At 37.1% G+C, this 72,089-nt stretch overlaps 3 protein-coding genes across 4 annotated transcripts; 1 reads left to right on the plus strand and 2 right to left on the minus strand.

The window, feature by feature from the left end:
* The first annotated feature begins 12,095 nt into the window (after window positions 1–12,095).
* LOC105055807 (mediator of RNA polymerase II transcription subunit 15a) lies at window positions 12,096–49,793 on the plus strand. The gene is given in 20 exon segments (XM_073246843.1): window positions 12,096–12,433; window positions 13,098–13,209; window positions 14,713–14,836; window positions 22,246–23,610; window positions 25,578–25,648; window positions 27,293–27,367; window positions 27,517–27,813; window positions 27,816–28,351; window positions 31,829–31,842; window positions 33,202–33,334; window positions 34,018–34,129; window positions 35,691–35,814; window positions 38,181–39,566; window positions 41,754–41,824; window positions 43,416–43,490; window positions 43,640–45,067; window positions 46,041–46,385; window positions 48,767–48,958; window positions 49,042–49,130; window positions 49,216–49,793. Coding segments are annotated over 20 exon segments (6,870 nt in total). The 5' UTR covers window positions 12,096–12,317; the 3' UTR covers window positions 49,421–49,793.
* Window positions 49,794–50,594: 801 nt separating this feature from the next.
* Window positions 50,595–55,659, minus strand: LOC105055808 (uncharacterized). 2 transcript variants are annotated; one of them, XM_010937806.4, is made up of 4 exons: window positions 55,285–55,648; window positions 52,525–52,595; window positions 52,302–52,437; window positions 50,595–51,004 (listed from the first exon to the last, which is right to left on the minus strand). In XM_010937806.4, the coding sequence occupies exons 1-4, from the start codon at window positions 55,436–55,438 to the stop codon at window positions 50,916–50,918; spliced, it is 450 nt and encodes a 149-aa protein (XP_010936108.1). In that variant the 5' UTR covers window positions 55,439–55,648; the 3' UTR covers window positions 50,595–50,915. The 2 variants fall into 2 exon arrangements, with proteins under 2 accessions (XP_010936108.1, XP_073103069.1); XM_073246968.1 differs by lacking the exon at window positions 50,595–51,004 and adding an exon at window positions 51,087–51,266 and having other exon boundaries at window positions 55,285–55,659.
* A 7,149-nt stretch (window positions 55,660–62,808) lies between these two features.
* Window positions 62,809–65,516, minus strand: LOC105055809 (probable indole-3-pyruvate monooxygenase YUCCA5). Its single transcript, XM_010937807.4, has 3 exons — window positions 64,577–65,516; window positions 64,016–64,387; window positions 62,809–63,481 (listed from the first exon to the last, which is right to left on the minus strand). Exons 1-3 carry the CDS (start codon window positions 65,246–65,248, stop codon window positions 63,257–63,259), a joined length of 1,269 nt encoding a protein of 422 aa, XP_010936109.1. The 5' UTR covers window positions 65,249–65,516; the 3' UTR covers window positions 62,809–63,256.
* Window positions 65,517–72,089: the final 6,573 nt, after the last annotated feature.

The following is a 72,089-nucleotide window of genomic DNA, read 5'->3' on the forward strand; positions in this document are numbered from 1 at the left end:
TTCTGTTGGCGAAGTTCGGGGGAAGTCCGATCGCTAGAGAAGTTCGTCTGGGATTTATCTGATGTGGAAGCTCACCTGAAGATTGTCCATCGAAAAAGTTTGATTTTATGGAGAGCCTGGCAGGAGGTCGGCCGGCGATGAACTTCGAATAGTGCTGGAGAGGCTCGACATACATTGGAGGCGATCGGCTATCGTAGAGACCCAGCTGCTGGAGCTCGTCCGTCGTAGAAGCTCATCCGAAATCCATCCGCTGGATAAGCTCGGACGGGGTCCGGTCCCTGCAGAAGTTCGTCCGAAATCCATTCGCTGTGGGAGTTCGGACGGGATCCGGTTCTTGTGGGAGGTCGAAAGGGGGCCGCTTATTGCAGGAGCTCGGGTGAGGATCAGTAGTCATGGAAGCTCGGAGTAGTGTCCCGGCTGGTGGAGCCTGTCCCGTTGTAGAAGTTCGTTCGGAATCCACTCGCTACGGAGTAGCTCGGCTGAAGTCTACCTGTAATAGAAGTTCGGAGAAAATTTGTTTACAGTAGAGGCTTGAATGGAATTTGCTTACAGTAGACGTCTGGGATAGACAGTCCGCTGTAGGAGTTCGGAGTAGACCGTTTGTAGTAGAAGTTCGGCTCTCGCGGGAGCTCGATTGGAATTCGAAAGGCGGTCGACCGCCGTAGAGACTTGGACGGAGTCTGGTTACTGTAGAAATCTCGCTGTCGGGGAAGCTCGGATGCAGACGGAGTCCAAAAGAAGTTTGGAGTAGGGTCGTCCGCGGCGGAAGAAATCCGGAAGAGATTCGGAGAATAGTTGATTGCTGTAGAAGGTCGGCTAACAGTGGGGCCCAGAGGGCCTTTGGGGCGACCCAGTGGATGAATGCATGTTCATTGTCGGAGAAGTCCGGACGGTCGAGGGGGTTCGAAGAGACGCCACACATAAGGTCGGGAGCCGGAAGAGCCCCGGAAGGATCGATCTTTTACAAACTTCGATCGGGGGGTATTTTATACCCAACAATATAGATGAATTATGTAAAGCGTTGCGTTCTATACCGTCCATGGTGCACAAAAAAATTTCTTCATATATCATATATTTCGAGCTTAGGTTGTATCTTTGGTACGAAAGAATGATCGATTCGCGACGTCAACCGTTGGATAACATCGCGAAGGAGATGGATCTTCTTTTGCATGAAAAATACAACCAAAATCGGAGTGCTTTACCTAATTAATTTTTAAAAAAAATATTTACAAAAATAACTTAATTTTTAATTTATTTATCAAAATGATGCAAACAGGATAAAACGCCATTTTGAATGGCATTTTATGATGGCCACGTCACCCACCTTTTTCCCTCCAATTTTCACGTAGATGATGAAAAAAAAATTAAAATCGTCGTTTCAAATGGTATTTTTTAAAATGCCATTTGAAATGGCATTTTTGAAAACGCCATTCCAAATGGCGTTTTTGAAAATGCCATTCCAAATGGTGTTTTTAAAAACACCATTCAAAATGATGATTTTAATTATTAATTTCTAAAAAAATAGAAAAAAATAAAAAAATAAAAATTATAATTTTAAATTTTAAAAAAAATAAAAATTATAATTTTGATTCAAATAAAAATCATCATTTCAAATGAGTATCCTCATTTCAAATTATCTTTCTAAAAAAAACCTGAAAAAAAATTGGTATAAAAAAAAAATTATAAATTTAAATTTAAAAAAATAAAAATTTTAATTTTAATTCAAATAAAAATCATCATTTCAAATTACAATCCCCTTTTTCAAATTATTTTTTTAAAAAAATATCATAAAAGAAGAAAAAATGAGGAAAAATGAGAAAAAAATAAAAATTATAATTTTAAATTTAAAAAAACTAAAATTCTAATTTTAATTCAAATAAAAAATATAAATTCAAATTATTTTTCTATTTTGAATTAATTTTTTTAAAAATATATCCTAAAAAATCTTAAAAAATTAAAAAAAATAAAAAATATTATAAAAAAAGAAAAATTAGAATGAAATAAGAAAAAAATAAAAATTATAATTTTAAATTTAAAATAAATAAAAATTTTAATTTCAATTCAAATAAAAAACATCATTTCAAATTACTTTTCTCATTTCAAATTAATTTTTGTAAAAAAGTATCTCAAAAAAAATATTTAAAAATAAAAAAAATAAAAAATACCATAAAAAAAGAAAAAAATAAAAAAAGAGAAGAAAATAAAAATTATAATTTTAAATTTAAAAAAATAAAAATTTTAATTTTAATTTAAATAAAAAATATCATTTCAAATTACTTTCTCTATTTTAAAATAATTTTTTTAAAAATATTTCAAACAAAGGAAAAAAAGATCTAAAAAATATCATAAAAATAAAAAAAATAGTCAAAATAAAAAAATTAAAATAATTATTTAAAATTATAAAAAAAATTAAAATTTTAATTTGAATTAAAAAAATAAAAAAAGAAATGCCATAAAAAAAGTGAAAAAAAGGGAAAGAAATGGGAAAAGAAATAAAAATTATAAATTGAAATTTTAAAAAAAATTAAAATTTTAACTTTAATTCAAATAAAAAATATCATTTCAAATTACTATCCCATTTCAAATTTTTTTTAAAAAAAATATCTAAAATAAATTGGTGTAAAAAAAATAAAAAACATCATAAAAAAGAAAAAAGGGAAAAAATTGAATTGAAAAAAATAAAAATTATAATTCTTAATTTTAAGAAAATAAAAATTTTAATTTTAATTCAAATTAAAATCATAATTTCAAATTACAATCTCCTTTTAAAATTAATTTTGTTAAAAAAATATCCCAAAAAAATACCTTAAAAAATTAAAAAAATAAAAAATAGAATAGAAAAAGAAAAAAATGAGAAAAATATAAAAATTATAATTTTAATTTTTAAAAAAAATGTTAATTTTAATTCAAATAAAAATCATCATTTCAAATTATAATTTTCTTTTAAAATCAATTTTTTAAAAAAAATATCCCAAAAAATATATCTTAAAAAATAAAAAAAATAAAAAATACCAAAAAAAATAAAAAAATGAGAAAAAAATAAAAATTATAATTTTAAATTTAAAATTATATCAAAACTTTACTGTCCTATATTGATCCATACCGCACCGTACATAGCTGTTCGTGTCCGTTCAAGATCGAGATGTACCAGTGCGGTTCGATTCATCTCATATATCGTAAAATCGGTTTGAACTTTGATGGTTCCCCATCGACTTGTCTGATTTAGCTTATTTTTAGATATTTTAAGATATATAATTAAATTATCCGACATATTATTATTGTTTACATTATAATTTCTATAGCCCTTTTAGCATAACTTTTTCTCTCCAACTGTTTTGAGACACATGAGAGTATTTGTATCCATATCCACAAAGCATAATATCCAATCATTTGAAATTAAATAATATAGAATAAAATTAATAATTAATAATATAAAATAGAATAAAAATGTCAAGTGTACAAAAAATAGTACAATAAAAGTTTCAAAAATACTAAGTATAAATCAAAAAAATACTAAGTCCCACAAGGACGTCGTGGTGCCCGTGATCGCTTGAACCTTCTCAGGAAGGTCTTCAATGGCTGCTCCTGCTCCTGCTGTGATGGCTCCTCCTCTATATCAGTGGAGATCTACTGGTCATGTTGCTCAGGAATAAGTGATGCTGTCGGATCATCTACGGACTGAGCGACCCCCTCAACCCTCTCATCTGGATACACGGATGGGCCTGAAAAAAAAGTGTCATACTCATGTGGCCAACTGGTATCCGATGATGTCATCTGGGGATGTAGGGAGAAGAAGGCACTGCCGTCTGTGGATCAAAAGGTGGTGGCATCTGTGCAGCATCTAGTGATGACATCTGCGAAATATGTGGTGATGACATATGTGGAACATATGATGATAGCGTATATCTCATATCTGGCGCATCAGCTGCTCCATACCAAGGCGCACAGCTATATAGGTTAATGTTCCGGAACTTGTTCTCTCTATCTCACGCAGTATTCGAATCCGTTCGTCCTCATTAGTCGTAGTTAAAGCACGACGAGCATCTAACACAAGACCCGACATAGAATCAGTCTACATAATAAAAATAAAACAGTCAATATACTGTAAAATATAAAATAAAAATATAACACAAACAATATAAATTAATTTTTGTAGTCTTACCAAAAGACGCACAGCAGAACTCTCGCTCTCGTATCCAAAAACTGCATACCGAGGCTATCCAATGACTTGCACTGTAATGCTAAAAAATCAAACCATGTAGTCCTCGGTATATGGACGGTCTCTCAAAATGGGATCATCATGAATAATGTGATCTCGACATGCATCCCAAATATCGATGTACTCTGCATGTCTGATACGTCAGTCAAAATGAGCTCTCCCTCGTCGATCAATACGATAAAGTCTCTGACTGGTATCAAACTGTTCTGGGATGCTCTGAATCTAACCAAACTACTGTATGACACGATTGAAAAGATGCCACTCTACCACATCAAAATAAATAAGTGACATCCTACCAGTCCATATGTCATGTCCAATTGTATACATATGCGGTAATATAGCTAATATCTCATCTGTATATGGCTCCCACAAAAATTGATAGAGTTAAAATAAAAAAAAATTAGTAAGATAAAATTTTAATAGATTATGAATACTATAAAATGATATTTATAAAAAAATTAAATTTATCCATCTATATATATCAACTAATGTATCTAACTGGCACCTATAAATCCATGCCACTCTCGTCGATACGTGATGAACGTTGAATGCAACATTCCGTCTATTTCACAATCTACTCATGTTAAATAAATTTTATCGGATTTAAAATAATAAGTTTCAAGTTAAAAAAGTAATATTTTTATATCTATATTCCAATGGTCCGTCTAGTCTGAATGGAATATCAGGATCATGCTGCTCTGATGGCATATCGAGCAACTATCGTCGTAATAGACTGATAGTCGGCATACGCTCCCATACCCAAATCTGTAAATTTCAAAAAAATTATACATGATATACCTAATGTGAACTATAATTGAATATTAAAAATAAAAAATTTTAATTCACATATCTATAATAATACAAGATAACCACCAATCTCGCTCTGATCAGCATAAGAACCCCGACATATAGCTCTGTACAGGCAAGTTAGTACTGCACTGCCCCAACTGAGTCTACGAGTGAAGTCTAAATCCTTTAATAATAGCAAAAACATCAACTTCATCTTATTCGATGAAGTATCGGATAACAGGACACCACCTAACAACCGCAGCATCTGACACCTAACATACTGCTGCACCATCTCCTCTGGTGCATCATCCTCAATATGAAAATATCGATAATGATCATCCAAACATTCAATCCTGAGTCGTGAATGATCGAAAAACTAGACGTCGGGCTCAAACCCTAGCAATCGCAAGTACAAAGCCTGCCACTTCGGAATGGTAAGTATGGGATCAACTTCGGTAACTGGATCGCCATCAACTGGTAGTCCAGTAAGGATGCTGACATCCTGTAAAGTGATGGTCGCCTCACTAAATGGAAGATGAAATATGTGTGTCTCTGGATGCCATCTCTCAAGCAAAATAGTAATAAGACCAACGTCCATCTGTATACGACCAACCGATATACTCCATAGAATTTAAAATATCGTAAATAATCCAGCACTCTATGTGGGATGTCCTCTATCCTCCAGAAGTCAGCATCAGATCGTCGTAGATGAAGATGTCTGGACTTCTGCAATAAGATATAATAATTAGATAATGTATATGACTTTTCAAAAAAAATTTAAATAGTAAGAGTAGGATTGGAATGCTTACGCTGCCATCTAAAATAGTCTGTGATCGATGGTGCTCCTGCAATATAAGAATACTGCTGTCTCGAGGATCAGGATGCCGCGGATCGTAAGTCATAATACGCTAATGAATCTAAAATAATGATATTATCATAAGTGTATTAAAAAGTAAGAAATATAATAGCCATTCATTTTATGAGAAATATATTTTAAACACAATATTATCACACAATACAACTTAAACATACAATTCAGTTCATCTCTAGATATTAAACACGTATATTCAAATACAATCTCATAGGAATACATAAAACAATGACGAAAATATATCTTCGGAGCCTTTAATTTCTTCCATTGCTTGAAGTTGAAGTGTGTTGAAGTATTCTAGGACAGTTGCGGCAGTTATGATCCTGTTCCTTACAAATGCCACAGTGGTTCTTACTTCTTATTTGCCTATCATCCATCTCATTTCGTAGTCTTGTTGACTTTGGTCTACCCTTCTGTTTGGGTCTCAAATGATGATGATCAGGAATATATTTGAACATATGTGTATGCATCCAATAATCTTCATGGGGTAATGGATTAAAGTCATCGCTCCAAGCATTCATATATGCTGTAATTGTATATGCATCATCCATAAAATCACTAAAATATACAATAATTTTTTAACACACCGCTAAAATGTGTGAACATGGATATTTGTACATGCTCCACTTTCTACAAGAACATTTTCTTTCAGCTAAAGTAACAGTATGAGAATTTTCTCCACCTCGTAACTCTGCCCTTGCTCTCCTCGTAAGCACTTCATATATGCCTCTTTGAAGGTTGAATGCTGTTATTCGGTGCTAGTTAGCTTTACCTGATCTTCAGCAATCTTAATTGCAACATGAGGAATAAAAAGATTATTTGGATTCTCCTCTACATATCTCAAGGCTTGAGCATGCCTCGTATTGAAGTATTTCACAAGACGATAAAATATCATTTGAACATAAGCTGTAATTGACACATTTCTAGCTCCTTGTAAAATACTGTTAAAAACCTCCGATAAATTTATAGTTAAGACACCATAGCGTAGGCCATCATCATATGCCAACGTCCACTTCTCCTTTTCAATCTCAGACAACTAGCTCCAAGCCTCTTTATTCACTGTTCTGATTCTATCCATAATAAAGTTGAACTTGCGAACTTGATGAGTGCTTCCTGCTTGCCATACTGCTCTTTTCAGCTGCACATTTTTAAAATGAGTGCTGAAATTACTGCAGATATGTCTTAAGCAGTATCGGTGATAGGCACGTAGTGGACTCCATCCAATAGACTCATCTGCGATTACATTTAATATATCTGGATGCCTGTCAGAAATTAAGCATATTCCATTTCTATCTTTGACGATATGGGTTCTGAGCTGGAAAAAAAACCAACTCCAACTTGCAGTCGTCTTCTCATTCACAATTGCATATGCTAATGGAAATATCCCATTCTCTGCATCAATTTCTATTATAATTAACATCTTACCTTTAAACTTTTCATAAAGTGCGTGCTATCAATGTTGATTACAGGACAGCAATGCGTAAAATCCTGTATGGATGATTTGAAAGCCCAAAAAATATAATTTAAAATTCAGACATTGGAATTTATAGTTTGAAAAAAAATTCATGAAACAACTGTGCCGGGATTTTCATGTTGAAGTGCAGCCATATAATAAGATAATTTAGCATAAGACGGCTCCTATTCTCCATAAATATCAACCAATGCTTTCTACTTTCCACACCATGCTTTCCTGTATGACACTGTATATTGAAATTGATCATTAACGGTTGTCACAATAGCTTCAACTTTAACACCGAGATCTTTCTCAATAATATGTCGGAGTAGTGTGCCAATCATCTTTCCACTGACATATTTGTGGTCTCGACTCAACCCCATAAACAAACATGTGTGAGGATCCTCATATTTTGTGATTTGAAAATATCCATATTTTTTCAACAATACAGCATGAAGCCTCCATTTACACTTTTGAACATTATCTGATGATGCGCATCGTACGGACCATAATTTCGAATGCGACTGAACTACATTGTATGTCCGATGCTTCATAATGTGACAAAGATCAACAGCTCTCCTTACATAATCTTTACTCTCAAATATTAGATATTTAGAAAATTCAGTCATCGAAGAGTCCCAAAATTGATTGTCAGAGTTCAATCTTCGACCAGCACTAACACAACCACCATCATCTAAATTTATATCATTAAAAAATTATAGGGGTCCGTGCAAATGAGGTTGAGGTTCTCCCACATTAATATTAGGCTGAATATTTTCATCATCATTCTCATCTTCTCCATCATCATCATTATTACTGCTACTGTTCTCATCCATCCAATAGTCTTCATCTCCACTTTCATCTGACTCAAAGCTTAGATTATCAGAATTTATTCCACCGACTACCCAATCATCGTTCCCTATATGAGTGTCGTCTCCTGCATTTACTACTACTTCTAGCAAAGGAGAAGTCACCATAGCAGAAGACACATGAGAAGTCACCATAGGACTCTGAATAATTGGACAACTAGGACCGACAGTAGTAGAATATTATTCTGCAAATATGGCTTCAACACTATCGATTTGCACCATAGGAGTTACGAAAGGTGAGGAAGGCCCAACATTATTGTCCGCTTGAGTTAAAACCGACTATAGTATTCAAAGCTCGGTACATCTTCCTTTTCAATATATAATTCTAAAAATCGATATTCTGAATATTTCAAAGAAAATATCAGCATTTCTTCGATATCTTCATCGTCATCAATTGAAACTAAGATATACTTGCTCTGCATTAACTGTCCCGACAGATTAGAAAATTTTTATTTTAATTTTATTTCATATTTTTCTTTATCTACAGGAATACTGCTGTATAAATTGTCCAATAATTCTTGACGTGATAATGATGAAGATACTCTAATCATCCGATTTGCAGGGTGACTGTACTGCACACCAGTTTCGTCATTCTATATCATGCCATCATAATACAATAGTACACGAACTCGAATATTGGCCATTTTCTTAAAAAAATCCATGACAAAATCAAAATCAAAAAATTTAGTATTACTAATTATTTTATCATTTTAAAAGATTTACATGATAAATACATCATATCATCAACAAATAGGTACAGATAGATCCTATCCCATTCGAAAATTATATTAATTATATAGATTAACTACATTAATCAAACGATATGCAAAAAGGACCGAAAAAATTTCGACAATATTTTTCCTTAGTTCTCCCCACATGACTGAAAATGTGTGAGGAGAACTAAAGAAAAATATTGTCCGAAATTTCTCTCGAACCCTCTACATATCGTTCGAATAATTTAATTACCTATAGAATTAAATATAATTCTCAAAATGTCCAAACTGGACAATCAATTAACCAATGTATATATTTTACGGTATCCATACAAAAATATATAATCAAATATATATTTTATACGGATATCGTAGAATATCCTATATTGGTCAACTGACAGGTCTACGTTTTCATGAAATACAATATATTTTAAAATTTTTAAATTAGGATCGAATCGAATTTTAAAATAAATCTGAATCTAACGAGATAAAAATAAAAAATAAAAAAATTGAAATAGAAGGGCACCGCAGGGCCGCACGGGCCCGCCATCGGATGGCCACCGCGGGGCCGCTGCTGGGGGCCCACCGCAAGGCCCGCCATCGGAGGGCCGTCACGGGGCCGCTGTCGGGGCCTGTCGTGGCCCGTCGCCGGGGTTCACCGTGGGGGGCCACTGTCGGGGCCGCCGTTGGGGGCTCGCCTCTGGGGGGCCACCGCTGGGGCCTGCCGCAAGGTCGCCGCTGGGGAAGGGCCACCACGGGTGGGGATGGGGTGGGGCGGTCGGCCAAGGGAAGGGAAGGGGCGGCCGCCGGCCGACTGTCGCCGACGGACCAAGGAAAAAGAGGGAGAGAGAGCGGAAGAGTGAAGGAAGAGGGAGAGAGAGAGGAAGAGGAAAGAGAGAGGGGGCCGGCCAAGGGAAGGGGATGGGCGGGGCGGCCGCCAATGACCCATCGGCGGACCAACCACATGGGGGGGCGCGCGGGACCGCCGCCGACCGGCTGTCACCGACGGGCCAAGGAAAAAGAGGGAGAGAGAGAGGAAGAGGGAAGGAAGAGGGAGAGAGAGAGGAAGAGGAAAGAGAGAGGGGGTCGGCCAAGGGAAGGGGAGGGGCGGGGCGGCCGTCGGTGGCCCTCCGATGGACCAACCACATGGGGGGCGCGCGGGACCGCCGTCGGCCGGCTGTCATCGACGGGCCAAGGAAAAAGAAATAGAGAGAGAGGAAGAGGGAAGGAAGAGGGAGAGAGAGAGGAAGAGAAAAGAGAGCGGGCGGCTGGCCAAGGGAAGGGGAGGGGCAGGGTGGCCGCCGGTGGACCAATCGGGGGGGCGCATGGGCCCGCCACCGGCCGTCTATCGCCGGCGGCTAAGAAAAAAAAGGGAGAGAGAAAGAGGAAGAGGGAGAGAAGAGGCAGAGAGAGAGGAAGAGGAAAGAGAGAAGAGGGAGCTCACCGCCGTCGGGAGCTCGCCGTCGGAGAGGAGAAAACGTCGGAGAAGCTGGAGAAATGCTGGAGAAGAGGGAGAAGAGGGGGGTTTCTTTTTCTTTTTTTTTGGGTCTTATGGTTGAAAAAGCCAAAAGAGATGGCATTTTCAAAAACGCCATTCCTTTTGACGTTTTATTTCAAATTTTTATTTTTTTATTTTTTCTCTTTTTTTATGATATTTTTAATTTTTTTAATTTTTTTTAGTTATTTTTATGTAATTTTTTAATAAAAAAATTAATTTAAAATGGAGATAGTAATTTGAAATGATAATTTTTTATTTGAATTAAAGTTAATTTTTTTAAAAAAATTATAATTATAATTTTTATTTTTTTATCATTTTTTTCTTTTATTCAGTTCTTTTATGGTATTTTTTTAATTTTTTGGAATTCAAATTAAAACTTTTATAATTTAAAATTTTAATTTTAATTTTCTTTCATTTTTACCCTTTTTGTCATTTTTTTAGGTATTTTTTTCCTTTGTTTGAAATATTTTTTAAAAAAATTAAATTTAAATTAATTTAGTAATTTGAAATGATGTTTTTTATTTGAATTATAATTAAAATTTTTATTTTTTTAAATTCAAAATTATAATTTTTATTTTTGAATTAGAATTAGAATTTTTATTTTTTTTCAATTCAATTCTGTAATTTGAAATGATATTTTGTATTTTAATTAAAATTAAAATTTTATTTTTTTTAAAATTCAAAATTATAATTTTTTTTAAAATTCAAAATTATAATTTTTATTTCTTTTTTCATTTTTTTCTTTTTTATGTCATTTTTTATTTTTTTAATTTTTTAAAATTTTTTGGGATATTTTTAAAAATAATTAATTTTAAATAAAAAAATTAATTTGAAATGATGTTTTTTATTTTAATTAAAATTAAATTTTTTATTTTTTAAAATTCATTCAAAATTATAATTTTTATTTTTTTCATTTCTTTCTCATTATTTTCTTCTTTTATGATATTTTTTTATTTTTTTAATTTTTTAAGATTTTTTTGAAGATATTTTTTTTTAAAAATTTAATTTTAAATGAGAAAAAAATTGAAATGATATTTTTTATTTGAATTAAAATTAAATTTTTTTTTTTTAAATTTAAAATTATAATTTTTATTTTTTTATTTTTTTTTATTTTTTTATGATATTTTTTTAAAAAATTAATTTGAAAAGGGGATTGTAATTTGGAATGATGATTTTTATTCGAATTAAAATTAAAATTTTTATTTTCTTAAAATTTAGAATTATAATTTCTATTTTTTTATTTTAATTTTTTTTAGATATTTTTTTAAAAACATAATTTGAAATGGGGATACTCATTTGAAATGATGATTTTTATTTTAATCAAAATTATAATTTTTATTTTTTTTATAAATTTAAAATTATATTTTTAATTTTTTTAATTTTTATTTTTTTTGAGAAAAAATAAAATCGTCAAATTAAATGATATTTTAAAAAATACCATTTGATTTAATGATTATAATTTTTTTTTATCATCTACGTGAAAAATGGAAGAAAAAAAGTGGGTAACGTGGCCATCATAAAATGTCATTTAATTCAAAATAATATTTTATTCTATTTATATTATTTTGATAAGTAAATTAAAAATTAAATTATTTTTATAAATAATTTTTTTTAAAATTAATTAGGTAAAGCACTCACCGAAACCGAACCCCTCATTAGGTTGGAACACGTTGATGGAAGATTGGGGAGACGGTTGTGTGTCTTGGCGGAAAAGGAATCTTCCAAGATTTCAACGCTCCCCCCACTTTCCGTTTCATGTCCCCTTCCCCCTCGCTTGCAGCCCCTTTGGTCGTTCCACCGATTTTATCCGCCGATGCTTTGTCTCCTCCTCTCTCTCCGCTGCCGCCGCTGAGGTCTCCCGCTGTCTATTTTCTTCTTGCCCTTTGAGCTTTTCGATCGCCGCCGATGGAGGGGAACAGCTGGAGGCCCGCCCAGGGGGAGCCGTCCGCCGCTGACGCCGCGGCCGGCGACTGGCGGAACCAGCTACAGCACGATGCGCGGGAGAGGATCGTCAAAAAGATGTGAGTGGATCTCGGGCCCTTTTCTTGCTTCTTGCTTTTTAGGTTTAGATGAATCCGACCCATGCCCTGGATCATTAATTCGACCGGTGGGCTTGTAAATCTTGATATCTTGGTATTTTCTTGGTGGGTATGGGATGATCTGCTGATTACCATAAGAAATTTTGATTTTGTTGGCACTAGTTCTTATTTTTGTTATGCATGATTAATTTTGGAGGTAGAAGAACCCAAACCACAATAGTCACTGCTCAATTTTCTTTACTTGATGGAGATGATGGAGTTTTGGACCGTAGATAGGACACCAAGTTCCCTCAAGGAATCCCCTGTCGCTATATCTATATCTATATCTATATATCTATCGAGAGAGAGAGAGATAAGAAGGGGATAAGATTGTAAGAAGAAGAAAGGGAGGGAATATTTGTCTGCGCTTGTTAAGAAAGGTATCAAAAATTGCGTTTATTTATGTTTTTAAGTTGATAGGTCTGAACGAGTTCATGGGTAGAAATCTTGTTCTTAGAGTAACCTTCGTTATATATGGATGAGTCCTCATCAACAATATCTATGCAGGCACACAGTTTTCTTGTTAATAGTTTCTTCATGAGATTCAACTCCATTATCAGCGGCATTTACTGTTTGTTTTTCTTCTTCTTCTTCTTCTTCTTTTCAGAATGGACACTTTAAAGAGACACTTGCCTATTTCTGTGCCGGAAGGCTTAAATGAACTTCAGAAAATTGCGGTACGATTTGAAGAGAAGATATATAACGCAGCTACAAGCCAGGTACATTCATTTACCTGAATCTCAAACTTCTCTTATGCTTATTTTATGATGTAAGATGGATCATTCGTGCTATAAGCAATTAATCATCATTCTTTCTTAGTAAGCGTTCCTACAAATTTAAAGTTACAGCTGCAGCCTTGCTCTAGTGTATGTTCTGGAAAATGTCCTTCGTGTTTGGCCTGGGGAACACAACAGACTGCTGAAACTGGCTACTGTTTTGTCATCAAATGATTTAGTCACCATGCACATGCAGATTTGTGAAGTAATCAAGGTACCCTTATCTGAATATGTTTGTTTATTTACAATTCATACGAGGTAACTATCATATTGGAATTGATGAGATTGGTGGAATTGAAGGTGTTGAGCAGCAAACACTCCAACGAATTTGTCTTCCATTTGGAATTAAATAGGGGAAATTAACATTACTGATGAAGTGTAGTACAAAGAGCAATGCAGTTCTCATGTTAAAATGTTTGAGATTGGTGGAATTGAAGATGTTTACAGCAAGAACCCTCACAAGGAATTGTTGGCCATTTGTAATTCAACAGCGTGAATTACTACTAATGATGTAACATCGTACAAAGATCGATATGTTTGTTTTTGTACAATTCTCATCAAGATGTAGCATGTCAAGATCATCGAGACGGTGGAGTTGTGGAATTTGGCCTTTTGGAGCTGAGTAGTAGTGTGAATTGATACTAATGATGTGGTGCAATAGCGAAAAATGTATGTTATTGTAAGTGGAAAGAGCTGAGGGGAAAGGTTGATTTGTCTTCCTTCGTTTTCTATGGCTACCTGCATGCCTTTAGGAGAATGGGAGAGGGGCTGGTAAGAGATTGAAGGAGTTCAATTGCTTGATGAAATATGAAAATGCACGGTCTATGCTTATGAGGTGCATTTGTTAAGCTCGTAGTCAAATCTCAATAAAAACATATGGGAGAAGCTAGACTTTTTGTAAATTAATGAGTTGGTTGGGTATCATGATTTAGCATGCTGAGAGGCCAGTTATAGGAACTATTGTTACTTTTTTACTTGTTGGTAGTTATTTCATCTAGTGGAGAAAAAGAAGGAAAAAATCAATGTCCTGCAGCTCTTGCTGAACTTCCACATATTTCCTTGACTTGAGCATGGCTACTTGATCTACTTGATGTTGGCAGCTGTCTGCTGTTTGCTAATCTTCCATATTGCAAGTCATGCTTTTGATTTTCTTTGACTGATATGTGTTGTTCGGCCAGGAATAGCGGGTTTAGATAATCAAATTCTGCTAATTATAAAGGCTTGATTTAAAATGTAGATGTATTATGGTAAGTATTTCGATAGCTAGTCTGGGCGAGTCAAACTGTAGGTGAAGCGAATATATTCATCCACAAGGTGGACAGACGAGTCTCCTTGTTGTGCATATTCCTTCTCTTCCTCCAAAAAAAGGCTTTATATGTGTTTCCTCTCATTCTCATTAATTTGAATTGTCAGCTCTCATGGGAAGTAATATTTCTGATATTGCAGCCTGATTATCTGAGGAAAATTTCTCTGAAAATGCTTTCAATAGAGACAAAGACTCAGCATACTCCTCCAATTAACTCTTCAATGCCAAACACCACCATTCCGAACCAAAATCCTACAGATCAAGGTATTGACGTGATAGAACATATTGCTTCATATTAATGCAATGTCATAAAAGATTTAAATGAGACATTTGGGTATTGGAGTACTTGTATGCTTGGCATCTAAAAGAAACTCACAGATACTGCTCCATTTGTTTTAACATCTAATTGTTTGTTTTCACTTTTTATTTTGACTTATAGTCGACATGAAGCAGATAATTCTCTGAGCTTTTTCTACAAATGAAATATCATTTGGTGTTGCACCATGTGCATTCTTTCCCTACCTCTAAGTACAATTTTATTTGGTTCCTTTTTTCTGTATAATTGGCATCCACTATTGTTTCTTGATATGTTTTTCTCATCCTTTTTAGTTCTTGTTCCATGCCTATTGTTTAATAGCTCGAATGGGTCCAAGTAGGACAATATCATGGAGACCTTGAACCATATTTAACCTGACCCAGTATCATATTGGGATTCTTTGTCCCATGTACCCACTGACATTTTAACTGCCCCGACTGGCCAAACCCATGCAACATGATGCATACCCAAACTAACTAAGACATTTTGACCAATCCTTGCAACTCTTGATGCATCAAACTGAGGTGAATATTACAAATATTACCAAAAGGACATCGATTGTTCTCAAAATCTTTCCACCAAGTTCAAGAATCAACCTGATCCAAATAAAACTTTATTCTCATCACGTGAGTACAGTCAAAACTTTGACCTGTATCTGACATGTTTAATGTCTGGGTCAAAAAATTTGACCTGTGCATAACCCAAACTAAAATCCCTGTCCTAAATCTGACCTAAATAGAAGCAGGTCAGGTTGACCTTTGGTTTTGCTTCCACTGCTTTGTCAGACTTAATGACAAAATAGATGAATACAAATATAGTCTCCTATGTTGTTAAACTGCATAAATGGATTGAAATGTCAATAGCTTACAACTAAAGGAGTTCAATGGACTTGCAAAAAGAAAATGTTAACATATTACTTATTTTGCTTATGTTGGTTAGGGGCCTGTATGATATATGTCAAGCATTAATACAGAAAATTTTGTTAGACACTTGAAAACTTGCAACGAACATGCTTTAATGTCCATTAATCCCTACCCTTTTATAATTGTTTTAAACATGGTTCTCAGAATCGTCTCGAATCGGGCGGTTCGGGGCATGCCGAACTGGACCGGTGGGGAAGCGGGCACATGCCAGTATCGGAGAAGAAAGAGAGAAAAACAGAGGCAGAGAGAGAGGAGAGGGAGAGGCCGTCGGAAGCCGGTGGTGGCCCTCTGTAGCCGTCGAAGGGTGGCGGAAGCCGTCGCGGCTCGGTTTGCACGATGGGGCTGTCTCAACGAGCGAGAAAGAGAGAGAGGGGGGACCATTGGAGATGGGAGGACAGGACGGCGGAAAGGCCGCTGGAGGTCTTTGGGTGGCTGCCATGGCCATTGGGCGGCATAAGTGGCGCGAGTGGAGTCGCAGAAGCGGTGGGCGTCGGCCTTTTTTTAAAGGAGAAGAAGAACAATGAAGCCGGCACTTCGTTTGCCGGCTTCACTTTTCAGAATTTTTTTAAAAAAAATTAAAAATGGTGAAGTCGGCAATCGATTTGCCTGCTTTACTATTTCCAATTTTTTTAAAAAAAGATCAAAAACAAGGAAGCCGGCAAACTCATTGCCGGCTTCACTGTTATCGGATTTTTTTAAAAAAGCTTGTGAAATAGGGGCGATCGCCCTTGTTTCACACTGCGGAACCGCAGGCGGCGTTTACGCTGCTAGACAGCCATGTCGGCCAATCGGAGGCCCTTTGGTGGCCTCTCCGACAGACCCCCCTCTCTCTTTCTCTTCCTTTCTCCCTCTTCCTCTTTTTTCCTCTCTTTCTCTCTTTTTCTCTTCCTCGGAACGTCCCTTTGTCGGTTCGCTCCTGTCCGATCCGGTATGGAACTGTACCAAGCCGTGCCGTCGGTCAACCGGAATGGCCACCGGTATCGGAACTGAGAACTTTGATTTTAAATGCTTCTTTCTTTGAAACAGACATGCTTTGACGTGACATTTTTTTTTTCTTTGACCAATCTTTTTAGCATCCTATGGCATGTCTAGGATGCATTCTAAAAAACTAATTGACATGTAGAGTACTTGCATATACCTTAACTAAAGAAGTCTAACGTAAAAATTAACATGAATTAACATTATACTAGATTAAGTAAACAGTCACAACAAAGAAACTCAACTTCTAAAGCATCTACGATAAGAAACTTTACCATTGTTTCTAAGAATAATAAGTGCGATTTAAATGGATGAATGATATGATGGGTGAATAAACAACAAATGGGAACATGGATATTCGTACAAACTCAGCATGGTTACCAAATTAATAATAAATTAACTAAAAACAGCTCTTATTTGCACTATAAATTATTATTTCTTTATGAAATCTGATTTGAATTTAACAATTTTACAAAGCAACTGACTTGGGCATGTGAAATTTTCTCTGCCACTTGACAATATCTGATATTGAAATAAACTAGCACTCAATCCCCGCATTGCGGGGGTTTAATTGATAATCATAATAACATTTTTTTTTTATGCTATTAATGTTAGCAAGTCCAAAAATCAAGAATGGTACAAGGTAGGTTTCTGCTCCTCCTTTCAAAAGAAATGCAATCAGAACCTTTAAACTAAAAAATCTGGAAGGAAACAAATTACACTAGATTCCGATTCTTAGAGATATTAGAAAACAAAGCTGTAGAAAGGATTCTGTTCATAAGAGTCTTCAGGCTTTATATTGTACTGCAGCACTTGGGAGAAACTCTAATAATCCAGCTACATAGTGAACAGGACCATTATGAATTCTGAAATTTAGCTCTTCGCAGGCTGTTGAAACTTGAAACTTTCAATCAAGTCAAGAAAAAAAAAAAAAAAAGATGTTGCTTATATTAGGTGTCTACCATTTCAATCCATCTTTCAGTTAGTTTAATAAACTGACAACCAATCTAATAAAGATTGCAAACCATTTTCAGCTGCACTAAGTCAAATAGAAACCCGGTGCCAATAAGCATTGAAGAGAATTTGTTTTGGGGGTCAAGGATTATAACAATATTCTTGCCAAGGCTATTGGCCAGAGGACTGATCAGGTTATTTAGCGAATTCGTCTTCTAACATTATCAAAGTTAATCCTTATAGTAAATGGATAACATTAAAACAACTCTTTAAGAAACAACACAGAAAAAGAAACTGCAAATTACAAAAAATAAAATCAATTCTGAGAAAAAAATTCATCTATTCAAACTAAATGGAAAAATCGCTGTCCACATCTTGAGCAGCATCATTTGCATCACAATATCTGTAATCTTTTTATTTCTCCAGCCAACATGATCAAAATTTGGAGAACTGCGGAATTACTCATCTGAAGAGCTAGATTAAAGCTTTTTCCAATACCTACAACACCAATGATAAAGAAGTGAAGGCACTGCATAAGCTCATAGGCACTACCTAAGGTTTCTTTTGCTTTTCTTGTGTATTTTTCAGGTTTCGCCTATTACCTTCCTTGCTGATGTCCGCTATATGAATCTTGCCCGGTGTGGTGACTCTAAATAAAAATGGAACTATATCTATAGAACACCGCCACATCAAATCAACTAACCATTTAAACAACCATTACATAATTGAAAGCAATTAGGAAATGAAGGCATCATAAATTCATGAACCCATCCAAAACAATCAATAGAAAATAACAACAAAACATAATTTGAATAACAAATTATTGCATGATCAACATCAATTTTCCCTTGTGACAGCCTCAACATTATACTAAAATCCTATTTGATTATTTAGTTTCAATAGGAACTGATATGCCTTCTGTTTAAAAAAAGATTATAGGCCTTATTTTGAATATGTCATGGCTCAAAGGGGGGCATTTACATGTATACAAATTGTCATTATAAAACAGACATATATTTTGATTTTGATTTGATACAAACAGTCTTGTGTGGATAGCAAAATTGAAACTTATATTTGGCTTCTTTGAAACTTCCATGTAGCTTAATACCAAGCACCATTACCAATCAAGCCAACGATATGCCAATCTATTCTAGGCATAGCAAATTTCAGTCTCAAGTTTCAAATATCAGGCTGTAGTTTAGCTAGCTAACGAATCATCTATGTAATAATATTAGAAGTCTAAAACATATAATATGAATTCTGTGCGGAATTTCTGCAAAACCAATTGAAGATAATTTCTGCAAAATACTGGCCTTATTTTGAATATGTCATGTTTCAAAAGGGGGCATTTACATATGTACACACTGTCATTATAAAACAGACATGTATTTTGATTTTGATTTAATACAAATAGTCTTGTGTGGATAGCAAAATTGAAACTTATATTGGCTTCTTTGAAACTTCCATGTAGCTTAATACCAAGTACCATTACCAATCAAGCCAACGATATGCCAATCTATTCTAGGCATGGCAAATTTCATTCTCAAGTTTCAAATATCAGGCTGCAGTTTAGCTAGCTAACGAATTATCTATGTAACGATATTAGAAAGTCTAAAACGTATAACATGAATTCTGTGCAGAATTTCTGCAAAATCAATTGAAGATAATTTTTTTTTATGAATCAACATGAAATCTGCCTTTTAAACCCTATTGCATAGTAAATGCTTCTGAATTAAAATGCTTCAAGAAGTCATCTTAAGACGAAAAACCGAATGCTTCATGATAGTTACCTCTAAAATTTCCAATTATATGATAGTGAAAATATTCCTAAAAATTGAAACAACAGTGATTCAAACTAAAAATTCCTTGAATATCTCATAATTGAAATATGATCACCAAAATTAGAGAGAGAGAGAGCATGCCTTGGTGTTGGTGGAATATAATGGAAAGCTTTAGCTTCTGATCGGTGGTAGAGAGTAAGGTAGGCCGGCTATTCGATCATGGTTGGCATTAGCAACCATTGGCAAATTCTTTGTTTTTTTCTTTTATTTATTGTTTTGATCAAATTCTTCTATTGACAGCAGAGAAAGAGAAAGATTTTTCTTTTCTAAATTTAATAGATTAGAGAGTGAAAATGAGGACCGTAAAGGATGGTGCATTTGGCTTTTTTGTTTTGATAAGGTTTTGGTCATAATGTCTTAAGATGAGAAAAATTTGAGAATTTTAAGAGACTTTGTTGTTTTCAATGCAAATGTTCATGAACATGAAAAAGCCATAAATAATCAATTAATGTAATATATTACTTTTTGGTATTTTGACTTTACACTTAACACAATACTATTACTATACATCACATAATTCAACTAATCACATAATTCATCTTTTGAGTCATACTTATGTGGCATCTTGAGATTATGTTTAAAATCCAACTTGTCAACACCACATTTCACCTTAAATCACTTGCTTTTCATTTTACTAATATTACCAGAGAAATGGTGGAAAAAATAAAAGGCAAAACCTTTTCTCATGTAGATTGATTAATTTTTTTCCTTTTTCTCTTTTTGGAATTCTGAACTCTCACTATATAGTTTTTTTTTTTTTTTAAATATAGTGGCCCCCTATTCACCTCTACCATGCCTCCATCGAAAATGTCACCTGCCGGCGGTCCCCATCATGTAGCCCCTAACATCGTTTTCATGAGAATAGAGCCCCATAAATTGAAAATTTTTGTAGCCAAAGAAGAATCCTTTTGATCAAAAATTCCCAAACCCTACAAAATATCATGCTTCTACCCAGATTAAGTTTTCAAAACCTCAGGGGACCAACCCACACCACCACAACTCGCACAAAATCCCATATACTTCAGAAAAAACCCAATTGGAACCTAAGAAACCCCTATAATCTTTCTTAAGTGCTCTCTTTTTTTCCTGGAGATTGCTGAAAAAGATAATGAATTAAAAAGAAAAAGAAGTGAAAAGGAAAAAAAGAATGATCATCTATGTGGGGAAAGGACTTATCCTTAAATTTTTTTCCATCTTTCTTTTATTTTCATTTTTTTTTCCTATGTTTTCCCCCATTTTTTTCTATTTTTTCCGTCCTCAGGAGTCCCAACCGGGTGGGAGGCTTAGAACGGCTGAATGGGGAAGTTTAGATGATGGTTGGGGTTTTGTGTTGGGTAATTTTTTTTTCCTTTTGTTTCTTTTTTTTGTTTTCATTTCTTTCTCTTTTTCAGAGATCTATGGGAAGGAAAGCACTTAAGGGAGATCGGAGGGGAAGGCCGATGCCGGTGACGATCTGGAGGAAGGTGACAGCGGAGACCGGCAGGAGGTAGCGGTCGGAGAGCAGGGAGGAGGTAGGCATCTCTCTTTTTCGGAGATCTGTGGGAAGGAAAGTACTTAAGGGAGATTGGAAGGGGAAGCCCGACATTGGAGACGATGGGGAGGAAGGCGATGGTGAAGACTGATGGGAGGTGATAGTGAGGAGAGCAAGGAGGAGATGGGCGTCCGCAAGGGCTCAAGAAGGTTCGAGAGGGCTCGAGAAAGGTTCGAAGAAAAAGAAAGAAAAAGAAAAAAATACTGCTAGAGAAAAAAACCATCGTGGAGAGTTCAGAGCTCGACATATGGCGCACTGGGAGAGCTCTGAGCTCGACACATATCAACATGGGATTTCACCTCTGATACTCGTTTATCATTTTACTAATATTATATAGATGGTTGTAGAGTTTTCATTAGCATATTTTGAGATTTATTACTTTTTTGATATAAAATCATTTTCCACGAAACACACTAATGTTGCTAATTTTCATGCAAAATTGCATGGAATTGTTGAAGAAGGTGCATATTTTTTTCTAGCAGAAATCATCCACTTTTTGTATATTCCTGACCACATAAAAATCCAAAACATGGACAAACCAAATCTTATTTCTTTGCATTGACAATTCTTAGTTCAAAGAATCCAATGTAGGATACGTGCTAATGTATATTGGGTTTTGCTCCCATTTCTTTAAGCTTGTTGTGCAACAAAGTGGATAGGTTTTCTGACTACCAAGTATCAACCTCTTTATGCCTTATGGTAAGTCTCTTCCTTCTCTAAAGATGCCTAAACTAGGTACATCCTGTATTACATATGCTCTAGGGTGCTGGTGCATGCGTAAACACTGGATCCTTTGTGTATCCAGGAATTTCTTCTTATGAACCCATGTGTGCATGTCTTTTTTTAAACTATTGGTGCAGATGTGTAAGCTAAACGAAGGGTCCAAGTAAGGGTATAAAATTGATCCATGAGGTTGATGATAGGTGGAGAGCCAGTTGTAAAATGCTTTCTAACTCTGGTAAATAATACTTTAATACTAGATCCAACTTTTTATGGATGGCATAAAGCTTTGTTGATTAAAGTTTGCTGAGGGAGGATAATTACTCGCATGATGAACTTTTCTTCTTCATTGCTTTCAAAAATTCTGTCAACTAACAACCATCTTGGTATCTTTGTAACAACGGTGTCAGTCGGCAATCAAGGGCAATCATTAGCAATTCCCATGGTTAATCCGTTTCCAGCCAGGCAACAACTTTTACCGCAAAACCTTCAAAATAACACGTCAACTGCTGTGCAAAGTTCTGCCAACCTGCCTTCTGCGCTATCATCTATCGCAGGTCTTGGTCAGTCCAATATATCCAGTGTTGGTCAGACATCCAACCTGCAGAACATGCCTGGAATATCACAGAACTCTGTAAGTAATTCTGTAGGGCAAGGTGCAGCACCAGATATTTATGCCAATGTGCAAAGGCAAATGCAGGGAAGGCAGTACCAGCAGCACGTAACTTCCGAACAGCAGCAGCAATCTCAGAATCAGCTTATTTACCAGCACCAGCTTCAACAACAGTTACTAAAACAGAAGTTGCAGCATTGTTCACTCCTGCAACCGCATATGCAACAGCAGCAGCAGGAACAGTCTCTGTTGCGGCCAACGCAACTGCAATCTTCTCAACAGTCTCTGATACAAATGCCATCAGGTCTTCAGTCAGGTCAGTCGACTATTCAGCAGACACAGCCTACAACAATGCAGTCAGCAGTGCAACCTGTCTTTCAACAGATTCAACTGAATTCAATCCAGCAATCAGTACCATCTTTGCTTCAGCAACATCCACAATCAGTTGCGAGACAACAGCAACAACAAGAAGCACAGCCTTCTATTCATCAACAAACACCTTCACTTCAGCGACAGCCAACTCCAGTTCCTCAGCAATCAAATTTACCATTGCAGCAACAGATAGTGGGGCAGCAAGCCGATATTTCAAATACGCAGCAAGCGCAGCTGCTTGGACAACAAAGTAGTGTCCAAGACATGCAACGGCCTTGGCAGCAGAGACGGCCAGTTCAGCAGAATAGTCTCTTGGGCATGCAACAGCCTCAGCAGATGTTAAATCAGCAAAGTATTTATTTACATCAGGAGCAGCAGTTAGGCCCCCAAATCAGCTTATTAGGGCTGCAGCAACAGCAGCTGCAGCAGCAACAGCTACTTGGATTCCTTGCTAATGTTTCAAACGTGCAGCCACATCAGCACTCGGTGCATATTTTGCAACAATCTAAGATGGTTACACAACAACAGCAGCAAACCCAGCAGACACCATTGGCATTGTTGCAACCACAAGGTCAAGAATCCCAACATCAGTCATCACCACAGCAACTCATTTCTCAAATTCAATCTGAGCCTGTACAGTTGCAACAACAATTGGCAATGCAACAACAACCAAATTCCTTGCAGCAAGGGCTTCAAACTCCAAGTGCCTTGCTTCGGTCTCAGAATGCAATTGAGCAGCAGAAGCATTTTATCCAGGCACAAAGAGTGCTTCGAGATGTCTCCTCCAATAGTAAGTCATGAAATTTATAAATTTTCCTTGATCTCCTGCACATAACCAATGGATATTACTTATATGAACCTGACTTTTTCTTCACACTCCTTTTGGTTATTTTATATTATTTGTAAAGTGATTTGCTACTCCATTGTATATTTCTACCAACTGACTTGATGCTTAATCACATTCCCAATGTTCTTGTTACCTAGTGTGAGGCAAGAGTGATGAAGCAGCAAGCCATTTCTCAAAAAATTAGAAAGATAGGGAGCCTAGGAAAAAAAAAATCACACAGGACTATATGAAAGAACAAATAACAATTCATTCACTTATTTCTTGTTGTACCTCATGAACTGCATGAGACACAGTTTTAAGAAAAAAGGAAAAGAAAAAAGGAGCTGATTGCACTAACTATAAAGTGGGCAGTGTGCTGTCTATAATAGGAGTTATACAATAAGGCATAGTGGAAGCATCCTGAAGTGGGTTTTATTGCATGCTTGAGATTCTGAAGTTGATGCTACACCCAACTTGGAGAATTCTGCATATACCAAAAGTGGGTGAGGTGGACTACCAAAAATGTTTCTGATTGTGATTTGAATTGTCCACTGACGGGATTGCCTCCATGTCATGTGAATAGTTATTTGATGCTAATTTCTAATGAGTCAAACCTTGCTGTCCAAGACTGGCAGGTACGGAATAGTGATTATGTTTGGTAAAGATTGGCAAGCAGTCCTGATGACATTAGTACTTGATAAAGTGGTTGCTTTGCTTTTTACTAATAAAACAGTCTCTATTTCTGCTTTCTGAGCTCTTTAATTAGGTCTTGTGGATTGCCTTTGTTGCTTTGCCTTGTCTCTTTTTAACATTTATAAGTTTCTTGATTCTGGCCCTTGGTTTCCTGTTGTAACATTTTAATATGCTCACAACTTTTACATGTATGCTCTGCTTGGTTTTCAGCAGCTGCATTCCATTGCTGTGAATTGCACAATATTTTATGTTCTTGTTTTTAGAATTTCAAACCCAGGAGTTGCATATTTTCCTGAAGCCCTATCGAGCTGGTAACTTGCCTTCCTCTCCTTTTTGGCTAGCTTATATTTTTTACCTAGTCTATCTGTTTTGTCTGTTTGTCCTGGGTCCACTGTTTGCCTTTTAGCCTCTTTAACCTTGTTACTATCTGGTGCTTGGTTTGCTTCCAACTGTAACCGCATTCAGATCATTACTTTCTCCCTTAGGTTTTAAGTTTGCTAGTGCCAACAACCATGCTGTATGGTTAGATACTCTTCATTCATACTGGAAAAGGTCATAACATTAGTGGTCTCATTAATGAATTATTTCTTATTCATCTGCAATTTATGATCCTGCCTATAATCCCTAGCCATCATAATTGATGATGCTCTAGGATTGAGAATGATATTTGTCTGGCTGTTAATTACACTGCAGAAATTATATTTCCTGACGCATGCCTGCCAGTTCTATTCAATCATGCAGGATTGTGCATTTTGTTGTGTCATTTTCTTTCTATTACGTGTTCTTCAATCTTGTCTTGCTCCATTGTTGAGATACATTTTCTCGGAAAATAACTCATGATTTTAAAGAATCTCTGACCATACTTATGCCATGCTGAACAAATTGTCCACAAAATTGTGTAATGATCTGAAAAGGCTAGCATATCCATGATATGATAAAGTGACAGGCTTGCTTTAAGTATTTCACTAGGACTGAAGGTTAAGTGTTCTTTATTTGTAAGTGATTGCATAATAATTCTTGCAGTTCCTCCTTTGTTCCTTGTACATCACAAAATGTCATGCTTGTTTGAAAACCTTTAGGAAATTTTAGTTAATATAAATTATTTCTTCATTTGTTTGAGCTGATTCATCCCACCACTTGAAAATTGAAAAGGTTTTTGCCAAATGATTGTATTACAGGCTGAATTTCCATTTTCAGTTTTATCCCTCTTGATTTAGGAATTCTCTTTTCTTTTTCAGCGTCAGTGGATTCAATAGCTCAAACAGGCGATGCAGGTGTTGCTGATCTGCAGGAGGAGATCTATCAGAAGGTAACATTGAAACAACTTAAGTCTTCACACTCTTTTGTGTAATTTTTGACATAACCTTTATTTTTCCCAAATTCTGAAGTTGAAAGCTTGATCAATACCTTTGCGGTCGGTCAAGTGGCTCAAATTGAGGAGAAATTATACCCTACACCATGTGCACCACGTCAGTGGTGCGCCATAGGAACAATCTGAGAAGAGGTTAGAGGGGTGGCAATCTGAGACAAATGTATGGTGAATGGGCCCCACAAAAATGAGATGAGGTGATTGGTGTGGTGCACCACCATGTGGTGCACGTGTTGTAGGATATAATTTCTCCAAATTGAGGGCCAAATCAGCTCCAAACCATCCACAGTTTGAATAGACTGAAATTTTTTTCTTAAGTGATAACATATATTGTCAGCTCATCTGGAGTCTCGAAAGAGAGGCTAATATTTTCGTGTTTGATTACTTTACTAGCATAAAGCTATACTGACTTTGAATAAGCATCTTGGATATTTGTTCAAAATAATTCCAGAGCACCTGACATCTCCATATCAAATTATAATAAGTAAACCAAACAAATTCCCCTAAACTTCTCATATTGGCCCTTGTCTTTGGAAATGAAGTTTTTAAGATTCTGACTACCTTGCTCTGGGCTATGTATTATAATATGGAACTCATGAGGAACTTGGCTTTGTTGAACGGCTACTTTTTATAGCCCTTTAATTATTATAGCCCTGCTTGGAATGTTTTTATCACTGAAATTCATTTCTTTTGTGTAGTGTTGGTCTAGCTTCTGTCCTATTCTAGGGAAATAATTACTTAAACATTGAAATTCTTTTGTCAGGTCATAACATCAGTAGCAATTCCCCGTACTCTCATCCATTCTACTATTAAATTGAAACTTCAGAGTACTCCATCCATGGAGCTCCAGTTCATATAGGTCCATTTTTGTATTTTCTAAAATGTTCTTTATGTTGTTTCTTTCAAGATTTCAAGCGCCAGGACATCTCATGAGAAATTATTGCAGTGCTGATACTTGGACGTGTTGCATGCCTCTGTGCCCCTGGCACACCTCAACACTAGGGTCCAGATAGAAACTCCAGACTTTTCAGGATTCCTATTCATCAAAGTGCATGCATGGCACATGCATCATACTACTATAATTTACAGGTTTGGTCAGAAGAGAAGTTGATGGCAGGCCATGCATGGGTTTTGTCAAGGATTTTGAGTCAAAAGACTTGCAAGAAAAATTTAGGATGAGAATGATGAGAAAATTTTTTGGGAGAATAGTTGGGAGGGAAATTTATAAGCCCTGAGGTCAAAAAGAATTATGAGCAGAAAAGTTGCAAGTCATCTATAATATTTTCTGTTAGTTTAGATTATGTTCTCTGATGACCAAATAGGCGCATCACATGTTTTTAGACCCAAAACACATTCATGTATCTTCACTGATAACATGCATCGAAGGAAGTCACATTTCTCAATGTCGATATGAATTGGTACATCTTGTCATGTTTTCTTTTGCTTATCAGATTTATGTGCTGGTAACATAAACCATTGGGTATATCAATTTTATAGCTTCTACAATTAGAGTACAAGTTGCATCTATATATGTTCCTGTGAAGTTTTATCATTAATATTTTGATTATATTTTATTGACGACAGATAAAATCCTGGAGGGAGATGTACTTTACGGACCTCAATGAGTTCTACCAAAAGGTCGCTTTGAAGTTGCAGCAGGTTCTAATATCTCTTGTGAATTTGTTGCACAGAATTTAGATTTTATTTCAAAACATTAATAGAAGAAATCTTGTATTTAAACTAACTTCTGCTAGCCTTTCTGATCGTTGATAACTTATGCATCTCTCTTGGTATTTTAATGTCTTCAGCATGATGCTCTCATACCACCTGCAAAGCCGTCAGAACAGTTTGAAAAAATGAAAACCTTTAAGACAATGTTAGAGCGTACTTTAGTGATTCTACAGATTTCAAAGAATAATATTCAACCTGGTTTGAAGGAAAAACTTCCTCTGTATGAGAGACAAATTCATAATGTTCTAGCTTCAACTAAAAAGAAAGGTATACCATCGCAATCTCAGGGACAACAGCAATTCCAGCATCCTGGTGGGCTTGCTCACTCCATGCCACAGCAACAACCATCCCAAGTTTCTCAGCTGCAGCAGCATGACAAATTGACAATCACCCAAACCAGGTGCAACAAATGAATTTACAAGTTTCAGCAACTTCAATGCAGCCATCTGCTGTGACCGGCATGCAACATGTATCCATGCCTTGACCAACAAACTTTGGTGTTCCAACGACACAGCAGAATATCACAAATGCATTACAGCCTGCTGCTAATCTGGATTCAGTACAAGGCAGTTCTTTTAATTCATTGCAGCAGGGTGCTGTGGGCTCCAAGCAACAAGGTGGTGTGGGATCTGTGCCAAGTACCGTCAATGCACCTCAACAGACCAACACCAATACTCTATCAAACAGCTCTATGAATACATTACAACCTAATGCTAGTCTTGTGCAACCAAGTTCTAACACAATACAGCAGCAGTATTTGAAGCAACAACAGCAGGATCAACAACGGCAACTGATGCAAAGAGAGCAAATGAAGCAGCAATTACAAGATGTTCATCATCATCATCATTTGGATTCTTTCTTTTTCATCTTTTTCTTCTTTATCATCTTGTTCGTCTTCATAGTTTTCCTCTAGCTGATATATCTATTCTCTCTGAACATCCTAATTTGTCAGTACTGGTTCAGAATACTGAAGCTAGTTGGGCTTGGGGATGTTATTCTCTCTTGTTTGTTAATGCAAACTTATGTTGTGTTTGGCATCATTGTCATTTTTTTTAAAAAAAATTGAAATTAGAAATTCTATTCCTATTTTTTTTCAGATTTCAGACAATAGAAAACAAGGGAGTTGGGGCTGATGATGTGGCTAAAAACAAGGAAGAGCTTGATGTCGAGCAGAGAGACAGTCGAGGGAGTGTGAGAGGAAAAGGAAGTAGGAATGGGTCCGGCGATGCGGCGAGAATGAGGGATAGCTTGCATCGGGTAGAAAGATGGCTGGCAAAGTCCAGAGAGGTGGTACGTTGGCTGGTGGCAATGGTGTAGAGGATAAGATTAGGCAAAAAAAGAAGTGGGGTTGCCGGGTTGGGATGATAAAGGTGAAAATCTATTATGTAAAAAAATGGAAGTAATTTTTTTTGCTTTCTCCTTTTTCGAAAATAATGAGAGTTGTTTTAAAAAAATGAAATAGAAATATGATAGCCAAATATATTTTTTTATATTTGGTTCTATATTTCTATTTTTTTTTAAAAAAAAGTACTAAACAGGCATTTAATTACTTCTTGTATTTTTGAGAAAAATATGTTAGAAATGCCACTAGCAAGAATTGGACCCTTGGAGATATAAGAAAAATTCCTATACCTTTGTAATTATTTCTTTTATCATCTTCTCCGTACTAACTTGGTACATAAGACATCTTTGGTGTGATCCTGGGGAACCAAATTTTGAAACTTTATCATGCTCTACCCTAAAGAAAAAGAAAACTATTTTATTTTATTTTTTTTTATTTTGAGCAAAATGATTAAAAAAAGAAAGCAAAGAAGCCCAAGCAACACAGGAACCATAGCTCAATTCCAAAAAGCCCTACCGTCCCAGCCCTAATCAGCTCGCTAGATTTATCTTCTACTAGGGCAAAAATTAGATTGAATATAGATCGAATATCAGTATATCTATATCTATATTTATTTTTTTAATATAAATATTAATATAGATATTAATCGGATGAAAATTTTCATATCTATATTTATTTTAAACGGATACATATACAAATTGGATACGAAAAATATTGATATAAATATGGATATAAATTGCATAGTTAAATTTTATGACCACAATAAAAAATATTACTAAGTTAATGATAAATCAAATTAATGGCATGTTAATATAGTTATATATTTTTTTAAAACTTAATAGATACTATATAAAATTAAATAAGATTATAAGTAAAATCAAATATTTGGTTACAAATCGTACAGTTATTTATCTATATCCTTTTTTTTTTTTTTTTGTAGACATAGATACGAATACGGATATTAGTCGAATACTTAAATTTTTATCCATGTTTGAGTAGGTTCGGATACAACGATTAATTTGGACAGATATTAACTGGTCTACCTTTACCCATATCCCCTAATGATATAAAGACCCAATACTATCTAAAACGTAAATCTGAGTGGAACTTCAAAATTCAAATCAGCTGGACTTCTTCAGATCGATTATCCTACTATTGTCAGAACTGTAGAGGCTTGATCTAAAAAAGCAATAGCTGAAAACTTAATTCCTCCGTGGCTGGTAGGGGAGAAATTAATGACTAATTGTCTTATCTCAAACTTTTAAAACATAATGAGATTTTAGCTGCAATGTATGTCCATGTCAGCAAGCCCCAAGTCAAAGTCATGCACTAGATGCCAATTCTTTCAGATTGTCCTAATTTAATGGCAAGGATACGTATTTTATAGATAATACGCATGACGAAAGATATTTACTTGGTGAATAATTTGTAGAAATCAAATAATTAACACTCTAAAAATGATTTTTATGTGATCTAGAATACTATGTTAGAAAAGTGCGCCCACGACAAAATCCATAAGGCAAACAAAAGCCCAAAGATCTTAGAGGGATCTCGATGGAGGTTGAGATTGAGGCCAAAGCAAGCCTTCGGCGAAGGTTGGAGGTCGAGATAGCAATATGGTCGAGGACCCAGGATGGTCGGCCGGGGGTGGTGTCGGTAAAACCATTCATCAAAGAAGATGTTGACATTGATTGATCAATAAGGTGTTAGCAGATGGGATGTAGTCTTTAACCCAAAGAAGGGCATGGATCATTGTTGGTGATGCCCCGAAGAAAAGATGGAAAAAATATTGATTAAAGTAGATCCACTCTATCATTTTTGGATCAGTTCAATCACAATTCAAAATGTTTGTGGAGGAAAAAAATTGGCAAGATTAAGGACCAACGTGATATAAATATGTCAATAAATTAAGATCAGGGCCAGGCCCTCTTCAAATCCCCTTGCCACTATTGTCGGTTCATCTCCACCAGAGGCGGTGCATTGGAAGCCCTCTCTAAGATCCCCTCGCCATTGTCGCCAACTCATCTCTATTGGCAATGGGCTTGGAGCTCTAAGAGGCGCAATCGAGATCCTTGTAGAAGACATCATGGAGGCCAAATACCTATTGCAGAGAAACTGATCGACTAGATTAGGGATCAAAGGATGTAAAAATGCTAAAAAATCGAGACAAGTCTTGGGCCCTCTCCAAGATCCCCATGCCGATGCCGTCAACTCATCCTCACTGGCAATGGGCTTGGAGCCACAAGCTGTGCACCAGAGGTTTTTGTAGGGCCGAGGCCCTTTCCAAGATGCCCTTACTATTGCCACTAACTCATCTCTGTCGACATAGGCTTGGAGCCCATCATGGGAGATACCATGAAGGAGGCAGATGGAGAGACGGAGGAAGATTTCGAGTAACAAGATAGAATACCAGTTTGAGAAGTTGCGATTGCAGCAAACTCAAAACAATTTAGCCAGCCATTAACTACAATATCAAAGGGGTTGAAAAACTTTCATTCGCCGATATTTTTCCCCTCTACCTAAGTTTCAGATGTATCGAATTATTGTTGAACTGGTCTAAAAATGATGTGATGGATTTGGTTCAACCAATAATTTTTCTCCGATGTAAGTTTGTGAGATCTATGGATACAAAGTTGGTGGTGCACTGGATCAGCGGGACTTATCACCACATCGGCACCTCCAAGAGCTCCCATACTCTGGCCCTACTGGAACTCCATTGATAGTCCCCAACATTCAAACGAAATTGAGTTGGTTATAAGCATTTGTGGAAATCAAAGAATTAAAATTATGATGTGGAAAATATTGGCATGGATAATACTTGGCTGAGGCCACATGTCACAATTAGATCATCTAGATAAGCGATAAAATGATTCATGAATGATCAAAATATAGCTGATCAAAATATTTTAAATCTTTGATCAATATATTACCCGGCTAATCACTGCACAAAATTAGAAAATAACTTTCATTATGAATTCACCTCCCAACTAACATTTACTCACCACTGTCTTTGAGCTCCAATTCATCAATACCCTTCATACAAATAGTCAAAGCTTCAAAGGTATAACTAGGAAGTTGCATGTATCTCAATAACAATCTTATGTAATTCGGAGTCAAACATTTTTCTGAAACCATAGTATCCAATAACTTGTTAGAAATTCTTACATGCCAAAGTCACGAGACTTTCTTTCAGAAATAATGCCTAAGTGTCTGTTACATGTATATTAGCAATTTTTTACTGTCCGGTGAGAAAATAGTAATGAAATTCATGAAATCTATTAGCAATAAGAGAGGTGTTTGCCTCCTCTAAAATTTTCTGACGACTGAGCCCATTATCATATATCATAAAATTTTTTTTGTGCACTGTGAGTAGTGTAAAAAATCTATTATGGAGTGCATCATTTTATCTGATTGATTTATGTAATCATCACTTTTCAATATGTATTTAATATTTATAATTTTATTTTTTTATTTAAAATTTTAAATAATAAAAATATTAATATTTTTTGAAAAAAAAAAGTATAACATCCTATATCCATATTATGACATCGTGCATTCAAAAAGTCATAATTTTTATCCACAGAATATTATAATATAATACAGGATGCTATAATATGCACATAATGCTATAATATTTTTGAAAGAATAGAGATATTTTCATCATTTAAATTTTTTAAATAAAAAAATAAAATTATAGATATTAAATATATATTGAAAAGTAGTTGAACAAAAATACTTCTTCCACATTGTGATATTCTGAACTATATTATAACATCCTACATATAAAAAATTATAATTTGATGCAGAATGTCATGATATAAATAGAATGTTATAATTTTTTTTATCATATTACGACATCTTACGTATAGAAAGTCATAATTTATGATATCATAATTTTTTTTTAAAATAAATATTTTTATTATATAAAATTTTAAATAAAAAATTATTAATATTAAATATATATTAAAAAATAATAATTATATAGATAAATTATATAAAATGATGCGCTTGATTTTCTGCACCGTTGGTGGCGCATAAAAAATTTCTTCATATATTATATATTTTGAGTTTAGATTATATTTTTGGTACGGAAGAATGGTCGATTCGCAACGTCAACCGTTGGATACGTCGCGAAGTATGTGAACCGTTCTTTAGCGTGAAAAATACAACCGAAACCGAACCCCTCATTATGTTGGACCACGTTGGTAGAAGATTGGGGAGACGGTTGTGTGTCTTGGAGGAAAAGGAATATTCCAAGATTTCAACTCTCCCCCCACTTTCCCTTTCATGCCCCCTTCCCCCTCGCTTGCAGCCCCTTTGGTCGTTCCACCGATTTTATCCGCCGATGCTTTGTCTCCTCCTCTCTCTCCGCTGCCGCCGCTGAGGTCTCCCGCTGTCTATTTTCTTCTTGCCCTTTGAGCTTTTCGATCGCCGCCGATGGAGGGGAACAGCTGGAGGCCCGCCCAGGGGGAGCCGTCCGCCGCTGACGCCGCGGCCGGCGACTGGCGGAACCAGCTACAGCACGATGCGCGGGAGAGGATCGTCAAAAAGATGTGAGTGGATCTCGGGCCCTTTTCTTGCTTCTTGCTTTTTAGGTTTAGATGAATCCGACCCATGCCCTGGATCATTAATTCGACCGGTGGGCTTGTAAATCTTGATATCTTGGTATTTTCTTGGTGGGTATGGGATGATCTGCTGATTACCATAAGAAATTTTGATTTTGTTGGCACTAGTTCTTATTTTTGTTATGCATGATTAATTTTGGAGGTAGAAGAACCCAAACCACAATAGTCACTGCTCAATTTTCTTTAATTGATGGAGATGATGGAGTTTTGGACCGTAGATAGGACACCAAGTTCCCTCAAGGAATCCCCTGTCGCTATATCTATATCTATATCTATATATCTAGAGAGAGAGAGAGAGATAACAAGGGGATAAGATTGTAAGAAGAAGAAAGGGAGGGAATATTTGTCTGCGCTTGTTAAGAAATATATCAAAAATTGCGTTTATTTATGTTTTTAACTTGATAGGTCTGAACGAAATCATGGGTAGAGATCTTGTTCTTAGAGTAACCTTCGTTATATATGGATGAGTCCTCATCAACAATATCTATGCAGGCACACAGTTTTCAATATCTATGCAGGCACACAGTTTTCTTGTTAATAGTTTCTTCGTGAGATTCAACTCCATTATCAGCGGCATTTACTGGCTTTTTTTTTTTTTTTTTTTTTTGCAGAATGGACACTTTAAAGAGACACTTGCCTATTTCTGTGCCGGAAGGCTTAAATGAACTTCAGAAAATTGCTGTACGATTTGAAGAGAAGATATATAGCGCAGCTACAAGTCAGGTACATTCATTTACCTGAATCTCAAACTTCTCTTATGCTTATTTTATGATGTAAGATGGATCATTCGTGCTATAAGCAATTAATCATCATTCTTTCTTAGTAAGCATTCCTACAAATTTAACGTTACAGCTGCAGCCTTGTTCTAGTGTATGTTCTGGAAAATGTCCTTCGTATTTGGCCTGGGGGACACAACAGACTGCCGAAACTGGCTACTGTTTTGTCATCAAATGATTTAGTCACCATGCACATGCAGATTTGTGAAGTAACGTGCTCAATTGCAATTCATATTTAACTGATGAGGAAGTTAATCAAGGTACCCTTATCTGAATATGTTTGTTTATTTACAATTCATACAAGGTAACTATCATATTGGAATTGATGAGATTGGTGGAATTGAAGATGTTGAGCAGCAAACACTCCAACGAATTTGTCTTCCATTTGGAATTAAATAGGGGAAATTAACACTACTGATGAAGTGTAGTACAAAGAGCAATGCAGTTCTCATGTTAAAATGTTTGAGATTGGTGGAATTGAAGATGTTTGCCGCAAGAACCCCCACAAGGAATTGTTGGCCATTTGTAATTCAACAGTGTGAATTACTACTAATGATGTAGTCCCGTACAAAGATCGATATGTTTGTTTTTGTACAATTTGTTTTTGTACAATTCTCATCAAGATGTAGCATGTCAAGATCATCGAGATGATGGAGTTGTGGAATTTGGCCTTTTGGAGCTGAGTAGTAGTGTGAATTGATACTAATGATTTGGTGCAATAGAGAAAAATGTATGTTATTTGTAAGTGGAAAGAGCTGAGGGGAAAGGTTGATTTGTCTTCCTTCATTTTCTATGGCTACCTGCATGCCTTTAGGAGAATGGGAGAGGGGCCGGTAAGAGATCGAAGGAGCTCAATTGCTTGATGAAATATGAAAATGCACGGTCTATGCTTATGAGGTGCATTTGTTAAGCTCGTAGTCAAATCTCAATAAAAACATATGGGAGAAGCTAGACTTTTTGTAAATTAATGAGTTGGTTGGGTATCATGATTTAGCATGCTGAGAGGCTAGTTATAGGAACTATTGTTACTTTGTTACTTGTCGATAGTTACCTCAACTAGTGGAGAAAAAGAAGGAAAAAATCAATGTCCTGCAGCTCTTGCTGAGCTTCCACTTATTTCCTTGACTTGAGCATGGCTACTTGATCTACTTGATGTTGGCAGCTGTCTGCTGTTTGCTAATCTTCCATATTGCAAGTCATGCTTTTGATTTTCTTTGACTGATTTGTGTTGTTCGGCCAGGAATACCGGGTTTAGATAATCAAATTCTGCTAATTATAAAGGCTTGATTTAAAATGTAGATGTATTATGGTAAGTATTTCGATAGCTAGTCTGGGCAAGTCAAACTGTAGGTGAAGCGAATATATTCATCCTCAAGGTGGATAGATGAGTCTCCTTGTTGTGCATATTCCTTCTCTTCCTTCAAAAAAAGGCTTTATCTGTGTTTCCTCTCATTCTCATTAATTTGAATTGTCAGCTCTCATGGGAAGTAATATTTCTGATATTGCAGCCTGATTATCTGAGGAAAATTTCTCTGAAAATGCTTTCGATGGAGACAAAGACTCAGCATACTGCTCCAATTAACTCTTCAATGCCAAACACCACCATTCCGAACCAAAATCCTACAGATCAAGGTATTGACGTGATAGAACATATTGCTTCATATTAATGCAATGTCATAAAAGATTTAAATGAGACAGTTGGGTATTGGAGAACTTGTATGCTTGGCATCTGAAAGAAACTCACAGATACTGCGTTGTTTGTTTTAACATCTAATTGTTTGTTTTCACTTTTTATTTTGATTTATAGTCGACATGCAGCAGATAATTCTCTAAGCTTTTTCTACAAATGAAATATCATTTGGTATTGCACCATGTGCATTCTTTCCCAACCTCTGGTACAATTTTATTTTGTCCCTTTTTTCTGTATAATTGGCATCCACTATTGTTTCTTAATATGTTTTTCTCATCCTTTTTAGTTCTTGTTCTGTGCATATTGTGTAATAGCTCGAATGGGTCAAAGTAGGACAATGTTATGGAAACCTTGAACCATATTTAACCTGACCCAGTATCATATTGGGATTCTTTGTTCCATGTACCCACTGACATTTTAACCGCCCTGACCGACCAAACCCATGCAACATGGCGCATACCCAAACTAAGACTTTTTGACCAATCCTTGCAACTCTTGATGCATCAAATTGAGGTGAATATTACAAATAATATCAAAAGGACATTGATTGTTCTCAAAATCTTTTCACGAAGTTCAAGAATTAACCTGATCCAAATAAAACTTTATGCTCATCATGTGAGTACAGTCAAAACTTTGACCGGTATCTGACATGTTTAAAGTCTGGATCAAAAAGTTTGACCTGTGCATAACCCAAACTAAAATCCCTGTCCTAAATACGTGCAACTCAGGTGGAGTTTTGGTTTTGGGTCAATTTTTGTCGCCCCTTTTATAGGTATAAAGGCCTATCTTCTTGTTTAGATTTCTTAAGTTTATGCAACTAGGTGCTCGCTGTCACTGTTCATTCAGACTTGATGACAAATAGATGAATAGAAATACAGTCTCCTGTATTGTTAAACTGCATAAATGGATTGACCTGTTGGTAACTTACAACTACAGGAGTTCAATGGGCTTGAAAAAACAAGATCAACATATTACTTGTTTTGCTCAAGTTGGTTGGGGGCTGTATGGTATATGTAAGCATTAATATTGAAAATTCTGTAAGATGCTTGAAGATGTGCAGTTGACATGCTTTGATATCCTATGATCCCCTACCCTTTTTTAATTGTTTTAAATGCTTCTTTCTTGGAAACAAACATGCTTTGACTGGTCATTTTTTTTCTTTGACCAATATTTTTAGCATCCTATACCATGCCTAGGATGCATTCTAAATAACTAATTAACATGTAGAGTACTTGCATGGTACAGCATCTGAAGAAGTCTAGCATAAAAATTAACATGAATTAGCATTATACTAGATTAAGTAAACAGTAACAAAAAGATAAACTCAACTTCTAAAGCATCTACATAAGAAACTTTATCATTGTTTCTAAGAATAATAAGTTCGATTTAAATGGATGAATGATATGATGTGTGAATAAACAACAAAAGGGAACATGGATATTAAGTTATAAGCTTTGCACACAAACTTAGCATGGTTAATAAATTAATAATAAATTAACTAAAAACAGCTCTTATTTGCACTATAAATGATTATTTTTTTATGAAATCTGATTTAAACTAACAATTTTGAAAAGCAACTGACTTGGGTATGTGAAACTTTCCCTGCCATCTGACAATATCTGATATTGAAACAAATGATTGTGGAGTTTTTATCAGCATATTTTGAGATTTATTATTTTTTTGATATAAAATCATTTTCTACGAAAACACACTAGTGTTGCTGATTTTCATGCAAAATTGCATGGTATTGTTGCAGAAGGTGCACAATTTTTTCTAGCAGAATCCATCCACTTTTTGCATTTTCCTGACAACATAAAAATCCAAAACATCGACAAACCAATTCTTATTTCTTTGCATTGACAATTCTTCCTCAGTTTAAGGAATCCAATGTAGGATATATGCTAATGTGGATCTGGAAGTGGTTTTGCTCCCGTGTCCTTAAGCTTGTTGTGCAACCAAGAGGATAGTTTTTCTAACTACCAATTTTAAATGGGATGGGTTTGGGAATTTTGGTTAATTTCGTAATCGGGTTTGGGACTGGTTCAGGTAGTAAGATTTTATTAGGTGCTCGGATACACATAGGGCAAATTTTGTGGGTACCCTACCCATTGCCATCCCTGTGTAAAATGCTTTCTAACTTCGGTAAATAATACTATAATACTAGAAACAACTCCTTGTGGATGGCATAAAGCTTTGTTAATTAAAGTTTGCTGAGGTTGGATAATCGCTTACATGGTAAAATTCTATTCTTCATCACTTTCAAAAATTCTGTCAACTAACAAACATCCTGGTATATTTGTAACAACAGTGTCACTCGGCAATCAAGGGCAATCATTAGCAATTCCCATGGTTAATCCACCTGCAGCAAGGCAACAACTTTTACCCCAAAACCTTCAGAATAACACGTCAACTGCTGTACAAAGTTCTGCCAACCTGCCTTCTGCACTATCATCCATCACAGGTCTTGGTCAGTCCAACATATCCAGTGTTGGTCAGACATCCAACCTGCAGAACATGCCTGGAATATCACAGAACTCTGTGAGTAATTCTGTAGGGCAAGGTGCAGCACCAGATATTTATGCCAATGCACAAAGGCAAATGCAGGGAAGGCAACACCATCAACAAATAATTTCCCAACAGCAGCAGCAATCACAGAATCAGCTTATTTACCAGCACCAGCTTCAACAACAGTTAATGAAACAGAAGTTGCAGCATTCTTCACTCCTGCAACCGCATATGCAACAGCAGCAACAGCAACAATCTCTGTTGCAGCCAACCCAGCTGCAATCTTCTCAACAGTCTCTGATGCAAATGTCATCAAGTCTACAGTCAGGTCAGTCCACTATTCAGCAGACACAGCCTACAACAATGCAGTCAGCTGCACAACCTGGCCTTCAACAGAATCAACTGAATTCAATCCAGCAATCAGTACCATCTTTGCTTCAGCAACATCCACAATCAGTTGCGAGACAACAACAACAAGCACAGCCTTCTATGCATCAACAAACACCTTCACTTCAGCAACAGCCAACTCCAGCACCTCAGCAATCAAATTTACCATTGCAGCAACAGCAGCAGCAGATAATGGGGCAGCAAGCAAATATTTCAAATATGCAACAAGCTCAGCTGCTTGGACAACAAAATAGTGTTCAAGACATGCAACAGGCGCAGCAGCAGAGACTGCCAGTTCAGCAGAACAGTCTTTTGGGCATCCAACAGCCTCAGCAGATGTTAAATCAGCAAAGTATTTCTTTACATCAGCAGCAGCAGTTAGGCCCCCAAAGCAGCATATCAGGGTTGCAGCACCAGCAGCAGCAGCAGCAGCAGCAGCAGCAGCAACTACTTGGATCCCTTCCTAATGTTTCAAACATGCAGCCACATCAGCGCTCCATCCATATGTTGCAACAACCCAAGATGGTTACACAACAACAGCAGCAAACCCAGCAGGCGCCGTTGGCATTGTTGCAGTCACAAGGTCAACAATCCCAACATCAATCATCACAACAGCAACTCATTTCTCAAATTCAATCTCAGCCTGCACAGTTGCAACAACAATTGGCAATGCAACAACCACCAAATTCGTTGCAGCAAAGGCTTCAAGCTCCAAGTGCCTTGCTTCAGTCTCAGAATGCAATTGAGCAGCAGAAGCAATTTATTCAGGCACCAAGAGTGCTTCCAGATGTCTCCTCCAGTAGTAAGTCATGAAATTTATAAGTTTTCCTTGATCTCTTGCACATAACCAATGATATTACTTATCTGAATTTGACCTTTTCTTTACATCCCTTATGGTTATTTCATATTATTTGTAAAGTAATGTGCTACTCCGTCATATATCTCGACCAACTTGATGCTTCCTCACATTCCCAATGTTCTTGTTACCTAGCATGAAGCAAGAATGATGAAACAGCAATCTCATTTCTCAAAAAATTAGAAAGCTAGGAGCCTGGGAAAAATCACATAGAACAATATGAAAGAACAAATAAAGATTCATTCACTTATATATTGGTTGTACCTCATGAACTACATGAGATACAGGTTTAAGAAAAAAAGGAAAAGAAAAAAAGGAGTATACTTCATGAAGCTGATTGCAATAAAATAAATTGGTCAGTATGGTTTTGTAATAGGAGCCATACACTAAAGCATGGTGGAAGCATCCTGAAGTTGGTTTCAAGGTTTTTAGTTCTGTTGGACGAGGCTGTCCTGATTTTTTCATGGAACGGGACGCGTCGCCGTCCTACCTTGTCACGACACTTAGGATGATGATGTCCCAAAGTGTCCTAATTGGAATGTTGGGATGCTAGCAGGATGGCCTTATCTCGACACATGGGATGGTATCCTGTCTCAGTGTCCTACTGGGACCTAAATCTTTGGTGTATCGTATTGCATGTTTGAGATTTTGAAGTTGATGCAACACCCACCTTGGAGAATTTTACATCTGCCCAAAAAGTGGGTGAGGTGGACTGCCAAAAACGATTCTAATTGTGAGTTGAATTGTCTACCAAGGTGATTTCCTCCATGTTATGTGACTAATTACTTGATGCTAGTTTCTAATGAGTCAAACCCTGCTGTCCAAGACTGGTGAGTACTGAATAGTGATTATGTGTGGTCAAGATTGGCAATCTGTCCTAATGACATTAGCAGTTGATAATGTGGTTGCTTTGCTTTTTACCAATAAAAGAGTCTCTAATTCTGCTTTCTGTGCTCTCTAATTAGGTCTGGTGGATTGCCTTTTTTGCTTTGCCTCGTCTCTCCTTAGCATCTATTAGATTCTTGATTTTGGCCTTTGGTTTCCCACTGTAGCATTTTAATCTGCTAGCAACTTTTACATGTATGTTCTGCTGGGTTTCAGCAGCTGCATCCCAGTTCTGTGAACTGCACAATATTCTAAGTTCTTGTTTTTGGACTTTTGAACTCGGGACCTGCATATTTTCCAGAAGCCTTACCAATCTGGTAACTTGTCTTCCTCTTCTTTTCGACTAGCTTGTATTTTTTACCTACTCCATCTATTTTGTCGGTTTGTCCTGGGTCCACTGTCTGACTTTTAGCCTCTTTAACCTTGTTGCTGTTTGGTGCTTGGTTTGCTTTTGACTGTAACTGCATTCAGATCATTGCTGTCTTTCTCCCTTAGGTTTTAAGTTTGTTAATACCAATAACTATGCTGTATGGTTAGTTAATCTTCATTCATGCTGCAAAAGGTCATAACATTTGGGGCATCATTGATGATGTTATTTCTTATTTCTTAGTTATCTGCAATTTGTGATATTGCCTATAATCCCTACCCAACATACCCTGAAGGATTGAGAATGATCCATGTCTGGTTATTAATTGTACTGCAGAAATTATATTTCCTGACACATGCCAGCTAGTTCTATTCAATTATGCAGGATTGTGCTTGTTGTGTCATTTTCTTTCTATCACGCATTCTTCAATCTTGTTTTGCTCCATTGTTGAGATACATTTTCTCTGAAAATAATTCGTGATCTCAGAGAATCTCTGACAATACTTACTCCATGCTTAACAAATTGTCCACAAAATTGTGTAATGATCTGGAAAGGCGAGCATATCTGTGGTCCGATAAAGTGACAGGCTTGCTTTAAGTATTTCACAAAGGACTGAAGGATAAGTGTTCTTCATCTGTACGCAATTGCATAATAATGCTTAAAGTTCCTCCTTTGTTCCTTATACATCACAAATGTCATGCTAATTTGAAAAGCCTTAGGAAAATTTTGGCTCATGCAAGTAATTTCTTCATTTGTCTAAGCTGATGCAATCCCACCATTTGAAAATTGAAAATGTTCTTGCCAAATGATTGAGTTATATGGTGAATTTCCATTTTCAGTTTTGTCCCGCTTGATTTAGGAATTCTCTTTTTCTTTTGTAGCATCAGTGGATTCAACAGCTCAAACAGGACATGCAGGTGTTGCTGATTGGCAGGAGGAGATCTATCAAAAGGTTACATCAAAACAACTAAGTCTTCACACTCTTTTATGTAATTTTTGACATAACCTTCATTTTTCCCAAGTTCTGAAGTTTAAAGCTTGATCAATATCTTTGCGGTCAGTCAAGTGGCTCAAATTGAGAAGAAATTATACCACCACATCAGCGGTGCACCACAAGAACATTTTGAAAAGAGGTGAGAGGGGCGGCAATCCAAGATGAGTGCACGATGGATGGGCCCCACAAGAATGAGATGAGATGATTGGCATGGTGCACCACCATGTGATGCATGTGGTGTGGGGTACAATTTCTCCAAATTGAGGGCCAAATCAGCACCAAACCATCCACAGTTTGAATAGCTATTTTTTTTCCTAAGTGATAACATATATTGTCAGCTCATAAGGAGGCTAGAGAGAGAGGCTGATATTTTCGTGTGTGATTACTTTACTGGCATAGAACTTTACTGATTTTGAATAAGCATCTTGGATATTTGTTGAAAATATTCCAGAGCACCTGACATCTCTTTATCAAATTATGATAAGTAAAACAAACAAATTCCCCTAAACTTCTCATATTGGCCCTTTATCTCGGGAAATGAAGTTTCTAGGATTCTGACTACCTTGCTCTGTGCTGTATGTTGTAATATGGGACTTGTCCTTAATTATTATAGCCCTGCTTGGAATGTTATTATCACTGGAATTTGTTTCTTTCATGTAGCTTTAGTCTGGCTTCTGTCCTATGCTAGGAGAATAATCACTTAAAGCTTGAAATTGTTTTGTCAGCTTATAACATGAGTAGCACTTCCTCCTACTCTCAACTATTCGACTATTAAATTGAGACTCCAGAGTACTCCATCCATGAAGCTCCAGTTCCTATAGCTCCATTTTTTATTTTCTAAAATGTCCTCTATGCTCTTTCTTTTGAGATTTCAAGGACCAGGACATCGCATGAGAAATTATTATAGTGCTGGTCCTTGTAGGCATTGCATGTCTCTGTGCCCCTGTCACACCTCAACACCAGGATCCAAAAAGAAACTTCAGACTTTTCAGGATTCCGATTCATCCAAGCACATCCATGGCATATACACCATGCTACTATAACTTGCAGGATGGGAAAAATTGATGACGGGCCATGCATGGGTTTTGTCGAGGATTTTGAGTCAAAAGACTTGCTAGAAAAATTTAGGTTGAGAATGATAAGAAGATAATTGTTTGGGAGAATAGTTGGGAGGAAAATCTATGAGCCCTGATGTCAAAAAAAAAAAAATTATGACCAGAAAACTTGTAACTCATCTATAATATTTTCTGTTACTTCTGATTATGCTTTCTGATGACAAAATAGTGGCATCACATGTTTTTAGACCCAATACACATTCTTGTATCTTCACTGATAGCATGCATTGAAGGAAGTCACATTCTCATTGTCGATATGAATCGGTACATCTTGTCATGTTTTCTTTTGCTAATGAAATTTATGTGCTGGTGACATCAACCATTGGGTATATCAATATGCTATATAGCTTCTACAATTAGAGGACAAGTTACATCTATATATGTTCCTGTGAAGTTTTATCATTAATATTTTGGTTATATTTTATTGATGACAGATAAAATCCTGGAAGGAGATGTACTATACAGACCTCAGTGAGTTCTACCAAAAGCTCTCTTTGAAGTTGCAGCAGGTTCTAACATCTCTTGTGAATTTGTTGCACAGAATTTAGATTTTCCGTTAAAACATTAATAGAAGAAATCTTGTATTGAAATTAACTTCTGCTAACCTTTCTGATTGTTGATAGCTTATCCGTCTCTCTTGATATTTTAATGTCTTCAGCATGATGCTCTCATACCACCTGCAAAGCCGTCAGAACAGTATGAAAAAATGAAAACCTTTAAGACAATGTTAGAGCGTACTTTAGTGATTCTACAGATTTCAAAGAATAATATTCAACCTGGTTTGAAGGAAAAACTTCCTCTGTATGAGAGACAAATTCATAATGTTCTAGCTTCAACTAAAAAGAAAGGTATACCATCGCAATCTCAGGGACAACAGCAATTCCAGCATCCTGGTGGGCTTGCTCACTCCATGCCACAGCAACAGCCATCCCAAGTTTCTCAGCTGCAGCAGCATGACAATCACCCAAACCAGGTGCAACAAATGAATTTACAGGTTTCAGCAACTTCAATGCAGCCATCTGCTGTGACCGGCATGCAACATGTATCCATGCCTTTACCAACAAACTTTGGTGTTCCAACAACGCAGCAGAATATCACAAATGCATTACAGCCTGCTGCTAATCTGGATTCAGTCCAAGGCAGTTCTTTTAATTCATTGCAGCAGGGTGCTATGGGCTCTATGCAACAAGTTGGTGTGGGATCTGTGCCAAGTACCGTCAATGCACCTCAACAGACCAATGCCAATACTCTATCAAACAGCTCCATGAATACATTACAATCTAATGCCAGTCTTGTGCAACCAAGTTCTAACACAATACAGCAGCAGTATTTGAAGCAACAACAGCAGGATCAACAACAGCAACTGATGCAAAGTCAGCAAATGAAGCAGCAATTACAACAGCGACATCAAATGCTTCAGCAACAGCAAAAGCAGCAATTAATGCAGTCGCAGCCATCAGTGCAGCAACAGCTGCACCAACAACAGAAGCAACAACCGGCACAGATGCCGGCACACCAAATGCCACAGCTTCACCAAACAAATGAGGTCAATGAGTCAAAGGTGAGACCAGGGTTAGGCATCAAAGCTGGTCTTTATCAACAACATTACCCTGCCGGACAACGCCCTGGGTATTATCATCAACTGAAGCCAGGTGCTTCTTTTCCAATTTCTTCGCCTCAAAACCTTCAATCTTCATCTCCTCAAATTTCACACCATTCTTCTCCTCAAGTCGATCAGCACAATTTGTTACCATCTCAGGTAAAAGCTGGAACACCTCTGCAATCAGCTAACTCACCCTTTGTTCCATCTCCTTCCACTCCCTTGGCCCCGTCTCCCATACCAGCGGATTCTGAGAAGCAGCTTTCTGGTCTTTCATCACTAACTAATGCTGGACATGTTGGACATCAGCAATCCGCTCTTGCACCACCTCAAACACAATCACTGGCTGTTGGCACACCTGGAATATCGGCCTCGCCTTTCCTAGCAGAATATACCAGTCCAGATGGAAATCAGGCTAATGTACCAAGTGTAGTTCCTGGCAAAACTAATGCATCAGAACGGCCTCTGGAGCGTTTAATTAAAGTGGTTAGTCATCCTATTCGACCATTATTAGATCTCCTTTCTCATGAAGGGATCAACTGTTAAATCACATATTGCAAAGCCCAGATTAGCTAAAATTCCTTATGTAGTTGTTATTGATCTATCCATTTTTTACACACTATCAAACTTGGGTCTTGCTTTGTTGAAAAAGCGTTGTTTATCGGACCTTTATACTTTACATCTTTTGAAGCTGTCTGTTCATTTTTTAATTGAACCTTACAGAAATTGACATGTCTATCTTCTCTGCTGAAAATGCTGAAGAAATAATATGAAACATTCAATTTTTAAAGATATGAGTTCATCATAGAATTTGTGGTCACTTCCTTGCAACTCATTGAAATTAAGGTAGTTGGACTTCTTCTCTACTCAACTAAGCTGTTATATTATCAATATATGTCTAGCAGTCTAACTCTTTTTTGATGTTATTATCATCAAATTAATAAAATCAATATTATATTCTTATCTTTTTTATTTTTTGAAATTTGCATATGCTTGCAAGTTACTACATGTGTTTCTTACAGGACTGTAATATAATTTTGTTGATATTTCAACATTTTTTTCCTGTTAGAAGTTCTGTTTGAAGAAAATGAATATAATTGCATAATTCCAATATTGTCAATTGATAGGTTAGGTAATGACACAAAACATGACAGAAGTTGATCCAGACATATAAATTTAGTTGGATTAATATTTTGGGTGCAAATATCAGGAAATCCATTCATCCATCTTTAATCGATCCAGCGTTCCTTTGGTCGATGGTAGATAAATGAACATGTCACAGTTTTACCCCTTTTTTGTTTGCTGTGCTCCTGATCCTGAGATTTTGTTGCATATGATCTTATTAAAGATAATTTACCATCTATTATTTAAATCTTTGGTAGTGGGCATGCATGATGCAGAGTGTATGTTCTAGACTTGGAGGTTCATCAATACCCTAAAACTTGTGCGCTTCTCTCAGGTAAAGTCATCAACTCCAAAGGCTCTGAGCTCTGCCGTTAGTGATATTGGATCTGTTGTCAGCATGATCGACAGGATAGCAGGTTCAGCACCTGGCAATGGTTCTAGGGCTGCTGTTGGTGAAGATTTAGTTGCCATGACAAAGTGCCGTCTGCAAGCCAGAAACTTCATGTCACAAGATGGAAGTGCCACAACAAAGAAAATTAAGCGCAACACAAGTGCCATGCCCTTGAATAATGTGTCATCAGCTGGCAGTGTAAATGAAAGCTTCAAGCAATCTTATGGTCTTGATACATCTGAGTTAGAGTCAACTGCAACATCTCATGTCAAGAGGCAGAAAATTGAGGTACGTATTATCCAGCTTATTTTTGTGTGTATAACAATTATTCAGCTTGTTTTAGTGAGTTTTTGATATATTTGTTTTCGTTAATGTGTCTTTGAACATACTCTGCAGTTTTAAATTCTGGCAATAAACTTTTCTCAGATCTATACCATGAAGAAGCTTGTGGTTATCTACAAAATTCACATACTTGGTAGTTTAAAATCTGGTATCATAGACTTTTGGCATAATGCTTCACAAGCATGATGAGGTTGAACCGCTCGTCATTTTGACCACATAAGTCAAACTGAATCACTGTTGATCATACAGTAGTAATCTGTCTATGTGTAGTATTAATTGCATTATTCATTAAATTGTAAGTATTTGGCAAACAAAAGGTTTAATGTAGAAAATGAATGGTGGGTTGTGCAGATCAGATCCAATGATCATAATCTATTTCATTGAAATACCTAGTAATAAAGCCACATATCTTGTAGCTTTCTAACCTCTGCGTCAAGTATGTGCAAAAAGAGGGTTTTATGGCATGCTAAGATATTTTGTTAGGATCTAAGCATCAGATCCTAGTGAATTCCAAATATATGTGTTTTAACATCTGATAATGGTCTATGTTTTGGATTGTCAATTTATTTGCTTTGTTATGTATTTTGGCACGCTAGCTATTTTTGCTTGCACAGGTAAGATACCACTAATATATTTTGTTTTGGATGACCCATCATTAACTTTTGAACCATCAAATATTTGTTGTCAAAAAGTCAAGTTATAATACACACTAGGCATGCGAAGATTACTTTATGCTGACTGTAGAATTCAACATTGGTGGTTGGAAAATAGGAATCTAAACCATCAGTTATGTTTTAAAATATTTCAAATAGTTATGCAAAAGAAGTTGTAAGCTTTGGAGGCCCTCAGCCTATGTATTAAGTTGTTCCAGGTCAGCACATTATCATTTCACTAATACTATACATATTTGGGAGGCCTTGATGCATAAGCCATAGGTTTTATACATACATATTCTTTCTAATCAAAATCAATGAAGGACCTCTTAAAATGGAATTCAGTTCCATGGATCATGATCTATGATATTTAAATTGCCTAGCGACCAAAAATCACGGATTTTTGAGGTCCTTATTCGTCTATTGGGTAAAAACAAAAGTGACAATTTCAGCTGTATGATATCATGTTTTGGTTTGATTTATAGCTTGAAAAAAACCAAATTAGCTTAAATTTAATCCGCATAAATTTAAAATATTTAGATCAAAGTCAACAGCTTGGAATTGCAAATTATATGGTTTGTGCCATGCTTTTGCTCAGTATCTATATTCTATGAAACATGGACACGGACACGGACATGAGAAACTGAGATGGTGGATAATGCCGATATGGTAAATAATGAAACAGTAGGTTATTAGCTAGGATACATCAAATAATGTATATCTATGTATGTATCTGTTATATGTATTTCTGTATATACATATATGTATTTGTGTATGTATTATATATATTTTATTCTAATCTAAATATTCAATAAAACAATGTAATAACTACAAAGTTTGGGGGTATTTTGGTCACACAAACAGCTTTCCGGCTGACTTTAAAAAAAATTCTTTTGGGGAGAAACCTTAAAATTGGAGCTTTTGCAAGGTAGAGGCTTTCCAGCTTCTAAGAGGACGAGAGAGCTATTTCAGATTGTTTTCCAAATGCCCATGTATCACCCAGAAGTACTTTTTGGGCTCCAAAATGCGCTTTTGGCCCGCCTTAAGGCTATTTGTTTTGAGCTCAGTTTACGATCATTTATGGATTACATCTTGATGATGTTATATGCTATTGGTGATTTTTTGTTTTTTGATAATAGTGGTGGTATATGTTCGAATGTTTATTATTCCTGTCTTTCCCATTCTTGTTTTCACATGAATAAATATAAGAAAAATTAGTTATCCAAATTCTTTTTAAGCCTTTTGTGGGTTTGCTACATTCTTGCCATGTCTTAGATTTTTGCCTCTAATTGAATTGTTCTCAAATGCTGAACTCATGATCATGCACAGAATCCGCTCGCTCAACTGACTCCAGCAGTCATAGGTGCTAGCTTGTAATTTTGTATGTTGTTGAGTTCTGTTATTAATGTTGATTGGAGGTGTGATATCTCTCCATTTTATAACTGATATTATGGACTAACAAAATAATTGGACAAGAACAATTTTGAATGGTCAAAAATTTAGTAGTTAAAAGGGAATTTGGAGATGTTTCTGACAGTATCATGAACCAAACCAGTCCACTACAGCACTTTCTGAATGGAATTATGCATAAGTATATAATGCTTTAATTTAACCACCCTGGGAACTGGTCGGTGCAACATCTAAACATTATTGAATTGATACATCTGACTGCAGGTGAACCATGCTCTACTGGAAGAGATTAGTGAGATAAATCAGCAGCTAATCGATACAGTAGTCAACATTAGTGAAGAGGATGCTGATTCAATTGCTGCAGCATCCGATGGTGAAGGAACGGTCATCAAATGTTCTTTCACTGCAGTGGCTCTCAGTCCAAGTTTGAAGTCACAATTTGCTTCATCACAGATAGTAAGCTTCAATGGACAAGAGATAGAGCTATTTATTTGCTTTTGATGCATGTCATCAATTATAAATTATTTTGCTTTGTGCAGAGCCCAATTTTGCCTTTGAGGTTGCTTGTTCCTGCAAACTATCCAAAATGTTCCCCTGTTCTCTTGGACAAACTTCCGGATGAATCAAGGTGGGAAGTAATGGTTAAATTTATGTGCTTATTGGTCAAGGCAATCAGTTTCTGACTTGTAGCTCTATTACGTTTGGACTTGCAGTGGAGAGACTGATGATCTATCTGTCAAGGCAAAGTCAAGATTCAGCATATCCCTCCGTGGCTTATCACAGCCCATGTCTCTAGGAGAAATGGCAAAGACTTGGGATGCTTGTGCACGTAAAGTCATCGCAGAATATGCCCAACAGACTGGAGGAGGGAGCTTCAGCTCGAGATATGGCGCTTGGGAAAATTGTGTGGGTGCTTGATCATGCCTCAACTTGGGTTCTATTTGTAGCTGCTATACTATCATTTAGGTGTCTGCTTATTCCCCATTGCCCCAAATATGCTGTTCTGGAGTTGAAGACAGCTTGAGATCCTTGGACTCTAATTTAGGGTTCAAACTGAAAGAACGGTTGCTATCTACATTGTTACTATGTATGCTGTGCCAACTGTATGTAGCCTCAGATATCTATGTGATGTCTTGTAGTTAAGTTTCTCCATCTCTGGAAGGCTCTTTGTATGCAACTGCAACAGTTGCATAGAATATGGAAGGTATGACCCTGTTGTATATTGTGTGTATGGTGGGATGATTGTCGTTTCAATTTTTTGTCTATGCAAGATGTGCTTGTTAATGTCTGATGTGGATGAATCTACTTTTTCGCCTCTTATTTCCAGCTGATTTCATTCATGTGATGCACCGTGTGGGCGCCATTTTGTTCACGTCAAAGAACATTCAAGTTGTATATGGAATGAATTTTTTAACCGAAATGCCTGGAAATAAAAGAATAAGAGAAATGAAAAATTCTTTGTGCGCTGCAGACAGTATAGAACCGTGCACATCGTCTGTGGTGATTGATTCACGCACGGGGTTGAAAGAATAATTTTTTTTTGCATACAGTGCCTTAACTTCATACGTGAGCTAATCACTGCGCTCGCACACCACCTTTGGTGCACAATGAATCTCTCAAAGAAAAATTGATTTCTGGTACAATAAAGCCTCTTTCAACCAGATCAAACATTAAGCCTGGCAATATTCATGCTCTTTCGCCCCAGCTATTTAATCTTCATGGGCGGCTTTGTGCCCTTAAAGTGAGACCTGGAGTAACTAATTAGCAAATTGCCGTGGCCAATGTACTTGAATGTTCATGCGCTTTGTAGGTTACTTAAAATGATTAGGTTACTTGGAAGAGCCATTGAGGAAGTCCATTTTCATTGCCTGTTTACATGGAATGGAATTCGGTGTTTAGCTCAAACTGATGGAGTTCGTTTCTTTCTAAGAAACTGCCATGAGGGTTTGTCCGTCTTCCATCAATTCTCCCAGGCTCTTGCCACCACAAAACACATCTTCAAGGCCAAGGAGCATCAATGAGTTCTTCTTAAAACATTATTTTTTCAAGATTCTGATAATTTTGGTAAGCATGATGTATAACAAGATAGACATAGGAAGTAAAGCAATGGACTGTTCTCAAAAATAAACCGACCTGCTCTGGATTAAGCAAGCCATAACCATACAAGTGACAACATCTATCAGTTTTTTAGGGAAACATCGGTCATCTAACCACTCTGAGAGAGCAAGTCTAGACATGACAAAACCAGGTAATACTCTTGCAACAGCAGCTTGGATGCACCATATAGTTACATAATCTGGCCATCAACTTTATGATGGCAAATACACCTCCAACCTGAGATGTGTAACTGGTTCCATTTTTCTCAATTTCCTGTTGTCTAGCAGGCTCCATCTTCTGATTACACTATGCAGCCTCAAACGGTTTGAGATGTAACTGTTCCATTTTTCTCAATTTCCCGTTGTCTAGCACGCTCCATCTTCCGTTTACGCCATTCTTCAAGAGCTGAATAGACAAAATATGTTTTTAAGCAGTTGCAGATTACTCTGAAAAGAGTGTACATTGATTACATTCACAGAACACTAGAAGCCGGTATTGATAAAGACCTGCTCCAAACCAAATTATATTGCACCAAGATACATTAATTGCAGTGGAAACACAAAATCTGCCAGATAAAAAGATGTCTTCACAGCATTTTTAAAAAACACAGAAGAAGTATCCAATCAGGAATTGTATTAACAATTCAAATCATCGGAATTGCTGAAACCTGCATGATAGATCATACAATAAGCATAAAACAAAGAGCTTGAGAACAAGATTGTATTGATGAACAGGAGAGTCAAGAGACATTCCAATGTTGTTTAATATATTACCACTAAATATATTATCTGATTACACATAACAGATAATATAATGTTACTATTGTATAGATATATATAGTTTGCTGATCTGCAAAGAGAAGCAACACACACTCACACTCATGCACACACACCGGAATGTACACAGACACACATATATACTTATTTCATTGAATTAAGAAGACATTAAACCTGCTTGCTGTGTACATTGAACGTTGGTCATTAGACTCGCTGATGGAACAGACATCCATATCTGCCTAAAGATTAAAGAATAATATTACTTTTTTTTCCAAAAAAAAAAAATGAAGCAAGATAGATTGGCTGATAATGGAATTCCCTTTTTTTGGGGGGGGGGGGCGATCTGCCACTGGATCATACTTCGACATTGATCATGATCAAAAATGCCTGTAATTCATATTTGTTTTGAAGCTTGAACTGAATATCAGGTCCAGTTTTGTCCTAGAATCGTTTTTCTTTGAATAAAATTTGGATCCTACCGGCATTCTACCTCACAGATATATGTAAATTCAGAAGGTTCAAGAGAAATGCTTTATGGTAAAATATAACTCACTTGGCATGTGAATGTAACCCTAGTGATTTAACCACATAAATCTGTAAGATAAGTAATGTAGATAAATTTACATGCAAAGCATTACATATGCTTTGCTGATAGGAGTCATTTGTGAAACATTATACACCTTTTCCATTGATATAAAAACTGTTCAGAATTCCAGCACATCAAAATATTCTTGGAAGCGGTCGGACTTAAAAGGAATCATTTTATTCTTTTTAGTGAAGTATCCATATAAGCTTCAGAAGCCAGCAGTTAAAATAAGAAATAAATAGAATTGTCCTATATGCGGGAAAGTTGCTTATAAAACATCTTAGAAATCAAGGGGGATAATGGCTGTCCAAAAATCAATCAAGGAAACTCTGATAATCACCTTTCTGACTGTTGGCATCATTCATTGCTCTTAAATCTTTCAACCTCTTTGACAGATCAACTGCAGCAGTCTGCTTTGGTACTTGCTGTATTTCAGCCTCTGGTTCATTGAATGCTTCTTGCTCAATTTCTTTAATCTAAATCAAATGTCAAGAAGAAGGTTCCAGGTTAGTGATGTCCACTACCAAGGAAAGGAGCCTCCATGAAACGAATTCCATACTTACTCTCTTAATTAATTCCACAGGTTCCATAGCACGACGTATCTCTTCAGACTCCAAGATATATCTAAGTTGTGCTGCAACAATAAATGATGAAGTTTTGATTAGTACAGGATAAAATTATTAAATTCATTGCACAATATTTGCGGTCTGCTAAACTAAAAGAAGTTTTTCATAAAAATTGATGGGAAAGCAAATACGGCAATGATCGGTATATAACAAAAACTCCCATTTGATGCAAAACATTAATTTGGAAGAATCATTTAATTGATGATAACCATGTCAAGTTTGCAAATTCATGGGTTATAGGATTAATGGTCATTCTTTGAGTTCAACTGAGGGTTATACAAGTTAACATGCCATTATGAATTATACAAAAGTACTTTTAGATGTTTTCAGCTCTAACTATCAATTGTGTGTGTGAGAGAGAGAGTAATAAGGAGTTAGGATTCAGTCTTTAAGTCTTGGAAATATGGGACTATGGGAAGCAATAGTGTGATATCATCACCAAGAGGGCACGTTCTTAACATTAGAATAAATCTTACCTTTCACATTCTTTTTTACTGATGTGTACACCTTAGATCTCCTCATATTTTGGTCCAAATTGAAACTCTTAACTATTCTTGTGATAGAACTATCACCGCCTTCTTCATATCCTCTTCAATAAAACTTACCTTTCATACTCCCTTTTACTCATGTCTACACCTTAAGATTTTTTTCATATTTGACGCAAATTGAAACTCTCAGCACTCTTCCCGGGATAGAACCATCGCCTTCTTTATATCCCATTCTTGTGAATTAAGCTATCTTCTATATCCTTTTCCACATTTACTCTCTCTCTCTCTCTCTCTCTCTCTCTCTCTCTCTCTCTCTCTCTCATGCACATACACATGCAAATGCAGAGACACGACAGCTACGGAAATCTTTTACGTATGTAAGTACAGACACATTGTTCATACCCAAGTCAAATACTTATTGTGTTCATAACAAGCTCAAAGACCTCCATGTACCCACTAAAATATTGTTTTAGTATGAGCCAGCTCAAGTTAAATCTGGATAGCTGGCTCTACTCCACACCAGCCCAATCTTCAGCACTGCTTCCAACTTAATCAAGAATACACATAGCTCATAATCTTTAAAAGATATTCATGGAATTACTATATACCTGACACAGTGCTCAAGCAAATGGTACCTATGGTAATTAAATATAAATAGGTAATTAAATATAAATAGCTAGTGATCCTCATTACCATTTCCTAGATGAATGCATAACCATATTTTTTTTTAAAAAAAAAAGTTAATTTTCTGAATTTGAAAGTGATTATGTTCAACTATAGACTCCCTACACAAGTTTGCAGAAGCATTGATCAATGGAGACAGGCATTCTTTTGGAAAAGGAAAGATTAGATTAGTGGGTTCAAATGCTTGGTAAGCTGGGATAACGTATGCAAGACCAAGGAGGAAGGCGGACTTGAGATGAAGGCCCTGTCAGATTGGAACACCGTGTAGGTGACAAAGTGGGCTTGGAAATACAATAAAGCTTATGAAAGATGGAGGTTAATCGTTTGGTCTGCTTGCTGCTCAGAAGGAAGTTGGGACCTAGGGCATGTCAAGGTTCTCATGGTTTGTCGTTTATAAGGAAATCACAAGCACTTGGAAGCTTTTAGGAATTGCCTAACTTTTAAAATGGGCAACGGTAAGAACATTATATTCTTTGGGAAAATCAACAGCTCAGGGTCGTCCCTTAAATATCACTTCCCTCATCTCTATGCCACACACAGAAGGTGAATCCAACGATGGCTTCTTGTTGGAAATGGAGGGAGATGAAGTGGCATCTAGACTTCATTACCCATTGAACCAGGAAGCAGATAAAGAACTAGATCAACTCCTGGTTTTGCTGAGGAGTACCAGGCTTTCTAGGGCACCAGATAGACCTTTATGGAAGCCCACGCCACAAAAGGCTGACGAACACCAGGCTTCCAAGGGCAGCAGATGGACCTTTGCGAAAGTTCACGCCAAACAAAGACTATTCACTATCATCCTTCTACAAGTTCCTTATCATGGTGGATTGTTATGTCCTTACTCTAAAGCCCTATAAAGTGCAGCAGCTCTGCAAAACATTAAGATATTCCCTTGGCAAGTGTCAAAAAAAAAAAAAAAAAAAAAAAGACTTCATACAAAGGAAAAATTCGGAAAGCTTGTGATCAGCTTGGATTAGCTACCTGCTGGCAGATATGGAGAGAAAGGAAAAATCAAGTCTTTCTTGCCAAAAAGAAGCCCATCACGACTGTTCTTTTTGCTGCCGTTCTTCGCCTTGAGGACTGGGAGTATGGGAGCCTCTGTAGATCTAAAGAGATCAATGCACACAAGGAGCTTAATCTGTGTTTTAGTCGGGTTCTTGCCAATTAATGCTTTTCTTTTTTAACCTTCTCTTCCTTTTTCAATAAATGGTGGGTGTAGTTCGTTACCCCTTCCTCTTTATACAACAAGAAAACCCAGAAAATCAGACCTAAATGGTTCTCAGAAGCAAATTTTCACAGTATAATCAAATATTACACCAAAGAACCATAGTTTATGTTGATTTCTTGTAATTTATCAACGTTCATAGAAATTTAATCATCCGACGTTGGTCGCCGATCCAAAATCATGGCTCCACAATAGAATCCAATCAAAAAAAAGGAATACAGAAATTCTCCCACCTATCGGATAATTCAGTAAAACATCTAGCAAAAGGAAAGTAAGAGAAGAGAAGTAAGGGATGCCTACCGGGGTCGAGCTGACGGGCGCTGGCGCTCCTCCGGTGGGAGATGCCGACGAAGCCTTGGAGGAGAAGGAGGGCGGCGATTAGATTAACGAAGCAGACGACGATGGTGGCGTTCTTGAATGAGAACCTCATCTTCCTCGCCTGCTGGCCCTCCATCGATCGAGACGACGACGATCTTCCCCACAAGAAAGCCCCTAACCCTAACCCTCAACACAATCCCAACCGTAACCCTAGCGAGCAATCGAAGAACTTCCCCGCGGATCTCGAGTTGCTCCGGCCCGCGCTGACCGAGGGGTTCGGTAAGGAGGCGCCGTGCTGGTCAGTTTCTGAGCAAGAGATGTTAAAGCGGCCGGGATCCGATTAGCTGTCAGTCACTAAATCCACTTGGGTCTGGTTAATTGCCGTAGACAATGTTTAAGTTTGTTTATTAGCAAAACAAAATAAAAAAATTAAGGTTTGGTGTGTGTTGCCACAAGGCTCCGGTGATGTTAATGTGGTGGAAGACGGAGGGTGTCCGAGCGTCGGGATGCTGATTAGAATGTGTAAGAGAAGTCCACGTATAATGGGATTCTCTGACGGGATTCTCCGATGAGATTTTTTAAGTCAAATAAAAATTAAAAAAAATATACAAAAAATATTTTTTCTTTACGATAATATTTTTCTGAAGAGTCCTCAAATCACCTCTTTATATAAAGATGAAGTTGTAGATTGTTGTGTCTAAACCCGATAGGCCGTCAGGCTAGGCCACACTACCAAACGATTAGGATAGGAAACCTGCAAATCGAAGGTTGTTAGTCATGAGTAGTAGCCACATTCTGATGGTTCGTTAGAATATTCCTGATGATGATCCATGTGAGTGAATAGGCCGGTCTAAAGTCGGCGCACAATCGAGGTTTTGGTTCAGATGTATCATCATCGATGTCGATCACAAAATCTCATCCTATGTGGTCAATAAGATTCCAACCATGAGGTCGATAGGCTCTCGAGCCAGGGATTAGATGGAAGTCGGTGAAATCATTTCGACCATGCTCCTTATGGTAGTCTTGATGAGTCATCGACAATAGTCCAACCATTGGATTGATGGATTGATGTCCTCGTCATATGATCGATGATGATGCCCAAGGACTAAGTTTGATGAAGTTTTCTTTCATGACATCCAGATGACGTTCATCGTCTAAAGTCCACCTCGATATTTTAATCGATCAGAAGAGGACATCCGAAGATGCATCTCGAGGATAATGGCCCAGAAAATATGATCTCATAATAGTATCTTCTACCAAGCCTTAACACATCTAAGCTGTATGCTTTCTCTCATAATCCAGTACTTTTTTAGTTCCTAGTTGCTAACCCTCTTATATTTTTATTAGCTTACCAATGCATAATGGGAGGTGAAACCCTGACTGATTTTTTTTTTATTTTTTATTTTTTTTGTTTTGTGGGGTGGGGGAGGTGAAACCCTAATTCCATGAGATAATGTTGCTGCATGTAAAATGCTGAATAATAAAGAAAGTGATTTTTGGGTTTGGACTTTGAGTAAACGACTGTGAGCAACTCCAACAAAGCACTGTAGATAGGGTTTTGGTAGCCCCCTTGGAGAAGGGGAAAACACTTGGAATGGATGCAAATTGATCGGCAACGTCAACGGCTTCTTTGTCGGACTTGCCGAAGGCCCAAAAATGCAAGAGAAAGAGCCAAAGGAGCTCCATCTTTTGCTAATCATCGATCATCGTATGGCAAATCGTCAGAAGCTACCCGATCCTAATCCCAAGTGTTGTAGGGAGGTAGGGGCCATATCGCTTCTAATGAGAGACTTTGCATGCCACTGATAAGGAAGTTACTACTTTGGAGTAAAGATTCACAAAAGTAATCACTATTTCAAATGATCAAATACATAAATCTAGTGCTAAATGGCAAAACACCCTGGTTGAGAAATTTTTGGGGTGGGGATTTCTAATTGAATTTATTCAAAAGGAAATGAAGGTAAGATGGAATTTAGAGAGAGAACTTCCAGTCTCCTCCTTATCAGAAGGCCTTCTTGTTTCCCACTGCCATCGATGGAAGCCAAGGCAAGGATTTTGGAGCGAGGACCATGGTCGTTTGCTAGATAGCTTTTAGCTCAAGAGAGCTGGCATTCGAAATTCCAGCTAGGCCAAGATAAAGTCACTCAAGCTCAGGTTTGGCTCCATCTGCTGGACCTTTCTCTCGAGCTGTGGGACAAAGAAATCATCCTCAAAATCACCTCGATGGTGGGTACCCCCCGGTTCTTGAATAATGGGATAGAAACTTCCACCCATATGGGGTTTGCAAGGATCTATATCTTACTTAACATTATGAAGACCATCTACCTAGGAGTTAAGATTAGAGTTAAAAATTCTCTTATAGGGCAATAGTTCATTTATAAAGAACTACCAGAGATATATTATCTTTGTAGGAGAATAGATCTCACTATGGAATTCTGTGGCTGTGGATCTAAAGATAAACTAAACACCAAGTCAGTATTTGGACCTTGGATTCGAGCTACTAGGGTGCCAATCAAGCCATCCTCTATACAAGGAAGTAGCCAGCTAAGTGCCTCTCTTGTTGGTGATTCTCCTTTCCCCACATGGACATTCTCAAAAAAAATAGCCAAGAGATCTCCAACAAAATCTGGAGCTGTTGATGAGAAGGCTCTTATAGTGGGGTCTTCCTCCAAATTTGCTCCACTATTTGAGCATCATGAAGAAGAAGAAGAGTTACAGATGATGGATATAATAGATGTATCTGCAAATAAAGACCAGACCTTGGGGGTGGCCTAGTCAAAGGAAAAAAGAAAACACTCTCCTCCCAAGAACCAAGAGTTAAGGCGCTCCTCTGGTTCAAACTCTCCTCTACAAACAAAAGTCCAAATAATTGAGGAGCAACCTTCATCAAGTAATGATAATCAAGAATTACAATTAGTGGTTAGTGCTTCTAAGCAAAGAGCCTATGTTGTCAAGGTTTATAAAGAAGTCTGAAAGCCTATCTCATCTCCAATACGTACAACATCAACATGTTGAGCATAAGATGGAACATGAGGCCTGAAACAATGTCAAGGATAAACCCCCACTTATCTAGAAAATTAATTTTTAAATAAACAACGAGAACAGTGTAGTAAAAATGTAGAAATGGATTTGTAATAAAAGCTGAAAGTGATAGAGAAAATATAGTTACAATAGAGATGTAGAAATTGCCATTTATTTACTATGATGAAAAACTAATTAATTAGTAGTTTATGTGGGCATGTGCTAGAAAGACTTAAAAGGCCTTGGCAAGAAACGCCATTTGAATATGTTGGATAGCCAAGGAAGGAGAAGGGGGCAAATGCAAAATGCATGGGAGTCGTTAGCAACTATTCCTCAAAATGAATTATGGTTGGCCAACCCTTTTTTTTTAAAAAAAAAAAGGACCAAAAAAAAGGAAAAAGAGAATAGGCACTAAAATGAAATGATTGGTAAAAAAAATTTATATAACTGGCACACTCTCTCCTATTTGAGTCCAAGCAAGATTTCTATGATGTACAAGAGATAACAGAATGCAGTCCTACTCTAAAACCCAAATAAGTCACATTGATGGTTCAACTTTCTTTCTTCTTCTCTTCTTTTTTTTTTTTTTTTCATAAAAAATATTAAGCTTAAAATTCAAAATTAAAAAAGTGGTAAGTTGTCTTTCTTGAAATTGAATTGGGTGGCAGGAACAAATTCATCCTTTGTTTGGATGGTCTCACTCTTTGCCACTCGGGCAAGGGCAAAAAGAATGGAGATGATATAATCCCTTGCACTTGAGCAAGAGGTTGCGGCTTGATTTCACTTAGAATTAATTCTCCGAAGGCAGGATAAGTATAGAATAGAAGAGGTAAAGATTAGACCCGCCCAATCTCAAACAAGAAAGAAGAAAGATTGATTTGGCTGGCAGGGCTGGTAGATGGTGATGCTTATGTTTCTTGGAACTGGTATCCTTTCTGCATAATTACCTGCACCTGCTGAAACTTCCCTAGACCAGGGAGTGCTACAGTTTATATGATGTATTAGGGTACTTTTCAGCGACCATATGTATCCCAAGAAGGCCCACCACGGCCTTCGAGGTCATCACAACTTTGATAGAGCATTAAGTAGGATTCAATGATTTCCAAATTAGACTTTGATAACTATGCTCAGTGTTATTTATTCATTTTATTGCATAATGTTTCATGTGATTGAGAAGCATGCTCATAGCTGTTTGTAAGGAAGAAAATGACAAGAACAATGCAAAGAAATTTATTTGTGTTTAAATTGTGGATTATTTTGATTGTGGACTTCATGTCTTAAAAGAAGAAAGGACTATGGACTCCAAAGGAATGCTGATACCCAGGAGGGAGCCCTCAGTGACAGTACTATTCTGAGGAAGCATGCATTTATTTTGCCAGGAAGTCAGTTAATGGCAATAGGAAAACGAAGCTAAAAGTTCCAGGTTGAGCTGTGAGCTTGAATGCTAGCCCATGAGGGTATCCTCACATGGTCCAACACTGCAATCCTTGTTAATATCTTAAGGTGTCAAGCGACCCCATCACTGGTGAAAATGAAGTTTCATTTGCCCATTTGTCCTCCACATGAAAAAGATGGGCACTTTGTTTCTCCATTTCTATGCCAAGCTGATATCCGGAATCCGGGCAATCTGATGCCCACGTCGACGATTAAGTCTCCTCCTCAGCTTTCCAACCATAGCTTCTCAACATCACAAATCCAATTGCTGAACAAAAGGCAATCAAGTGGGAGTCCTTTTGCTCTCTCTCTCTTTCTCCCTCCTGACATCCTACCATGGAGTTCCATGACCGCATTCGATGAAAAAATTCACATGTCTTAGCTCAATCTTGCTAACCATGGCCAACAACAGGGTGTCATCCGATAAGGTAGCACAAATGTGTCCAAATTGATCATCCCAGAGACAGCCAGACTGAGAGAGGGGGCAGGGGAGAAAACTGATGGGGCATATGGTGTGCCAAGAGCTTGGCCCTCCTTGGACGATATACTCCAGCGATCTCACTAGAGAAGTTTTGTCTGGAGAGAGGAAAAAGATAGTGACCATAGAATGTGTCATGATCTATGGAAGCAAGTGGAAGTGGAGAAAATGGTTTGTGCCAGGGGGGACAGAAAGTCCATGGATTCTCTATAGGAAACACAAAAGACAAGATAGGATGACTCAAAAGGAAAAGGATGTTGCACTAAAGTAGTATCATGAGTTGAGATAATTGAACAGATCTAAGTTACAGAACTTAGAAAAGTTAATTAAAATAGACCTCTCAGTATTTGTTGAACTGCTTTACAAAGCTATGCCTGTTGCCTTTGTACCAAAGGTTTAGCTGCTTTCCAACTTGGACTTGTTACCTGTCGATTCTAGATATTGCTTATTTGTCAAACATGTAAGATCAGGCTCTTCTAGATGGATGAATAGCCTGGAAGTTTTCTGGTATCAAAAATTAAAAGGAGAAGAAAAATAAAAGTTGAATCAAAGTGTATGTTTAGTGCTCCAAAATGGTTGTCACATTGTTGATTATGATCGTAAATGGGGATCAATAATCAATATTCTCTTTTGGGGCCAAAACGAATTAGCGTTCTTAGTGAGAAGTGACAAGTTAACGCAGAAAGTAGAGGATGCTGTCTGATTCTCATGTTCCTCTCCTGCCGACCAATCCTCTGTAATTGTCTATTCATCTCGATGATCTGGTTTCTAATCTAGATACATGGACCAAAGCCAATTTTTCTATCGGGGACGAACATTGGAAAGGATCCTAGACGAGTACAACTACACTTTTATGTAATCTTTAGTCGTGAACTAGATTCTGCTATCTTAGCATCTTAAAGACTACCGTGCTTTTGCCAAGCATTCCAAGCATGTATCCCAGAAGACAAATCAGCCAACCAGCCCCAGCGAAGCAGGATAGGACCTAAAACAACAATTCTGTTCATGGACGGTGGTTAGAGTAGATACCCCTACTGGCTTTACTGCAAGGAATAGTAAATATAGTGCAAGTATACACGCATTTATCCAAAGCAGATTATGAGATGTGGATTTAGTCCCATATCTATTATTTACTAAAAAGAACTTAGGTACCTATACAGGGCCAAAGAATCTAAATAATACTTTCCGACCAATCTTTTTGGATAACATCCTGAGTTGTTATAACTGGTATCCGAATCAATTCAGTCCATAACTTATATGGACTAAGAAATACAACAGTGCAAATTTATTGGGGCTAACTGTAAGCCAACTGTGATGTTTATGAATGGATGCATGGATTTAGACCCTCAGACTGGCAAAGACACTAGGATTTAAACGAGCGGAGTATATGAGAATTTGGGCGGGTGTGTATTTAATTTCACATTGGTATATTTGCAGAGTTCGAAATTTCTGGAGAAGCTTGTTTTGAGCAATAACCTTTTATTTATTTTTTTCAGTGTCCATGGAGGAAGTGAGAAACTTTCCTTGATTTTATGAAGAGACTAAGAATATATTGAATTTATGGGAAGGAGAAAAGAGGTAGGAAGTTTTAGGCAAGGAGTTGAGGAAGGTACAAACAGTCTATTACCGTGGAATCACTGAGAGTCTTCTGAGACCAAGGTAGATAGAAAGCACCAAACAAGTTTATGATTGTCTATCATCTCTGCAATGCAGAGGATTTCCCATTGGCGGAAGGTTTGAAGAGTTTTTAGGAGTACAGTATTTAGATAAGGCTTTTCACTTGAGAAAGATCCTCGCATTTCTCTCTTTCCTTCCAGATTTTCTGATAAAGTGCCATTATGAGCTGATACCAAACTCTTCTCCGAGGCACTTGTGTCTTCTTTCTCCTCCATGAAGTCTAGAGATCATAGATGCTAGAAGGCCTACCTTTCATATTAAGAAGAAGTTTCAATGTTGATTAAATATTTCCATTGAATGGACATCTTATGGACAAATGATTTGTTGATTCCACCCTCGAACCACATAATGGACAGCATGTACTTACAATCCAACCCATCTTCACCAGTTCTACTGTGTGCAACCTATTTTTTCATGTCAGCCAAGTGAAAATTTTAACCTTCTCACATACTGCGGCCTTCTAAATTGCTTTGCGGTGGGGACAGAATACCACCATTATTGATAAACTTGAAGAATGAGTCCACCATGTAGATGCTATTTTTTGTACGTTTCCACACTGGTTCATCCGCAATCTTGGAAGGCCTGGTAGTGAAAACAAGATCCTATAAAGATTCAAGCTGCCTTCATTCATGGAGGGAGAGTGGGTCCTCATTCTCCAACTTGGTTTAGTAGCTCCACGGAAAAGCTCTTGTTTGGAACGATAATCTTATGAAATTTTTAGGCTACAAATATTTAGGAGGCTATGGCATGTGGTTCGAGTTTTTTATATTTGCACTGGGTTTCATCGTCTTAAACAGGGCCTGACTCCTGACATTTGCCCCTCCTCCAGAAATAATTCAGACTAACTACAGGATGTTTTGGCGCACTATCATAGATTTCCATAGACCCAGTTCAGATGAAATAATTGTTTCTTTCCAGCTACTACACGGATCCAACTTCTTCCGTCAAGCATTATTGCTATAGATTCTGAACCCTTTCCAGTGAGACATGGCAATTCAGAGCCATGGCCTCAATCTTCCTTAATGTTGAATAAGAAAAGGGCAGCACAAGAACGAAGGCTCATTTTTACAACAAAAGTGGTTTCATTAGAATTAAATGTCTGAATCACTGTACAAAGTAACAAAATCTAAGCAAGATTCTTCACCACCAACTTTTCTATTGAGAGAGGTCTCTTCCTTCCTTTTATCTTGCTTTTTCCTTTTTTTCCTCTCTCTCTCTCTCTTTTTCTTTTTTCGTGGGGGTCCGAGTCCGCGGGGGCTTTTTTTTTTTGGGAAGGGGTGGGTTGCACTGTTATACAACCCAAAACACTGGGGAACATATAAATAGAAGATCAAAATCTTCTCATCATATTTGTGAACTGCATCTCCTATGACAAGCAATTATATGCTTTGGCTGCTTTGTTTCCTCTTTCCAGACTCTGCCAATGTCCTCAGCTATCCTCACTGCATCCAAGGATGCACCAGAGAGCCCTCTCCTTGTGAACCCAACAGCATAGAGCCCCGACTTCCCTTTCCACCCATTTGGGAATGGTTCCTTTGGAAATCCGTCTTTGGAGAAGAAATCGCTGCCCTGCAAAGACAAAACCCCAAGCGCACTCCTTTCAGCATACAGAGTAGGCAAACTGTACCAAAGAATCTTCAACTTCCTATTGGTCAAATGTTCTGTCACTACTAACTACCACAACTTCTTCTTCATATCTCAATTCTGTTGTTATTATATTCATTTTTTTTCAGAAACGCATGTGAGATGAATGGAGTTTATGCCTCCGGAAACAAAACTGAATTCAGTCAAATCTAATGTCCTTTCCAACATGTCATAAAATTTAGAGATGTCAGAACCCAACCTTCATAACTGTCCATTTTAGCAGGACAATTTAGAGCTCGAACTCAAAAAAAGAAAAGAGGAAAATATAGTACATGGAGAACAGCATAGACGCTCTATATAAGAATTCTGAGCTGCGTAGCCAAATTTCCCTTTTTTTTTAAAAAAAAAAGAAGGCACACAAGAGAAAAATAGTGCGTTATAAAAAATAAGATATTATTCAAATTATTTATTATCTTTTTGAAAAAAAAAGGGGAGAGAAGATGAGGAAGATGAATGTACCTGCAACCATGAAGGAACATTACTGCGGTAACCAGTAGCCATAATAACTGAATCCACGTTAAGCACTCGACCATCAATCAACTCAACTCTGCCGGGCAAGAACCTCTTGATTCCAGGAACCACCCTTATTGCACCAGATTTAATTTTTCCCAGTGCACCAATGTCCAAAACAGGGGTCTTCCCCTGTGTGTATTTGAGCTCCAGAGGACCTTCCGAAGGTCGCGTCAGGCCATACTTCTTTATATCTCCAAGTATCATCCATGAGAGAACTAATAGGATCTTATCAGTTAGACAGAGTGGGAGCCATTTCATTAAGGCGACGGCTAAATCGATCGTTGATTTCCCAAGAACCTCCCTTGGTAGTACGTGAACCTGTAGAGCAAATCAGAACTCTGTCAGCCAAAAAAAAAAATACGCAACGAGAAACAAAACATACAAAGAGAGAGAATTTTACGGTTAGTTTTCTGTAATCTACAGTGTAGAATCTATGACGTTTTCAGATTGTAGTTATCAGTAAATGAAAAACTGCAGAAACTCTGTAATTGAGTGGTGATCACTAACCGAATCACGAACCACCATCGTCAGGAAGGCGTTGTGGTGGCAGAGATCGAGGCAGATTTCCATGCCGGAGTTGCCACATCCCACCACCAACACCTGCTTCCCTCGGTAGGCCTCGCCGGACTTGTAGTCGCAAGAATGGATGACCTGACCACCAAATTCCTTCAATCCTTCCATCTCCGGCATCACACACTCTGCATTCTCCCCTGTAGCCACCACCAGCCATTGGCAAATGTACTCCATCTCGGTGTTCCCACCTGCATTCCCACCCCGCGACACGACCGTTCTCACTCGCCACATACCACCCATTTCATCGTACCTCGCAGACTGGACAGTCTCATTGAACTGTGGATTGAGCTCAAAGATCTTGGCGTAGGACTCCAAGTAGTCCATGAATTGTTTCTTGGTTGGGTACTCGGGGAAGTCATCGGGGAAGGGGAGCTTAGGGAGCTGGCAGAATTGCTTGGGGAGGTGCAGCCTTAAGCGATCATAGGTGCGGTTTTGCCAGAGGGAGGCAAGGCGGTCGGACCTCTCAAGGATGACGAAAGGAACACCATGCTTCTTTAGGCATGCACCCACAGCGAGGCCCGAAGGACCAGCTCCGACGATGAGCGGGCCATGCACCAATTTGCATTTGCGCTTAAAAAGACCGTCATGGTCGGACCAATGGGCCATGATCAGATAGCCAGGTGAAACTATATTGCTCGTCTTCTAGAGTGGACTAGTAGTAGAAGGCAGCTCTTTTCAAAGATTATATATGTGATTATTAAATACGGAATATGGAGATTGATGAGCTAAAATGAAGAGGCTTGCTGCGTAGGGAGTGAAGGGCACCAGACTATAACACGAGAGAGAGTTTTGCAATTGATGCAAATGGAGCTGGCTCGCTAGAACTGGAGATATGTACGACAGAGGGGGGGAGAGAGAGAGAGAGAGAGAGGAGATGGAGCTTGTTGAGGTGTGGAAGGTTGAGAGGATGGGGGAGGTGTATAAATAGGTGGGCTGCCATGAGATCTGCAAGTGACGAGAGTGATAGCTGATGCTTTCGAGACTTTATCAAATTATTATTTTTATTTTTGAGAAGAGCTCCTCGCCAATGACAAGCTTCGCCGTCTCTATCAATTTTTTGACATATATAAAAGAAGTATGTTTGTATTTCTTTATGTCTAAACCAAGATTTTGATCCATAGTCTTTGAAACTTTCAGGAACATGCATGATATCTCTGTAAGGTTTTATCCTTTCGATTTTCTGAAAGAGAAATAAATTACCTTACATCGGCAACCTTACGCACCTGGTTTTCTACTCTTGTATTGTGGACCACAGGAACAAATGGAAGCTACCAGCCAAGCTCACATGGACATGATAAAAGATATTTACATGAATCCATTCTTGTGCTCCTTTCCGGCCCCTTCATTCAGTCCCACACTCGCTGCAAATTTAGAGTTTTGGTATGACTATTTCATTGTTGGATCGTATCATCAACAAATGGAAGAGGATTTTACTCTTTAGAGCACAATTTTTGATGTTTTAAGTTGCACATACTGCTGCTTAATGAACATCATCTTCCAGAAGAAGTATATATATCTGAGGGTTTTTCTTGAGAGAAGAAAGTTTAGCATGTGACGCACAGCTATCTGTTTTATTTTGGAAGTAAATCGGAGAGAAGCAGCCAGAACTCAGAATTCACAAAGCGATGTAGCGAAAAACTGGAAGCTGTTCAGTGTCTGACGGGATTTTGTCCCGCCAATCCAAGTCTGATGAGTTTTTGGATCAATCACTTTCAGAGATGGTCAGAAAAAAATATCATAAGATTCTGAAGCATGAGATGATCAGGGGGATTGAGATGGTAGCTGTCATCCTCCTTTCTTATGGAATTGGAGTCACAACTGTGGGGCCCTATGAACTCAATGATCTCCATCCACTCGAGTAAATATTCAGTGTAACGGTGGTACCACGTCACCGTTGTAACGTCCTGTTGTGGGCAGGCTGCGGAGAGGCCTCCTTAATAGTCCCACATCGGGCAACTCTGGTGTGTGCATGTGCTTAAGTAGTGCGGCCCGCCTCTTACCTCGTGAGGTGCCTTTTGCCCAGAGGGGTAGATGGGACAAAACCGTGACCTGTCGATCGCGTGCGGCCCGTAGGGCGGCACCGTCGAGGAAAGCGGACAATACCTTGTCGATCGCGTGTGGCCCGTAGGGCGGCGCCGTCGGGGAAAGCGGACAATACCTTGCGACGGTGGAGAGGAAAAGGTGTCCATAACCTTAACATATGTACACAACACGTCCCAACAAAAATCTTTCTTTACGGCGATGGAGTGGCTTTCACGGAGGAAAGCTCAAGTGGGGGCCATGGGGCTGCTGGAATCTGACTTCCAGACTTGAAAACAACAAAAAGCGAGTAGGCTGAGGACTGAGGCATAGCATCGCTGTGCGCTCACTACTGTTCCAGCCTCCTTTTTCTTCATCCTCGACACGAGTAAATATTCAGCCACTCTATCGCACACCTCACGCCGCACAGACTGATCAGGAGACGGAAGGGCAAGTCGTTTGTCACCTATTAACGCCCCTTGCCTTCTGTTGTTAGTGCTTGTCCACGTCACCGAAAAGATAGATTTTTATTGGGACGCTACAATAGTGACGTGGTATCACCGTTGCACTGAATATTTACTCCATCCACTATTCCTCTAAAAGCTCCAGTTCCCACCTTATGCTTCATCTGATATCCTAATGCATTTGTCGCAGTCATGAACTCATGTAATCATTGTAATCTCCATAGTTTTTTCGAGTTATTTTTATTCTGGCTTGGTTATTTTTATTCTGGGCAAACTTCATAGTTTAACCAGCGGGGAGGAAAACACCATTTCTGTGGCACAGATGATATCGTATTAGCAGATCTAGATGTTATTGTGGAGTCTATCAGACTAACACAAAGTTATGCAAGTAGCTAGCAAAGATATGACCATATACTAGACAGTTGTACGCTATGAACATTAGGAGATCTGAAAAACTGCTTATAGTCATGATTCTTAATTGAAGGAAAAGCATATCAAATCAAACTACATCTCTTCTTTTGAGTCATCCAATGACATCATGAATCAATTGGTTGGATCACTCCAAAAATTTGGAACTGTAAAGCTTCACTTCCTTTTGATTTTTTTTTTTTCGCCTCTTTCTTTTCTGTTCTCCGATTTTGGATTTTTTTTCTTAACGGATAAGTCACCGTGGTAATGGATAAAACTGTAAGGGGATATTTGATTGGGGAGAGTGGGAGTCTGGAATCGGAATCGGAATGGGTGACTCGCATTCCAACCGTTTGGTTAAGAGGAGTCCCATTCCGATTCCGGGGTGAAATGGAAATAGCTCAATCTATATAGAACTCAATCCCTACTCTCCTCTATGGGGAGTGTTTGGTTCGCAACCGGAATCAGAATGAGAATGAGAATCGGAATGGCTTGGAATCGGAATCGAAATGGACAAATCCTCTGAAGCATTTGGTTCGTGGCCGGAATTAGAATCAGAATTAAAATGAAAAATTGAATCCATAGAGCAACATACAATCTCTCGAAATTACTTGATTGATGATCTAAAAACTTAAATCATGAATAGGTTCGGATGAGATCTAAAATGATTCATGATTTAAGATCTGATTTTTGATAGTTTAGATTAGATCTAAATAAATTCTATGATTAGATCAATTACTTTTTTAGTAGCCTAGTACTTAGATTAGGTTGATCACCAAAGCCGTCCAATCATAAAAGAAAGCAGGGATCAATATCTCTCTCTTGCTCATTCGACGAGTTCTCTCATGACGTATAAGGATGCCGCTTGTGATTACATCCCATGAAAAAGAACTGCGAACAGAAATTGTATGTGTTTCATGTTTTAGATCTAGATCCTATGATACATATGTTAGATATATAGTTTTGATTTATTTTGGATCTAGAATTTATATATGTGATGTATATGTTTTTGCAGAATTTAGATCTAAAACTTAATTTCTGCAAAATCCTGAATTCAAAATCCTAGGATCTAATCTGAAATATTGAAACTATTTGTGTAAAATATCCTGATCTGAAATTCAGCAATGAGCTACTGGTTAGCTTGTCGAGTTGACTCAATTTTGATTGAAGTTGACTCGAGATCCTTTTGAGTCGGTTCGATTTGTTGATGAGCCGACTTGATTTTACAAGTCGAGAAATTAGTTTCTGTATTGAGCAACTTAAATTTAGGATGAGTCGATTCAAATTTTTGAACAGAATTATTTTGCATAAATTTTAATGTAAAGGAGTTTACATTTGAAATTGTTTCATTTTTATACTTAATTGAAAATTAAGAGTTGAATCTTTAGATCTAAAATTATGAATTAAAGATCTAATGACATTGCATAAAATATGGAGTTATGGGTTAGCTCCAGTCAGATCTTTTTAACTGGATTAGATCTAGGGTTAGAATCAAATAGATAATGGACTAAATTAAAAAATTGACTAAATCTAACCAAGAGTTGAATTAGATTAGGACAAGATTTCTCTAGATCAAACTCAATAGTTGTAGTTGAACAAAATTCATGATTTTGATTACAACAAATAGACCTGATCGTGTCTCAGTGGTTGAGCCCGAGTCTTTAAACAGACCAAATCAAAATTAATAAATCAATTGGTGTCTAAGATAAGTTTGACGTATCGATCGATGATTTTTAATTGGCATCCTGCTTATCTGATCATTTTGATGGTGTCTAAGGCAAGCTTTGGTAAATCCTCCCATCGATCTCACTTATCTGGTCAATATGGTCGATCAATTTTTGATTAGGTTGCTCGTTGATTCGGACTAACCCATGCCACCTAGATTAGTCAGTCACAGGATTGGGCCGACTAATTGAGGTGTGACCTAAATCTGCTTTATCCTCTCATGGCTTGGTGAAGCCAGTGGGAGGATCTTAAGTTAATCATTATGGCTAATTTAGGTGCCTCTTAACCAGCTTAGTCTCTAGTCCTCTTCAAAGACTTGGTGAAGTCAGTAGGAGGGTTATTGATTGTTGGTTAATCTTTTCTCTTAATCAAATAATTAAATTTTTTAAATTATTTGATCCTTAAAATGAAAATATTATGGTGATGACATATTCATAGTCTCCCATTAAGATGGATAGTAATGGGTTCAATAGTCTAGGTAAACATTGAAGGCACCTTTCGCCTGGTATTTATCTGGATATTAGAATTATCATTCATTATATGAACTCTATTGTACTATCTAATGAATGGTTTGATTAGCTGAGCTTTTCTCGGATCTGATCATTCATTGGTTAGATTTACTGAGTATGTTCATATTAATGGTTGGACCTAACCAAGACTTTTAGTGGAGGCCTTCCCCTACTGAATAGACATCTGGGGTAAAACTATTACTAGAAATTATTTAAAAAAATAATTGATTAAGAACCTACCCATATATGCATATGGGTTGGCCGAGCCTTCTTCAGATCTGTATGCAGTCTGTGTAGATTTTAGTATTCGCTAAGAAATTAAGGTAATTCTTCGAATTGAAGGTAAAAACTATCAATTCGTATAAAATAATGGAAGAACCTTTAGACTAAAATTCAAGTCTTTATGCTTAAGTAATTCATATACTAATAGGTCATATATTTTCTTTTCATTTCAGAAATAGCTAGTAAATTATCTTTCCATTCACTATTAGATAGTGATAAGCTTATGGGACCTAACTTCGATAACCAGTATTAGAAGTTGAACATTGTTCTTGAGCCCGATCCAGTCAAGAAGCCTAAGACAGACTAGAGTCAGACAGAGTACTTCTTTTGTAAGAAACTGGATCATTCAAAGCAAAATTATCTTCTATATCTTGGTTTTCTTGATCCAAACAAGCTAAGAAAGAGAAATAAGTAATTGGTTGCTGATCAAAGTGCTTATATGATAATATCTTGTAATTTCTCTGTTTATGATACTACTATCAGGATATTAGATATCAGAAGTCTAATTAATATTTATAATTTATTACAAAGACTTCAGGTTAGTAGAAAGTTTGAAAACGATGAATGATTCTTGAACGTTGGAGATGGAAGATCTATTTCAGTCTTAGCTTTAAGAATTGTCAAGCTTATTTTTAACTCAAATATTATCATTTTAAGTGATTGTCATTGTTGTCTAACTTTTTTTATGAATGTAATCTCTATAGGCCTTTTGGCCAAAGATGGTTATAGTTTATCAATAAAGAATAATTATTGTGATATCACTATGAATGATACTATAATAATACATAGATAATTAAAAAATGGTATGTATCTTTTATCATAGTCTATTAGTGTAATGCACACATCTAACAAACATCCTAGATTAGATAATGTCATGGATGCCTATCTTTGACATTGTAGGCTCGATCATATAAACAAGAATATGATAAACAGATTAAATAAAGAGAAAATCTTTGAAATCAATAATTATGAATTATGCCAACCTATGAATCTTGCCATCTTGAAAAGATGATCAAGTCATCCTTTACTAGAAAAGATAAACGAGCTAATGATGTTCCGAGCCTAGTATATATTGATATATGTAGACCCATGAATACAAGTACCAGAGGTGAGTATTATTACTTTCACTAATGACCTATCTAGGTATGGGTGCATCTATCTTATGAAGCATAAATCTGAATCATTTGAAATATTCAAATGATTCTGTAACGAAGTAAAAAAATAAACTGAAAAGAGTATTAAAACTCTTTGATCAGACCGAGATAGTGAATATCTTTTTAATGAGTTTCTGACATATTTAGAAGAGAATGAGATTCTTTCACAATGGATCCCTTTTAAGATGCCACAATATAATGAGATGTCTGAAAGAAGGAATCGAATACTGTTAGATATGCTTCGTTTCATGATGAGGTTTGCAAGTCTGTCAGTCTTCTTTTGAGATTATGCACTTGAGACTGCTTGTTATATTTTGAACAAGATTCTAAGTAAATCAGTCGCAAAAACGTCATATGAGATATGGACTGGACATAGATCGATACTCTCTTACCTTAGGATTGGGGTTGTCCAGCTTATGTCAAGCGTTTAAAGACTGACAAGCTTGGATCCAGATTCGATAAGTATTATCTCATAGGATATCCCAAAAAAATAAGGAGATATTACTTCTACCTTCCTAATAAACAAAAGGTGTTCGTGAGTCTAAAGGCATTCTTTTTGAAAAAAAATTGAGAAAGAAACTAATATCAATAAAGTTGAACTTGATGAAGTTCGACAGATAGAAAAATCGACACACATAAATGAACCTAAAGAACTAGATTTGATTAGATCAAATCCAGAGCCCATTGTAGAGGCATTTTTTAGGAGATTCGACAAAGTACCACGTCAACTGAATAGATACTATGATTTTTTGATCCGAGATGATGATTCTGTTGAACTTGATAAAAATAATGAGGATCCGATCACCTACATGGATGCCATGTAAAGATTGAACTCTGATAAGTGGCTTGAAGCTATGAAGTCCGAAATAAAATCCATAAAGATCGA

This window comes from Elaeis guineensis, chromosome 12 (genome assembly GCF_000442705.2).
Source record: "Elaeis guineensis isolate ETL-2024a chromosome 12, EG11, whole genome shotgun sequence".
Lineage (NCBI taxonomy): Eukaryota > Viridiplantae > Streptophyta > Magnoliopsida > Arecales > Arecaceae > Elaeis > Elaeis guineensis.

Excerpts from the sequence above, each read along its gene's own strand:
- LOC105055808 (XM_010937806.4), bottom strand. The coding sequence starts at position 55,438 with ATGGAGGGCCAGCAGGCGAGGAAGATGAGGTTCTCATTCAAGAACGCC. Across the intron at positions 52,596-55,284 it reads CGCCCGTCAGCTCGACCCCG|CACAACTTAGATATATCTTG; the intron begins GTAGGCATCCCT and ends TTATTGTTGCAG. Across the intron at positions 51,005-52,301 it reads TGATGCCAACAGTCAGAAAG|CTCTTGAAGAATGGCGTAAA; the intron begins GTGATTATCAGA and ends TTGTCTATTCAG.
- LOC105055809 (XM_010937807.4), bottom strand. The coding sequence starts at position 65,248 with ATGGCCCATTGGTCCGACCATGACGGTCTTTTTAAGCGCAAATGCAAA. Across the intron at positions 64,388-64,576 it reads CGATGGTGGTTCGTGATTCG|GTTCACGTACTACCAAGGGA; the intron begins GTTAGTGATCAC and ends TTTGCTCTACAG. Across the intron at positions 63,482-64,015 it reads ATGTTCCTTCATGGTTGCAG|GGCAGCGATTTCTTCTCCAA; the intron begins GTACATTCATCT and ends TTGTCTTTGCAG.